Source organism: Cavia porcellus, unplaced genomic scaffold, assembly GCF_034190915.1.
Source record: "Cavia porcellus strain 051 isolate PalLab524CR breed Dunkin Hartley unplaced genomic scaffold, mCavPor4.1 scaffold_9, whole genome shotgun sequence".
In the NCBI taxonomy this organism is placed as follows: domain Eukaryota; kingdom Metazoa; phylum Chordata; class Mammalia; order Rodentia; family Caviidae; genus Cavia; species Cavia porcellus.
The window spans coordinates 11,953,203-12,025,291 of NW_026947492.1; positions in this window are offsets into that span (position 1 = coordinate 11,953,203).

The following is a 72,089-nucleotide window of genomic DNA, read 5'->3' on the forward strand; positions in this document are numbered from 1 at the left end:
GTGAAGTGAGGATGATTAAAAGCTCTTCCACTTCTCTGACGTGTGAAATGTCATCATTCTGACCTGAGCCACAAAGATGTCACTCAGAAATCACTGAACAGGTACACTCCTTCTTGGCTTGTTCTTGGAGTGGGCACAAAGACACTAGGGAAAGGAGCCCATCCAGTCTACTCCTGGGTTTGTGGAATCCCCAGGTGAGCCCCAGGGGAGCCAGATGTGTGCACGGTTCCCCCTACCTTCCTCAGCCTCTCTTGAAGTCTCCAGTAATAAAGATGCAACTCCTGCTCCCAGACCTCGGGCCTCAAATCCCAGCCTTACCTGAGAAGGGAAAGATTCCACCTGCGAGGAAGAGAAGCAAATTTCTGAGACGGTTGTGTAGAGTCGGGTGACAATATTTGCATCTAAAAATACTGCAACTGAGAACCAGCTAATTACAGCTTCGGGAGTCTTTCATAACTTGGCATTTTGCATCTTCCTTGCCTCCCTCTCTGAGTTCCCCAGCAGCAGCCATGATGTAGACTGGCTGGAGGGGGAGACCCAGCCTGGTCTCTAGCCTGTGCCTGAGTATCTAGGGTCTGTGGATTCCCCCCTCACACATATACACACATGAACACACATGGCCTGCCCACAGGCCCATCAGGATCTTTTCAGGCCAACCGGAAATCTGGAAATTCAAGGGCCCAGGTGTAACCCTGAGATGCATTTTTATTCAGAAGAGACATCCAGGGCATGGCCCCTGGGCTGGGAGGTCCGCCTGTGGCAGTCAGCACAGTAACCTCTGGCCAGGCCCTCTGCTGGGCTGGCACCCCTGCTCTGGACTCCCCTTCTTCACTGGTCTCTCGGAGAACCCGAGTCCCTTCTACAAGAAGGAAGATCACAACTCTGGGCGGCAGGGAGACAGGGATGATCTGAGGACCCCGGACCTGCTACCTGCTTCTCCTTGTTGGAAAAGTAGCAGAAGAAAATTGTGTGGTAGAATGTCCTCTCCCTGAGGCTTTTGTTTCAAGGGAAGTGTTTTGTTGTTGTTGTTTGGTTTTTGTTTTTAACCATAAGGCATTTTGAAAATATAAAGCCTCACTAATATTTATATAGTATTTTTCATTTGGCAAAATGCCATCAAACATCATATTATATGGTTCCAATGTTAATTTTACAAGGTAGTTATCACGTCCACTTTGTAGATAATTAAACTCAACCCAAGATGTCAAGCCATTCTCCAAAGTTACTCAAATCATGAGTAGCCTTGAACATGAAGCCTCAACTCAAGTCCAAGGACCCTGCTGAGCCAGCAGGCCCAGCCCCCATCCAATGGGTCCAACTCTGAGGCTTGGATAGTCAACCTTATGGGGGCTCCCAGTGGGGGACACTCTCATAACTCTCTCAACTCAGCCCCAAATCCAACCTAAACTTCCTCTGTCTCCTTCCACTTCTGAGATGCATTTGAATTCCACTCAATCTGCATACCTTGACTTTTTCCTACAAGAAACGAGGCAGTGCCTAAGATAAAGCGAGGGTCCAGAGAGTAAGCAGGAAGCAAAAGTTAGTAGTCTGGGGGGACAGGGGCCAGATTCACAGTGGTCAGTGTCTCCTAGGCAGCTGGACCAGACCGATGGAGCCTCCAACGGGACAAGGGAGGGCTGCCCTGGCTCTCCGTGGCTGTGAAAGGCCAGGACCATGGACAAGGCCTGACCAGGCTTTTTCTTCAGCCCTGCCCCGAGGACGGTGGGCTCACTGAGAGATCCATGATCTCACATCTTCCCATCACTGCTGAGACTGAGTGCCTGGACATCCTTAACCTGAACTCAGTTCAGGCACATTTCAGGGCACTGTGTGGGGAATACGGTTTATTTCGAATCACAGAAATAAAAGGAAGGATGAAGAGTCAGAGGCAGCTGCCCCCAGGGGCCACTCACAGCTTTTATTTTGGTAATAGACTTCGGATCCTCCAGTCCATTCAGTCCAGGCAGCCGGCTCCTTCAAGGCCTCTCTCTGCTTTTTCTCAGAGAGGGCGTAGTTGATAAGAATGAGATGCTGATATCAATATCTACACAGTTCCTTTGAAATTATTAGTCATCCAAAAGCTGATGAAAAGGGACGAATGGAGAATGCGAAACCATCTCATAGCTAGAGCGCCTGAGCAGGGAGAGGAGGACAGGGATCCTCTGGACTTCCAGCTTGCTGTCCCTGGGGAAGCACGGAAGAGTGTAGACTGATTGCTTGTTTGCTGTGTACCTTTGGCAAAATTTTAGCTTCCCTGAGCATCAGTTTCCACTTCTGCAAGATGGGAGCTTGTGATGCTTATGCCCGAGGCTGAAGATGAAGGGAATTTAGTTAAGTACAGCCCCTCACCAAGCATGTGGCCCTTGGGAATTACTTAATGGTAACTGTCATTATGAACGGTGTGAAAACAAATGGCAACTCGCACTGGCATTATTAATGAGTAATGATCCATCGCCCTCCTCTCTCCAGATCCATCTCCCTGTCTGCAAAACAATACTATACAGGCTTTATGGCACTGGACTTTGATTCAGTGGACATACCACTGGCACTGACAGAGCCACTACCACAAGTCAGACTCATGAGGGTGACAATGATCGCTTTTAGTCACTTTCTGCCACTGGGACAAAATGCCTGACACTTGAACTTGAAGGAGGAATGGTTTATTTTGGCCCGCAGGTTCACTAGGTTCAGCCCATGATCAGCAGGTGCCAAGGCAGAAGCCACATGGGGGAAAGGCCTGACAGAGGAAAGCTTCTCAGGCCACGTTGGAGAGTGAGAGAGGCAGGAGGACCCAGAGACAAGGTTGCAACCTTCCAGGTCATATCTCCAGTGACCTGCCCCCCTGAGCACCACCGTCTCCTAACTGAACATTTAGCTATGAACTCAGCATCAAATTAACCCACTAATAGGAGAATACCCTCATGATGCAATCACTTTCCAAACACATGAAAATTTGGGGGAGAATTTTAGATACAAACCTCAGAAATGACCAGGACAGATTCTCTGACCTCACAGAGCTCACCATCTATACAAGGTTTCTGGAAGATGTGTACACTAAGATATATAAGAATGCCTAGCAATCCGAAGTAATATTTCCCCCACACTGGTTGTCCACCATTTGATTCACTAGGAATATGAAAGAGGTCATAGAAACAGGGACGACCTTCCCCAAATAATTGTCCAGATTCTCTGCATGACCCCCTGTGCATCACCCCATCACCATCTCCTCCCATCCTGAGTGCCCCTGACTCCTCCTTTTTCATATCAGCCACAAAGGTGCTTTCATCACACACACACACACACACACACACACACATTTTTGAGTAGCATGCAGATCAGTCCTTCTTAATTATCACTGTGCCTAAGTGGTTCTCATCCAACGTGGCTGGTGTCCAGGTCACAATCAAATGAGAGTGGTCAGGGACAAGGACATCAGAATTCTTTATATCTTTCCAAATTGTAAGCAGTGTGATTGGCAGGAGAAAAGGCAGTGGACCTCCTGTTTGACACTGTTGAACCCCCTCAGTTTCCCCATCTGGGCAAGGCAGGTACTACCTATGGCTCTCAAGTCAGCCTGTGCTGAGGTTGAAGCTGGATTCTGTGACAGGACTTTGGGAAACCTGCACAAATGAAAGCCATGGTTCTGTACCTGGTGGGCAGGGATTTTCTGGGGAGAAAGTAGTGCGTCCAAGTGTGTCCTTGGCGGTCAGCACTGAGAGCACTGGTGAGTGCTTTGCCCAAGGAGAACTCCTGGCAGCAACCTCATAGTAAATGCTGCATTCAGAGCTGGCTAAACCATCAGCCTCAGCATCCTCCCCCACCCCACCCCCACCTCGTCCTTTCTCTCCTTTTCCACCCAGGCTCACTATCTCTAGATACTGTACTTCTGATTCCTTCTGACCAATAAGCAAAGGTGTCAGGTTCCAGGGTTTGGAAGGCGCCTTTATTAATCACAGCAAGATACGCACCTGTCAGGAGTGGAACAAGGTCTTTTGAAGAGTCCTGGAGAAGGGGAGAAGCAATTGCTGGCCTGAAGCTAAAGCCTGTGAGGAGGGGGCTGTGAGAGTTTGCTGGGGCTCACTGGACAATGTCCAGAGCCCAGTCTGAGCAGGCATCTATGTGGAGCAACGAGAAGCCTTCAGGGGTGCTGTGAAAACGCCCTGACCTTGCCTGGTTCTTAACCTATATTGGTAGTGACACACATTGCAGTAAATATGCTTGCAAAGCAACATCCAGGCGAGTGCAAAGTAATGAATCAGGGTGAGGAATTGGGTGAGGAGAAAAAGACTCAGGTGAGAAGCAGACCCTAGGGGCGGGAGGTTACAGTAGGAGGAGCCCCAGATATGGAGTCAAAGAGAGAGTTCTGACCTACAAGTGGGGAGAAAATAGGGAGAGAGCAGAAGGGAAGGGAAGGGAGAGGGCTCCTTGAATGTGGTAAGGGAATTACTGTTTCTTGGAACTTTCATTTGTGTGCATGTGTTTGTGTGCATGCATCTGTGTGTACCTGCATGTGTGTGCTGGACCCTGATACAAAATTCCTCCTACTGTGAACCATGGTCTAAATGTGTGTGTGGATCGCAGGAGTCCACGCTATCTTCTGAGGTCAGTCCTGTCGCTGACTGTGGCCTGAGAAATGAGGCCAAGAATGCAGACTTTGTAGAAGCTCTCTGCACTGTCAGGAATGGGTCTAATTCTCTTGGCCCCTGTGGTCACCTCCCCGATCTGCCATGAGGCTGCAGTAAGGTAAGTGGTGTGGAAGGGCTTTGTAATCTACAAAATTTAAGCAGGGATAATCCAGTAGAGTATAATGAGGTGAAGTTCATCAGAAATCTATTCTGAAGAGGTAATTGAAGGGGGTGGGGACAAGAGAAAGCAGGGAGGAGGAGAGAGATGGAAGGAAGGGAAAAGAAGGAGGCAGATGATATTTAGATGGTGTCTGCTGTGTGCTTTCAGAGGCCTGGCCCCGCCATGGGGCAGCATATGGATTATTCAGAAGGAAGAGGCCACTCTCCGTGACCAGAGGTTTGGGGCTGAACTAGGCCAGGGAGCTACGATAAGAAAGTCTAGTCACGGCGTCAGCAGTGAGGGCCAAGTCACACCAAACACACGTGGTAAGGTTGGGTGCTGGGTGCATTCTGCACAGGGACAGATAATTGACAGTATGAATTGGCTGCATGGGGGCATTCCCAAAATCCTCAGCAGAAGACTGCTGAAGTGTATGAATCCCGTTTTTCCCGTAGGACAGAGTAGACAGAAGCAGCCTTGCTTTGAAACATGACCCTGTCTCTCTGCCAGCAGGGAGGAACTGTTGGGTGGCAAGCATTAATTTCTGTCCCTAGAATCCGTGACAAGATGGACCAGCCTCCACTGTCCTCAGAAACACCAGTCATCTCTTCAGGTCAAAAGGACCCACCTGCATCCCAGAGAGCACATTTCCTCCTGCCCAGGGGCTCATGCCCACTTGGCTGGGCCTGGGATGGAAAATTCCTAGGCTACCCCAGGAGGCTGATAATCAGGGAGCCATCAAAGATCTACTGCAGGACATTGGAGCTGCCAATCTCTTAACAATTGGAATTTTTTATAATACCTACATTTCAGGGATGGATGGTAAGTGCTTGGGAATCATGAAGGTCCTATAAGTGCCACTATCAGTATTGCAAGTCAAATCCTGTTAATGCAAGTACCATTGCAATGGAACTTTCTGTGTGACAAAAGCAATTGCCATGTTCTAGGCAATGGCCCACTTATTTCAAACAATATTCACTGTGCCTGCAGTGATAGCTCCCCTGTCTGAGTGCTCGGCCAACTGATTGTCCACCCTGCTCCCTCTGTAACCATAGACCGTCTTGTGCCTGTCACCATTGCTCAGTCCTTGTTATTCTTGCCTTCCCCACCGCATGAAGTCCTCAAGGATGGGGCTGATCCTAGCTGGGGAACACGGAGAAGGAGCCAGCAGACTCTCATGAGTTTCTGCACCCAGTGTTTTCTGCTTAGCTGTAAGTGCCTTGTGTTACACCATGAATGCTGGGAAATGCAGCCCCTGCTCTCCCGTAGCAAGAACAGATAAGGAAACTCATGATCTGCAGGACTCAGAACAGGGACCCTCCGAAATGCCACCTGACACAGACAGGTGCAGGATGGGGAAGAAGAAAGGCGATGGGACTGGATCAGCACAGTGGCAGAGGAGCTCACTTTGATTGAACACTACTGTCTCCAGGCAGGTAAGGAAGGTTTTACATACATGGTATCATTTAAGCCTTACCTCCATCGCTCTACCCCCATTTTTCAGAATACTAGACTGAGACTTCAAGAAGTTAAATAAGTTGCTTAATTAATTTGCACATTCTAAGTAGGAGCCTTCACATATTAGTATAATCATCATTATTATCACTGCCTTTGAACTATAAGTCTAAATTGACCTCTCCTGGTAAGCTGTGTTTCTGTTCAGCTTTACCTAATGACATGGTTACACTGATGGTAATGGGCTGCATCAGGATTTGAAAACATGACTTGCACCCCAAGGAAACTTCCAACCTGTGGGAATGGGGCATGAGACTTGGCCCAGTGTACCAAGGAGAGGTGAGAAGGCAGTGAAGAAGATGGGGTGGTCACGGGTGGGGTGAAAGCCCTAGAAAGATTCCCATCAAAGTGCCCCTGGTAGGAAAGGCCATGGGAGCCTGTGGTTTTGGAAAGGTCTCCTCTGGCTTCATATGGAGAATGAATTCAAGGGGCACAGCTAAAAGCAGGGAGATGTACCATGGGTGGAGGAAGGCGGTATTCTGCGGGGTGGACTTGCTGGTTCCCAACCACTCAAATGTGTGGGGAGAAGGGAGCTATGACAAGCAGCTTGGGGCATGAAAGACCTTGTTACAGAGGCTGACTCCATGCTGGAAACTCACATCTGGAGGCCTAGTGTCTATTCCCAAAGGGGCTGGAGAGGCAGAAGTGCTCTGTAGGTAGTGAGGGTGCTGTGTGGTAGATAACTGGGTAGCAGATGATACTTGAAGCTCAGCAGGCCATGGCCTGGTGTCCACAGGAACAGCCTCTCTGCCCCAGGAGAAGTTGTCAGCTCCTGGGGCAGGGGAGACAAGGGCTCTGGTACAGCCCGGCAGGCTGGTTTCCAAATAGGAGAGAGTCACAGGGTTAGATCCAGAAAAGCAAAGAGTGATCTATATACCTAGATCTACATGGATGGGTTGGAATATGTAATGTTGGGGTTGCAGCTCCAGGGCTCTCTTGGTCCATGTTGCTATAACTGAATGCCGCAGACTGGATAATTTATAAACAACAGAAGTTTATACAGTCCACTGGAGGCTGAGAAGTCCAGTAGCAAAGTGCCACCATCTGGCCAAAGTCTTCTTTCTATGTCATCTCATAATAGAAGGAAGAAAGCAAGAAGGCTCAAGAGCAAGAAAAAGGAACCAGGGGGACCCATCCCTTTTTCTGAATCTACTTTCATAATAGTCAACCCAGTCTCATGATAGCAGTGTTAATCCATTAATCCACAAAGCTCTGTCCTCATGACCTTTTGAAGGCTCTGCCTCTAGACACTGTTTCCAACACATGAATGGGGTGGTATGTTCAAACCACAGCAGGGCTGTTAAGTTTACCTGACACGCTCCAAAACTAAATCTAGAATTCATCCATCTTTTGGAGGACCAGGGGATCAGGGACTCTAGGTAGAGTGACATAAGACAGGAGCATATCTTCATCCTATATGATTTTGTTCCTTCCCTAGGGTCCAGATCAGAGCTGAGTCTATGGTGCGCACCTGGCAAACACTGTTAAAGTCCAAGACAAGTGTCGTGTCACCATGCACGAGCCCCGTCTCCAACGTTTGGAGTTCGGGATATGGTGGTGTGTGTTTGGGAAATCCTGGGAGGAGAAAAAGTTTTCAAGGCAGTGGTTCTAAAATAGATAACAATGGTCCCCAGCCAATATGTTGTGTTTTCTGGGAAGAGAAATATTTCCAGAGATCCCGACATCAGAGTGCTAGGGAAAGCTCTAGAGAATTTCAGTGCCTCTGTGCCTCTTCTCCCTCTCATTAGGAGAGAGCAGTGGTGTTTTAAATGCTTTAAAGTGGCTCTTCAGTCAAGGAGGAGTTTATAAAAATAATTTCTGCTCAGAGAGGACAGAGGGTGACAGGCAGCAGCTGGGTGAGGTGCCAGGAAGAAAAAGCAAGGAGGCTGGAGGCAGGCGCTGCTGGGTAAACAGGGGAGACCCTGTAGCCCCCAGAGTCAAACAAGAGAGGCTTCACCATGTATGGTCTTGGCTGACTAAGAAGTGTTGAGCAGGGAGGCTCAGTGGGCTCACAGCTATTGGATGATTACCGGTTGCCTTTAATGAATCTGTGACTTCTAGTGCATATAGGGCCTCTGTAGGTCTGCAGACAAGGATGTCCCTTAGGCAGATGTTGTTGTGCCCCAGGATGCATGACTGTGAGGGCAGAACACAGCCAAACTGCAGCCCTCCAGTGCCCGCTTGGCCAGGCACCCTTACACAGCACTACCCTGCACTGCTCTTCAGAGCCGCCCAAGGCCAGAGACTTGGTCCACGTTAGTGAAGAGCAGGAAGCAAAACTGGGAATCATGGCAACCCAAGAGGAATGAAGACATTTTAGATGGGGAAAGAAAGATTTATTATTAGAGCCAGTAACAAAGATGACTCCTGATTTTCAAAGGCAACAAGGGCGGCTGGGAGTGGGGAGGGTTGAACCCATAACAATCCTCTCTCTCTGGAGAAGCAATCATTGGCAAAGGGCTTGGACATGCCAGTCTTACTGACTCAGCTCTCATAGAAATCCAGCAGAAGGAATTTTTTATCTGACACAGCTACAGCTCAGCATCTCGTTTGCCCAAGTCTCTCAGCAAGGAAGAGGGGAGTGGAACTCAAACTCAGGTCACCTGGCTTCAAACCAAATGCTTTTTCTTAGGCAGCCTCAGCATGGCAGGTTATGTGCAAAGGTGATCACCAACATTTCTCCCATCTCTGTATGAATTTCCCCTTCCATCAGGAAGAGGGAGTTATTTACCCTCTCCTCAAATCTGGGGTGCCCTTAGGTCTTGCTCTGACCCACAGAATGTGGAAGTGGCACCATACCAGGTTCCCGGCCATGGCCTAAGAGACCCAGCAAGCTTCCACCCTGGATCTAGCTACCATGGTGCCGGGGTTTGAATAGTTTGTCTTTGGGAAAACTCCTGTTGGTGTTTAATCCACTGTGATGGATTAAGAGGGTAGAGACTTAATCCTGCAGTGCATGAACACAGAGCATTGGAAGGTAGTTCAGATTAATGAAAATTATCAGAGTGCAGCTCCCATGCTTGAATCCGGGAGGCATCATGAGAACAGGGTGAGCCACTAGAAAGCACATACATACTTCTGTCCCTCACCCTGAAATACCTTGAACCACCTTGAAACTGTGAGTTAGGAGGCCACCAGCAGATGAAGGTCCTCAACCTTGGATTTCCAGAACCGTGAGCTAACACAGGCCTCTTTGAAACCTACTTGGTCTGTGTTGTGCTCATAATAGCAGAAAACACAGTGGGTGGTACAGATTAGGATGTTTGCTGAAGATCCTGTGAACCGTGGGTCATATGGATCCACAGGTGCTGTGGAGAGGGAGATACCTGGGTGGCCCAGCAACTCCAGGTGCCAGACACGCCAGTAAGGACATGTAGATGTTCCAGCCCCAGCTAAATGCAGCCTTGTGAATGACACAAGCTGACACCATGTGGAGGAGAAGCTGCCCTGCAGGGCCCGGCCACCCTACAGAAACACAGAAGGTAAATCATGGCTGTTTTTTATGTGGCACTGGGCAACCAAGATACCCAATTAGTGCAGACTCTCCTCCTGGGTCTTGAAATTGGAAAGAGTTAGTCAGGCTGTCTGCCTGGCTCTGATAGCAGAACAAAGACAACCAGTATTGATCTATGGAGCCTCAGCTGCCATTCACGACATCCCTGTTTCTCTAACCTGCTACATGTCTGGGACTGTAAGTACTTTGCCCATTCTCCAGCTGCATCCATGGCTTACTGGATTAGGAGTCCTTGAAGATGGGACCATTTTTTGCTTTGCTTTCTCTCTAGACTTAGGGATGCTTCTCTACAACACAAAGCATGCTTGGCCACGATGTTGGCTGGTCAGTCGATCTGGCTAGCTATTAAGTTAAATGCCCAAATCAGACTCCACTGATAATTCACAGAAAGTAGCTCTCCAGTGAGTAACTTTTTCAGTGGGGTAATTCAATTTCCTTTTATATGTTGCTGCTGGCCAGGAGAGCTTGGTGCAAGGGAAAGCAGGCTTTTCAGCATGTGCAGATTGGTCTTTGCACCATGGAGGCCCTCGTGGGCAACTCAGAGGTTTCAGAATATTTCCTCACCTCTAATCCACCATTCCTAACTGGCTGTACCTTGTACATGCTGTGCCCTGGAGAGTAGCGTGTTGTCACATAAATTAATTATGAAGTGAGTAATGTCAATTTCCTTTTCATCATAGATGCCAGAATGCCAGAAGGACTGGGGACCTGGAGAGGAGAGAGGAGGAGAGTGGAAGATGGCAGATGAAGTCACATCTTTCCCCCAGAGAGAAAACTCCCCCGGATCTGGGCACACCCTGCATTTCTCCACCTTCAGCCACCCCCATGAGCCTCTGCAGGGACATTTTTCTGAATAATGAAATGTTTTCCTGTTTTAATCAGATGCAATTTTGCAAACAGTTTTTATGATTTAGCAAGTCCATTAAAACTGGCATTTGTTCTGCTCTGACATTCGAAAGGGGCTCCACAGAGCATAAACATTGGAAATTACTTGTAGGGAAAGACAATATTAAAATTCCCCAGCCTGGGCCCATTGTCTGAGAAATTCTGTTATCAAGCATCATGCCAGCCCTGATCAGAGACGCTTGAGATATACACTGCTTCCTCTTTACACACTGGCTAGGGGCGCTGAAACTCAGGCAGCAATAAAGAACCAGCGCGGTTATCTTTCAGCACTCTGGGCATCAGAGGAGGAATGGGTCTTAAAGAGAACTCACTGGAAGAGCAGGTCACAAAGTACAAAATCTCAAGGAAGAGAGTGAGTGAGCACATCTTTAAGGGCAAGCCTGGAAATTACTTTCTTGCTCACAATGAATGATAGAGTGTTTTGGCACATAATTAAGAAGGTCAGTGTTGTCAATTTCACTCGTAGTCAATTCTCAATTATCCATGTACTAACGAATGACCAGGTCAAATGAAGACTCTGCTATTGTCTACTTTCTGCTTCCTACGAGGGCCGTCTCTTTCCACAGAAGCAAAGAATAGCAGCAGCCAGAGAGGCTTTGGGAAGGATCTCTGCCGTCTTGTCAATCAATGTAGAAGCAGTATAAGAAATCACAGAAGGCAAAATCTGGCAGATCATACTACACAAAATTAAGAACGTATGTGTATAACAAACTAATAAACCATTTTTATTTTAAAAACCAACAAAGAAAAAATATTTGTTTCCAGAAATCCAAGCATTAATGTCTTAAGAATAAATAATTGTTATATAAATTGATAGGAACATCCTAGGAGTCAAGATTAGGTGGGGAAGGGGTGGAGAGAACAAACACAAAACAGGAAGGATGTGAATAATGATTTATGCAACAAAAACTTCTGAAGAATGAACATACGCTTTTAAAAAGGGCAGTATCATTTATGATTAAAGAAACACCAAGATGAAATAAAAACTGTTTAGATTTTCAGTTAAGTGTGGAGGATTGAACACGTGTGTTTATTTCCTTTTCCTTCCAAATCTCCAATGAATTAAAAATAAAATATAAAAGAACACCATAAGCTCACAAGACCCAAAAGGATGGGAAAGGAGACAGTAACAACGACAGACATCACCTAAAGACAGAGGCTGCTACAGGAATGGTAACTGAGAAGCACACCGGAGATGAGGGATCTGTGGAAGGAGGACTGCCAGGAGGCTGTGGATTTACTTGCAAAACTCCAAAGGCACTAGAGCTAGACAGGACGTAGTCCTAGGAATGAGAATGCAGATCAGTAGGTTTCACATATTAGAGAAGGATACAGCTAGTGGGGTATAGTGGAATTCAAAGCTGATGGAGAAAGTGTAAGACTTGGTTCCCCCACTGAAGCGGCCCAGATGACCACAATGCATGCCAAAGACAGTGACCTAGAAAGGCCAGCGTCCTTTAAATGTCTAACTGGCCTTTAAAAAGTAAAGTAGCTCACTTGTGAGACAGATGCAAAGTGTCTGCAAGAGCAGACAAGTGAACGGGCACTGCAGCATCTGTGGGATTTTGTAGCTTCAGGATCCCAAGCCTTAGGGACTAACACTCATGAGGGACAGAGGGACTGCCATCGGGCCTTCTGGAGAGGAGCGCTGGACCTGAGGTCATTACATAGGTACTTGTTACACAAGGCAGTGTCCACCATTGGATAGAAAGGTGGCTTCAGCTTGGTGACATCCTCACCTGGTAATTTCTTACCATGGGCCAGCTCTTCTTACAGATGTGATCTTTGACTTCACACTTCCTGACACAGAAACAAACAGGTTGATAACATTATATTAAAAAGGAATCCTGAGATCGTGATATATTTGAGGCTCTTAACCAAGCACAAACTGTCCTTAATATCATGTTATTTATAAATTTCTTTAGGATTCCAGGGAGAAAGCTTGTCAGAGATGAGAGTTTATGATCCAAAGATCAAAAATGCATGAATAAGTAGGTATTAAAAGGAAAAGGAAAGAAGAGATTACCTCCCAAGTCAGGACAGTGACTTTCTTTAGAGAAGAGATCTTGATTTCGAAGAGAAGAAAGGGGACTGAGTGTTGGAAATGGTCTATTTCTTGAAATAATTCAAGACATAAAAGAAGAAATTGAAAACATAAAAAAAAACTAAGAAAGGTATGAGGTAAATGTGAATCCTCAAAAAGTTTTAGAAATGAACTATATAGTTATTAAAGTTGAAAAGTCAATGGAGAGCTTAGATAGTATATTAGATGTGGTTGAAGAATTAATGAATTTTAAAATAAATCTTAAGAAATTACCTAGAATGTAACTGGAAATGAAAAGTACTAAAAATTGATAGACATAGAGACTCTCAGCTTACTGAATAGTAAAAAAAGAAAAGGACAGGGCAGAGATACTAGGAAAGAGGTAGAATTCCAAGAGATAATTATTGGGATCTTTCCAGATCTGGCATCTTTTCTTCTCTGCGAATCAGGAGGATACGTAATGCTAAATTCACACTGTGTTAGGCTTGCACCACTGGGACAAAATACCTGAGAAAAACAGCACCAAAGTAAACTTCATTTTACTCACCGTTTCAAGGTTTCTGTCCGTGGTCACTGGGTCCCATTGCTTTCGAGTCAGTGGCATCATGGCGAATGCGGGTGGTAGAGCATAGCTGCTCACTTCATGGCAGTCAAAGAGCAAAAGCAACGAGAGGAAGCTGCTGGGGTCCCACTGTCCCCTTCAAGAGCAACCCCACACATGCAGTGACCTATTTCTTCTAATCAGGCCTCCTTTCTCCTAAAGGTGCCACCCCCTCCAAGAATGCCAGCAACAGGGAACCAGGCCTTCAACTTCAACGCGTGGTCCTTTGGGGGACGCTGAGATCCAAACCGTAACACACACCTAGCGCTATTGCTGTGAAGTTTGAAAGCAACGCAAGCAAAGATCTTTGAAACAAGACCTAAGCATGAGGTGAGAGGAACATACCACCTACAAAGAAGCTTGTACGGATTCTGGGGTTCCCAAGAGCAGTCATAGACTCTAGAAAATAAGGAAGGGATATGCGCATGGCTCTGAGAGACAGTAACTGTCAGTGGATTACTTTTTATGGCTAAATCTTTTCTTTTTCAAGAGTGAAGGTGAAATAAAGACATTTCCAGATGCAAAAATATTGAAAATGTCTGCAGTAGAGTTTTGCTGAAAGTACTACAATGGGTTTAATGTAAGAAACCATACAAACATATAAAAAGTGATTCAGGGCAGTAAGCTGAAACAGGCCTCTGCTGTGACAAAAGAAATGCATAATACCAACAATGGCAAATTGGAATTATAAGGAAATTAAAACAAGAGCACAACCTCTTCTACAAGTTTGGGAAAGGATGCTAGAAGTTAGATGAGTGCTGAAGTCTTCGTTTTATTTGAGAGGAAAGCGAAGACTGATCCATTTTGGATTTTCTGTCAAATACAGATGCACTTAAAAAGTAAAACTAAAATGTATAGCTTTCAAGATGATAGGCAGACTGTAAGAGTACTTTTCACAGCCCTCAACTGTTCTAAGAGAAGGCAGAGACAGAGAAAATGAACCAAATAAAAAGCAGGGTGTGGCAGACTATATTTTCTGAAAATGGCTGTGACAATATTGCTAGTCCCACAAGCTCTTCCAGAACTTTGACACTGCCCAGGTGATGGAGTTCATTGCTCCATTCTGGGAATCTGAGCCTGAGAAGCACTTTGCCACTACCTTGAGTAACACAATGTCAGGAAGCAATTCCTGATGCTTAGATCATAAAATGCAGTGTGGCTTCCACTTGGCAGTCTCTCTCTCTCTCTCTCTCTCTCTCTCTCTCTCTTTCTCTCCTCCCCCCATTAAGATCTTTCCCTTGAAACTAAACTTGGCTGCCATGATTTGAGGAACCTCCAGCCATAAAGAAAGGCTGTGGATCATTTGGGACCAATATCTCCAGCGAAAGTCTCACTGGACAGCCAGCATTAACCACTAGGTATATGCCAAAGACAACATTACAATATTTAAGTGATGTTATTTGGCTTCATTTCATGATTCTAGAATTCGGCAACATTTCATTCCATGAAATAGAGTAGATACTCCCTGGGCAAAAGATGTTGGTTTTATAGACAGAGAATTACTGACATAAACAGAAACAAAGAGCCTCAAAATAGAGTTGGTTGTTTTAAAATTACTTTCCTAATTGAGCAGACAGGGAGACAGAATAACTGAAAAGTAACTCAGGCCAGGTATGGTGGTGCACTCCTGTAATCCCAGCTATTCAGGAGCCTGAGAGAGGAGGCTCATGAGTTTGAGGCCAGTCTGTGCAACTTAGTGAGACCTTGTGTCAAAATTTAAAAATAAAATGTAAAGGGCTGAGAGTGTAGCTCAGAGAGACTGCTTGCCCATCATGTGTAAGGCCCTGGGTTCCATCTCAGTGCTGCATGAACAAGATCTGATAATACCTGATTAGTTAGTGTCAGTAAGAATTAAAAGACCCAAAGATGAAAGCAGAGAGAATTACATTATCTTTCCAGTTGGCCTCTTTGCAAAATGTGACTATCTTTCATGCTTCTGATTTCTCTGAAGGTTAGAAGATAACTTAGTTTGGTAAATTGAAACATTAGCATGGGTGACTGTTTTGATTTTTCAAAATATGGTCTTATTTTAACTGATACATAATAATTATACATATTTATGGGGTATAGTGTGATACTGTAACACCTGTATATAATGCGTAATGATCCAGGATCAGGTCAGAGTAACTAGCATATCTAACAAATTGTCATTTCTTTGATATTTAGTCTGGTTCTTTGGGGTCTACACGGTAGCTTAACTCAAAACAATTGCCTGAAAGGATGTTTTTAAAATCTGCAGGTGAGGAAGTCCTGTGATGGCTCTAGTTTCTGAAGTTTCCAAAGGAGGCTCCAAATATGACTGGGCTGGCCCCTGTCCACTTGCTGACCCAGAGAGCGCATTAGCATAGCAAATGCTGCCTTATATGGCTAGGTGTGGAGGACTATGTCGGGCACAAAACCTGGAAGACCAGAGTGAATAAAAGGCATAAAAGGAAATGATGGCATTAAATCCAATATGTAAAATTTTTGTGATTTTGTATCACAAAAACATAAATGAACTGAGGTAATTGTCAGATTTTTAAAAAGCTGTGTGTGGCTTATATGGGACATCTCTTATAAGTAAAGACACAGAAAAGGTGAATGTAACAAACTAGAAAAACATGACGCCAGTCATTTCCAATCCAAGGAACACTCATGTAGCAGTGTTTTCTTGTACACTGATACACTTTTTATTATAAAGAGAGATGACTTTGAGTTTGGGTGTGTGTGCATTTGTGCATGCACACATAATATTTGAACTACATCCCCGCATCCATTTTATTTTATTTTTTTTTTGCGGTGGGCCTCACTATGTTGCTAACTTGCCCATTCTGGGCTCAAACTTGAGGTCTTCCCTGCCTTAGCCTCCCAGAATGTGAGATTACAGATAGGCGCCACCATGTCCAGAAATTCCACGTAATATTAAAGAAATCATTTGCCTCGAACACCAGGTATGTGAATGTGGTGAATGTTTAACAATTTTTAAAAATTATTTTAGGAAAAGACACACTGTTGTTAATCCCACTCAAAATATTCTCCCTTGCTTTGAATCCCCTCTTCCCGCTGTTCTTGTCACGTTCAAGAGTGGTTCTGGAAATGTTCTTTTGTGAGTGTCTTTAGTTGTGCTATTGAGGCTGTCTACGTGCCCTGAACTGATTGAAAATATTTACCTTTCACCTGCATTTTGACTTTGGGGAAGAGCCGTAAGTTGTGTAGTGTCAGATCTGGCCAATAAGGGAGATTAGGGTACACCGTAATGTTTCTATAAGCTTGCCTTTCCAGTAGACGGTACTCAGCAGAAGTCCTCAGAAGATTTTTTTAATCACACTTCGTAAATGCATGAAAGAGGACTTTGAGAAGAGTTTCAGAAAGTGGCAAGAATGATGAGATAAATGTTTGAAGCAATGCGGGGATATTTTCAGGGTCATCTTTTAGTGTAATAATTTTTTATTTAAACATTAGTCATGTATTTTAACCATACCTTATGTATCAACAATTCTAAACTTGTATGAATCTAATAATGTAGCCTGAAATATATAAATTCAAAATTGACACAATTTCAATTTACATATCTAAAATTTACAGAATTTTGCATATCTAAAATCATAATTTACATAAATTTACATACCTAAAACCATAATGACAATTGTAACACTGCTGTCAGTAATTGATAGATTAAGCAGATTGAAACAATTAAGAGCAAAGTTTTAAAAAAAGGTACTGACAACAAGCTTGATCTGTACTTAACGAGTGGAAAATCTGCATCTTTTCAAATATGTACAGCACATCTACAAAAATAGCCCATGAACAGGACCTTAGCACAAGTTCTAACAGATACCAAAGAACTAATATACAGATCATGTACTTGATCCACAGTATAATTAAGAATGGAAATTAATTTTGAAAATAATTTTAGAATATCTTATATGGTCATAAATTTAAAGACATCCTTTTATATAACTCTTGGGTCAAAGAGGAAATAAAAATGGAAATGAGAAAACATTCAGATTCAAAAGATAATAAAAATGTGACATATCAAAACACATACGATGAACTACAGCGATAATTAGTGGAAAATACACAGTCTCAACTGCTTAAATCATACAAAAAAGAAAGATTAAAAAGTTGGAGAGCTAAGGGGTCAGCTCATATTGTTGGAAAAGGAAGTCAGGGTGAACCCAAAGAAAGCAGAAAGAAGAAGATGAAAGCAGAAATTAATGAAATAGAAAATGTTGCAAGCAAGCAATTCAACAGAACTAGAACAGACTCCTTTGAAATGATTAATATAACAGACCAACTCTGGCAGGATGGAGGGGAGAAGTAATGAACACAGAAAGTGGAGATAAAACTTCAGATACAGCAGAGAATTTTAAAATCACGAGGTTAATATGAATATCTTCTTTATAAACACACCAAGCACTATAATAAGATATAGTTTTCTGGAAAAACCTTACTAAATCTTATTAAATAAGAAATCTAACATTAGGTTGTGGAGATTTATCTCAGTGGCTTAAGTGCCTGCCTGGTAAGTGTGAGGTTGTGAGTTCAATCCCTGGTACCAAAAAAAAAGAAAAGAAAATGATACTTAAAATCAGCTGGGGATATAACTCAGTGGCACAGCGCCTGCCTGGCAAACACAAAGTTGTGAGTTCAATGCCTGGCACAAAAATAAATAAATACATAAAATTTAAATAAATATATGTATTTAAAATCAGAATAGGCCTATCAGTATTAAAGAAATTAAATAAATGTGTAAAAATTTTATCAAAACATCTATAACTAACAAGCATCCATCTGGTGGTTCTATAGGAAAATCTCACTGAATATTCTAGATACACAGAATCTCAGTCTTGTAATCAAAGCTCTAAATCAGAATTCTTCAAACTTAAATGTGTATTACAGTCACTTGACTTTGTTCAAATGAAGATTGTGGCCCAGTGCATCTAAGTGGGACTTGAGATACCACGTTTCTAACAAGCCTTAGGTTACAGTAGCTGCAAGGACTTCTATATATCAATGAAATAAAGATAACCAACCCAAAAGAAAAAAGATCTATAAGTTCAGCCCACTGATGAAGAAATTCGAATGCCAATAAAAGGTGCCCAACTTGAATGTTGTTAACAAATCCAAACTAAAAGTGATCAAATTAGCAAACATGGTTTGCTGACAATATGGGCTATGCACACAGGTATAAAGCAGTTTGATCACCAGCACTGAAAAGAAGGAAGGAGAGAGAGGAAAGGAAGAAGCAGGGGAGGAAGGAGGGAAGAAAGGAAGGAAGGAAGGAAGGAAGGAAGGAGGGAGGGAGGGAGGGAGGGAGGGAGGGAGGGAGGGAAGGAAGGAAGGAAAGAAGGAAGGAAGGAAGGAAGGAAGGAAGGAAGGAGCATCCCTATAGGCAGCAAGAGGATACATTGATACAGCTATTTTGGAGAGTAATTTGCCACCATCTAGAGAAGCTGAAGAAGCGTATATGCTGTGACACAGACACAGTATAGATGTCTAGAGAGACTTTTCATATGTGCTCAGAGTGAAAAGTACAATCATGTTCAGACTAGTGCTGCAGGTAATGGTGAGAAACTGGAAATAAACTAAATCCCCACTGACGGGAGAATGGTTGAATAAAATACTCCATAGTAGTAAGGCTATATTATCAGTTAAAAACTGGGGATCAGCTTAACACCAGCTGAATTGAATCAGCATGATGCTGAGTGTAGACAGCCCACCTGAGCAAAGTTGCCAGCATAAAAAGAGACGTGGAGGGGAAGAATGTAGTGTTGTGAGTCCACCAGTGTTGTTGTTGTTTGGAGCTGTTCGTTCTCCTGGAGGAGCTTGTCATGGCTAGCTTCCCTGATACGAATTGGCCATTATCACAGGAGGAGCTCGGGACCTTGTCACTGAGGATGGCTGTGGTTCACTTTGGGGCAGCTCTGGTCCTCACACTGAGCATCGCTTCCTGGCTCTGCAGGGGAGGATGTGTGCTATTTAATCTCCAGGGGAAAGTTGTCACTCTGGCTTCCTCATATGTACTCAACTGTTCTGATCGTCAGAGGAGTTCAGGACCTCATTGTTGCTGAGGACAGCTGTGGTACTATTCGGGAGAGCCCTGGTCCCTATTTTGAGCATTACTTCTTGGCTCCAGTGTAGAACCCTCAACCTACTGGCACAGCTCCTTTATCCCTCTGGCATAGACTTTCTAGCCTCCACTGCTGACCTTTAGGCCTTCCCAGCATACATCCGTGACACAGACTTGCATGAGTCATTGTCACGGGCTCTAGATCTTCAGCTAGACTCATACAGGACATTGCTGTGGGGTCCAGGCCCTTGACTGGATTTTCCAAGTCTTTAATGCTGCAGACAGGTTTCCTACACTTTCTTCTATTTAACTCTGGGTGATCATCATAAAATAATATCATAAATTATGTGTCCTGTATGTAATTATTCTCCATGCGGCCCCTGACTACAACAGGCTACATGTACAACATGAGTAACTCCAAAAAATTTTTGAAAGAAGCAATTTGAAGATTTTTAAGTATACTTCAATTTATTGGTAAAAAAGCAATAAATGATTATTTTTTTGCCTATGAAATATTAGTTCCAAAAATAAAAAGAAAATATTAGTTACTGTCTCATCACATCAGTTACACAGCCTTTTTGTGTAGTTTCTAAATTATTTATTTGAAGATTTAGTATACTTCAATACTTTTAAGTGAAAGTGAAAAACATGTAATGCAATAGCACATGTCATAAATCATGTGTATGTAATGAAAATATAAAAATTCACATGGAAGTTAAAAACACCAAAGCCAGAACAGTGGTTACAACTAGGAAAAGATAGGATGAGGTAAGGCTATGTGGCTGCTGAATCCATCACATTTTATTTCTTTTTATTTATTTATTTATTTATTTTGAAAGTAGTAAAATACAACAGAACAAGACAGAATAAAGCCAACTGAGACCGTGTAGTGAAATTGGTACAGAACTTCACAGCAGGTTACCGGGATAACAGTAGTAGGTGTCACAGTATATTTCATTATCTTTACAATAGTTGTTCTTTCCATCATCTATATCAAAATAAAATGAAATATAGAACTTATCAAAGATAAGTTCTTATAGAAATTATCAAAACAGAATATTCAATAGAGTAGTACCATTAATCACAATAAAGCAAAAACAGTAATAAAAATATTCACCTTCAAAGAGATGGTAGAAGGAAATCCCCCTTATTTGCTATAGTCAACCTCCCAAGAGATGCTCAGATTTCTGGTTCCCATTTACTAACAAGGGACAGGGGGAAGGAGTAGAACTAGAATAGATTGACACACACTATTCATCTGTACCAATAGATGGAAGAAGACTTTGGAACAAGCCTTTCAAGATCTGAATGAGAATAAGTGTTTGATCCAGAAAGCTAGACTTCTATCCCCAACTCAATACGATAGTAGAACAAATATACTTTCAGGCACATGAGGACTCAGGAAATTTGACTTTCATGTGCTCTCTCTTAAGAATTTACTTGAAGAGTGCTCTTTAAAAAATGAAACAAATCAAGAGAAACAGAGAGAGAGGAGGCAGTCCAGGAAAACATTAGCTCTAAGCAAACCAGCAGGAAGGGACATTCCCAGGAGAAGTCACTGTCCAGATCATCAAGAGCAAGGCCGGGCTGAGCAGGTGGACTGCAGTCTCTTGGTAGAGGACATAAAGTACCTGATCTAGCTGAATACTGAAAGAGAGAATAACCACGAGGAATTAGATAAAGGCCGATAATGCAAGACCCAGAAAAAGAAATTAGGAACTCTAAGGATAATTTAGAAACTACACAAAAAGGCTGTGTAACTGATGTGATGAGACAGTAACTAATATTTTCTTTTTGTTTTTGGAACTAATATTTCATAGGCAAAAAAATATAATCATTTATTGCTTTTTACCAAAAATAGTAATATTGAAAGAGCAGGAAAGAGGGAGTTGAGGGGCATATAAGAACATTAAACACTCAAATTTTATAATAGAGAAATCAATTGATAATATGTAAAATACATAAATCAAAATACATCAATAAAAGCTTATTACTTACAGACATGAAAGCAACTGCCAAAAAGATTACCAAAAAGATTAAAATATTTAAAGAGACAGACCAAAACTGTTCCGAGGGCTACAGACAGAGACTCTCATATTTCACTTAAGCTTTTTGGTACTTTTGACTTTTAAATCATTTGTCTTATTTGAATTTTTAAAAGAAGCTTCTCCCAGGTTCTAGCAAGCTTCAAACAGATCCAGACTAGTTATTGCACACTATTCTGTGTGTGCAGGGGGCTCACGGGAGGCTTTGGAAGCCGGGAGGGACATAATTGGATATAGATCCTGGGACGGCAAAGCTGGTCTCCAAATGGGACTTTCAGGGTGAATACGTCACCCACAGTGCTGATTTAGCCAATGTATAAATGAATCAAATGCCTAGGGCTGCAGCAAAAGAAAGGCATTAACTTTTAAAATTATGATTTCTTATACTTCAAAACCATTTTCATGAGAAAAGGCAGAATTTTCTGGACTTTACTGGCCTTTATTTTATGGTTTCCTACAGATTTATTTTGTATTGCATAAATATAATGGATATACCATTGTGGTTTTGGTTCTGAAATCCTTAAAGTTTGCAGATTAATCTTGACTGAAGAGGCATCTGAGTCATCTTAACCCCTTGTATTCTTGGTCTGTGCTTCTATTAAGGAAGCCTAAGGTTGTACTGATCTTATCAATGGCCATTATCTAGTTTGCCTCTCCTCCTTAGAAAGAACTGACTTGTTCTTATGTAATCACTCATAAACTCAAGTGTGGGATTGGAAGGGTTATTGTAAATTTATTTCTCAGTGTCAATCTCATAATCTGGTCAGATGTTTATAAATGTTGACCTTGTCATCTCTCCTTCCCAACTTTAACTCAGCTAGCAATTGTATTTGCTCACTTATTTTCTAGGTTTTCTTTACAAATCATTGACAAGCAGCTGATTAGGATTCAGCAAAAACAGACTTGTAGCATGTAGCCCAAGACTCTCCTAAAAATTGAAGACATCTAGTAGATTTCAGCTGGAGAGACCTAATGGCTGACAGTTGGCAGCTGTCTCTGTGAGTGTTGCACAGAGGACTCTGGAGCTCCATGGAGATTCAGAGGACAAGAAGGATTCTTAGGCTACAAGAGGTCTACGATCCACCCCAGGGATGAATTAGCAATGTCTGTCCAGGGAAGGATGGGGAAAGGCAGTATAGATATACATATTGTCATCCCTGCTCTAGAATAGCCTGTAAGCCACTGAGCTGTGTTCTTTGCATTTGTTCTTCAATCTCTTTTCAGTCCACTAAACAACGCTGTCCTCCAGCCCACATTTCTCCACCTTGTTCATGGGATGGGAGAGCCTTTGTCAAATATACTGCAGGATCAATACACATTAAGACCTTGGCATTCGCCTATCTACCTGTCTAGTAACCCTATCAAAGGGAAAATGAGGGCAGGGTGGAATGTGTCGGTCTTGTTGGTCCCAAGGCAGAGTTTCTAATGGCCACTACTTTATTTTGTAAAATTGGGTGCAGTGTCTTTACATTTCCTGTCGTCTGGATGTTTTATGGTTTTCTCCGGATTGTCAGGCTATACTTTCAAGATCCTCTCAGCAAGTTTGCAGCTCCAGAGAAGTCAGTCCCTTGGTCCTGCAGATATGAGACTCCTTACGTATTTAATGCCATTTTATGGCTATTGTATTTATTACAAAAGTAATGCATGTTTATTGTAGAGCACTCGGAAATGAGGGAAAGGTGAAGGAAGAAGAATCATCAATGCTCTGAACTTTTTCTTTATATGATTTTTGAGAATTTGTACCTGTATTATTTTATACAGCTATGACAATAATATATGTACAATTTTGTATTCTTGGTTTTTACTGAACAAAATCCTATAAATTTTTAAGGAAATATTAATTTTTCATTAGTGTAATTTTAATATCTGAACAACAGTCCATCTAGGGGATGTATCATGGTTTCCTTAACCATTCTGCTACTGCTGTCCAGTTAGAATGTTTCCAGCATTTTTCCACGTATAATGCCTGCTTTTTAATGTGTTCATTGTCTACTAAATATGAATTATACACCAGGCAGCATGCTGGGAATTAGAGATGAAATAGATAAATAATGGTAATACAAGTAAAGTAGATGAGAAGGACAGCCCCAGGAAGTGAGGGACATCTCAGAGCACAGGGAGGCAGGTTCGGATTATCAAGTGTTGTGCAGGCCACCTAAAGAGTTGAGACTGGGGAACGCAGAAGGACTCTGGCAACCAGGAACCTTGGCTCGAAGTTCTAGGCCTATGTTTCGAAGCTGGGTAACTATAGGCAAGTTACTTAACCCTCGTGTCATCTTATTTGTTTTTCTGGAAATGAAAGATGTTCATTGATCTGCTACTGCTTTTCAGGGTTACCATGAGCTTCAAAGGGAGGTAATCAATGTAACTTTTATCAACTCATAAGATGCCAAGCACTATAGATAAATCCTTGTAGAATTGAAGTCAATTCCTTTATCTTTTTCAGAAACCTAGCTGGGTGTGGGAGTGGGGCAGAAGAGAGGACAGAACACAGACGAGGAGTATCATTGGTCCCGAGCAGCTTCAGAAGGGAAAGTTAGAAGCTTTAGGGGAGCAAGAAAATGAGATGGAGGAGCTCCCTGCGCACACCTTGGGAGCCAGTTCTCTCTCTGCTCCCGGGCTCATATGTAATCCACATGTGCATATCAGTGTGATCTCATCTGATCCTGACCGCTATCCCTGAGAAGAGAGTGTATGTGACATTATTGCTATGCCCATTTCATAGATGAAGAAGTGGAGGCTTGGAGAGTTAAAATATCCTGCCTAAGAGCAGACTCTCAGTAAGCAGAACCCAGGCTCTGACAAGATGGCCTGACTTTCCTTTGCACCCCTCCGGGCTATACCTGAGCAGGCAGGAGTTCAAGCATTTAGCCTCCAGTTGGGATCAAAAGACAATGGGAGATGAACCTCAGCCAAGGTCAAAGGTTAACCCTCTCCTGGCACCCTTCATTAAGTTCCCAGCAGTCTCCCCGGAATTAAGACTCAGGAAAAGCTTCCTGAGTATGGAAATCTGCCTGGGGTTGAGGGAGTGGGTGGGAGTCTGGAGAGACTTGCAGAAACCCAGAAAGGGCCAGCGCCTTTTTCCTCCTAAATTAGACCTAGAAGCTCTGGAAGCCAGCAGATGAAAACGATGTGTTGCAAGAGTGTAACAGACTTCAAATTGTCTTGGCAAAATCAAACCCCAAGGCTCTAAAGGTAATTCCATCCTGAAGAATGTCTCTTGTTTCTTGGTACTGGTTTTCACTTCTAATTTGAAGCAACAGAATAAATAAGCAAACAAAAGTGTACATGCAAATTGTGGAGTCTTTGGGAAAGGGGAAGCCTTAGGCTTTAACATTCTCTACATTTTTGTCCCTAAGCTTTTGGAAGTTACAATTACCCATTGAGGAGACTAGGGCGATAGATGCCAAAAGAGCCAGATTGTCTTTATCCAGAATAAAGCCACCACTGTGGGGACTAAATTCTGGGCAGAGGTACTGTGGGGCTCGTGGGGGCAGTTAGACTCGCCCTGCCTGCTCTCCCTTCTCCATCATGAGAGATCTGGGGCCAATGGGTTTACTTCTCCCCACAGGCGTCTGTGAAAAGCACTTGGATAGATCAAAACCTCTAGTGTCACATGCAGGGCCCCACAATCAAATCCTCTCTTGGCTCCTGACAAACTTGGCATAATAGAAAAATCGTGGCACTTTTCTTTGGCATCTGTAACTGGAGTCAGTTTTTTGTTTGTTACAGCCACTTGTGCCGTTGTCATAGTTAACGTATAGGGGGCTCCTGTAAGACACAGAATCACACCAGGAGGGGTGGGCAGTTGTTATGGCTTAAATCTGACATGTTCCCCCAAAGCCTCCTGTGTTTGGAAGGTGCCTGAATCATGGGAGAGCTATGCTCATCAGCAGATTTCTCTATTGAGTTCCATAGCTGCACGTGCTCTTAGGAGGTGGGGCCCAGATGGATGTAGGTCCCTGGGAGCGTGACCTCAAAAGGTATATTCTCATCCCTTGTCCCAGACTCCTCCTTTCTCGTTCTGCTTCCTTGCTGCCATGGATCGAGTAACTTTTCCTCCATCATGTCCTTCTGCCATTCTATTTCTGCCTTAGAGGCAGCTCATCATGGACTGACCCATGAGCCAAAATAAATCTCTCCGCTTTTCAACTGTGAATGTCAGCTGTTTACGTGCAGTATTGAGAATGTGACTAAGACCCTAGCGTTGCTACCATCAAAGAAGAGGTCTTCCTACAGGAAGCCTACAGATGTCACCAAGGCACATGAGACGGCTGTGGATATGGAGGTGGTAAACATCTTACCTGGGCACTCCAAGCTAGGGGATGACAAAGTGTTGGTTTCCCCATGGAGGGAAATCCAGAGATCCAGAACTCTTGGGACCAAAGCAGATTGTCTAGGACTTTCAAGGCCTGGCAGACCGGTCACAGCTGGAGAACCAGATGGCCCAGCTGCATTATATTCTCCATTTTTTCCCTTTTGTTATTCCCAAGTACCTCAAAAAGAATTACTTGGAGCAAGTTCCAACTTTGTCTTCCTTGTGCCACAGGAAGAAAGGATCTCCCCTGAGGCTGAGCCTTAGAGGCAGTGGGTTAGTTTTAGCAACAGCCATATGGAAAGGTCCCAAAGGGAAGATGACTCTTAGATACAGACAAGATATGTGGGCCACCCACACCAGCATATCAGGAAGATCCTTTCCAATGGTCACTTTGGGGGTTCTTGTCTTATTTTTATTAAAGAAAGTGGCATTTTTATAGTAAGATATGTTCATTCAGTCTCATTTCCTTCTCCTTCTGCAAGGACAGTGGGAGGTGGAGGATGTGGGGATGGGAGTCATCTGAATGCTTATGTGAGCTGCAGAAGTCTCTCTTCCTCCCCAAATCTTCTATAGGATATCAAGATAGAAAACTGACGTAAGCGAGGTGCTTTGGTTGAAGACAGAAAAGAGAAACAGTGTCTGCCAGGGGAATCCTTCCTATTCCTGCTCTATTCCAAATTATTCCTTGTAACACTTCTCCACAATCCTAGGGATCTGTGACAAGTCCTTGACAAGTATTAATTTTATTCAAATTCCCCGTTAATACATGAGGAAACTCAAGTTCAGAGAAGTCAGCCTAGTCAAGGATACCCAGCTAGTTAGCAATAGACTCCAGCCCAAGCAATGCAAAGGTTTGTACCATGCATGCTAGCAGGCATGACCCCAGGTAACTCCGTCACACAGTGCTGGACCACGACATACTAAACGCGGCCTCAGAGATGCTCCACCACCTGGATGTTTACTTGAATTGCCAGCTCAAAACAGATTACCACCCTGTAGAGCAAGGGGCCCATGGAGTTGCTGGCAGATTCTAAGTTCCAAGTGCCTAAGAAGCATGGCAGAGCCCCCAAGGTGCTGCCAGCCAGGAATAAGGGAGGGAGCTGGCAGGGTTTTGTCAGATCAGCTCCAGACAGTGCCCAACTCTCTGTCTTCAAGATCAAATGCTTCTAAACACTGATCACTCCTGGGCCTTGCAGTGGCATTCATGCCAGCTTTAAGATGACCGCTCTAACAATGCACCCAGCAGCTATGGGTTAGAGCATCAACACTATTTTGAAGTACTTTGCATGAAAAAGTTTGACATTATTCAAATCCATTAGCACGATCACAAGATATTTTAGCATTATGTCTATCAAGGAAAGAAAAGAGTTCTAAGAATTTAATTTCAACCACTGTAAATTTTTGACTGTGGTGCTGGCTTGTGCATGTGGAGCTCCTTGTCAATAGAGATTATCAGGAATTTGAAGAGAACAGAATTGAAAACTTGAAACAAGAATTACATTGAGCCATTTCTAACATAAAGCATTATATTCAAGAGAACACTTTAAGTTCTTGTTTAAAAATTAGAAATAATTTTCTAATGATGAAAATCTAAATTAAGTGTAAACTTAAATTTTAACATCATCCTTAATAATTTTTTCTTTTATTCACTTCTATAACACATAAGAATTGAGGGCCAGGAGATGGTCCCCCTCCAGAAAATACATCACTGAACAAACAGACGAACTCTGTCCTTATGGCATTGACTTCCAGGAGGGAGGCAAAAGAAAATTAATATAATAAATGTAGTGTATTACATGATGAATACTATGGAAAAACTGAGCACTGAGCAGTGTAGGACAAGAAAATAAATTGGTCGGGGCAGGACTTATTAGATGAAAACAATGCGTAAATATTTAAAGGAGGAAAAGAAGAAAGCCACGCAGACTTCTGCAGACAGGTGTGCAGACGGATGGAAGAGCAAGTGTAAAGGCCCAGAGCAGAGCAAACTTGGTGTATTCTCACAACAGAAAGGAAGCATTTTGGTCAAAAAGCAGTCAACCTGGAAGAGGCAGCGGTGAGGTCAGGGAGGTGATGGAGACCAGATTGGAGGGTGATGTGTAAGACACTTTATGAATATTGCGCTTGCCAGGCATGGTGGTGCATACCTGTGATTCGAGCACTTGAGACCCTGAGATAGGATGGTTGCTGTAAGTTTGAGACCAGCCTCAGCTTCATAGCAAGACCCTCAAAAAAGTGGGGAGAGGAATATTGCTCTGGGCTGAGTGAACTGGGAATCATAGGAGATTTGAAGCAGAAGAACGGTATTATCTGATATGTGCCTTTTGAAAATTAGGATGTTCATAGTACATAATGTTTACATTCCTTGTGTGGAGCTGTACATGGATACACCTCATCTCAATTCCTTTCTTTTTTTTTTTTTTTTGTCTTTTTCGGTACCAGGGATCGAACTCACGACTGCCTGCTTGCAAGGCAGGCGCTTATGCCACTGAGCTAAACCCCCAGCCCCCCCTCAATTCCTTTCTACATACCCTTTCACTATCCTCCTCTCTCCTCCTTCCCTGTACCTTCCATCTCTTGGTCCCCTTCCCATTTGGGAAGGATCTCTCTGAGGGATACTTTCTAAGGATGATGCTGGCCATGATACTGAGGAGAGTTTCAATGGATGACCGGAAGTAGGTGGGCAAGAAAGGTGCCTGTCGTAAGTCCCCAAAGAAAAGGTGATGCTGATTGGAACAAATGGTAGCTGTGAAAATGGCAAGTGTATTAATATAAGCCCAAGGAAAAGGTCAGGGGATGTTCTGTTGTACAATACAGAAGATATGCACATATACGGAATATAATACATATCAGGACGAGAAGAGGATGCAGATATGAAAGAGCTGAAGATGGCTCTGAAGGTTTGGGCAGATAGAAGGATAAGCAAGACGTCAGCTGAGCTGGAGAGACTGCAGATAGAGGGAGATGGTGGGGATGATCAGGAGGCAGGTGTGCAGAGACTGGTGCGGTGTTTCTGGGATATCTATTCTGCATTTACACGGAGGCAGTAGGATATAAAAGTCTGCCATTCAAGGAAATTTTATTACTATAATAATATAATATAAAAATGTAATTGCCTTCTCCCCAGCCATGTATTCTATCTATCTATCTATCTATCTATCTATCTATCTATCTATCATGTATCTGTCTGCCTGCCTAATTGTCTTAGTAACAAGTTTACCCCAGGGTGTCATCAAACACTTGGATTTGAAAGAGTTTGGGAAGGACAGACTCTGCCCTGGGTACTCAGGAGTCATTTTTGTTGTTATTTTGTTCTTTTTTTTGGTGGTGGAGGTGGAACCCAGGGCTTCATACCTGCTAGGCAAGAACTCTGCAATGATCTACATCCCCGGGCCCCAGAGGCCCTGAGTTCTGATTTTCCTTCACGTGTCTGTAGACTGCAGTCAGTTGGTGGGCACTGCCATGGCTGAAGCTGCTCTTGCTGCTGCCCCCTGTTCTGATTTCCCAGAGCCAGGGCCCTCACAGTTGTTCACGTTCTGGACTGTACCATGCCTGTGGTGGATCCAGCACATGCCTTGAAGCCAGGGAGGGATCCCTTGTACTTGCTCAATCTCTTTTGACCTGTGCGGTGGCTGGGAATGTTGGTCTGGTTTGCTGGTCCATTGGATGCTGGCTGCTCAGCTAGAGAACCCCTTTCTGTACTGGGATTAATCAAGAGATCTTGGTCACCACCAGGCTCCACCAGAGGTACCCGGGCCCCGGGCATTAAGGTGTAGCACCTCCCTCAGATGATTCATCTGAGAATTTGTTTGTAAAGACAGGAACATAAAGGTGCAGAAAGAGTTTAAAATGCATCTGGACAGTGGCCAAAGCAGCATCTGATGTCCAGTGCAGCGATTTTTACAGGCCCTACTGTGTGTGGTATGGGGTATCTTGGCTCATGCATGTTTTCAAAGCTTCCTATATGTTCTATAAACTGTTCATATCTTCCTCCTAAATTCTATAGGTTTAATCTAGAATATCAACTGAGACATTGGCTTCTGACCGACCACATCCCTCCTCTGAGCCATGGCTTTCTCTTCTATAAAATGGAGATAATATCTATTGTGCAAAATTAAATGAGGCAGTACACTGGTTTCAAGCACTTAGCACAATGCTCAGCAAATGGTTGACATTTAAACAATGCTATTTTCCAACAATACAGTTTTCTTTGTCTTGGCTGGCCTGAGTCACTTCATCTTGAAAGTGGAGATGACAGAGAATGCTAATGTATCTCATTCTCTCTAAGTCTCGTCAGCAGGTTGCAGACTGGCTCATGGGGTCACAAGATATGGGCTGCTTAAAAGTCTAGAGTATTGGGAAGGGGAAAGATTTAAAATAGCCTCAGACTTGCTGGTGTTGAGAGTCATGTTAGCTAGCCCGGAACTCCACACATCATCACGTCCGTGCCCCTGATTCCTGAGACTTCTGCAACCCCAGGATGTGGCCTCATCCATCAGCTCCTCACAAAGGATGCAGACTGAAGCCACCACAGGGTGTGTGAATCTGCTGCAGAGCAGTCAGCTGGGGGGGGGGGGGGATGGAGGCAGAGAGGTGTGGGTTCCACCAGCACCTGGAGTCTCCACGCTGTATTAGCAGGGAGCTGACTATCTCCAGGCAGAAAAACAAGAGATGGTAAGGAGAAGAAGCAATCAAGAAGAATCAGACAGGGGGGAGAGAGAGAGAGAGAGAGAGAGAGAGAGAGAGAGAGAGAGAGAGAGAGAGATTTTCAGGGCCAGAGGTTGCAGAGGGAGTATATTTTAAGTACTGTTTGATAAATTACCTGCCTGTCCTGGCCTCCGCACAAAAGAGATGCTGTGGAGCTGATATTTACATTTGACAACTCACCACAATAGCAGGCTGTGGGGATAAGGCGGACCAAGGCTAAGGATTACTCAGTTGTGTACTTTTGAGTAGAGAACCAAGTGAATTCCTACATGGCACACTTGCAGGCTGTGTGCACATGAGAGAGCACTGTGCACACGGGAATGAGATGGTCAGGCTCATACTCCTAGCACACAGGCATACTCAGACCAGGTCGCCCGGCCAAGGCAATGCCAAGGCCCATTCTTTGTTTAGAGTGCTGTCTGCAGTTAGACAAGGGGAGACACCCGAGCTGGAGGTGGGCATGCTGATTGTGGGGGAGAGGAGAACGAGGCACTTTGTTTCCCAGAATTCAGCTCCTGTCTCTTGCATCTTGCCTGGATCTCTGCACAGCCCTGGGGAGCCCCTCACCAAGGCCTATTTAGCAAGGACAATTACTTTAAATATTCACCTTCTGTGAAAGTGGTAGGGTTGCTGTAGAAGGCTGTTTCTAAACAAGGTATTGAGGTCTGGCTGGATGCACAGCTCCTGTCCTCTCCTGCATTTTGCAACGTATGGCCAGCATCCCCTGATCTTTGCACAGAACCATCTGGGCACAAGTGGAACACTGAAAAAATGTGTCTGTACTGAACATGGTCAGATTGTTTCTTCTTGTCATTATTCCTTAAACTACAGAGTGTAAATAAAAACTGTTTTCCAGTTGTGTTGTATCAGGTATTACAAGTAATCTAGAGGTAACTTATAGTACATGGAAGGATGCATGTATCTCAGAGGCAAGTACTACATTTTAGATAAGTGACTTGAGCACCTGGACATTCAAGTATTTGCAGTGGTGGGCTTGTGGGGGGCGTGGGGGATGGAGGATCCGAGCGGTGAATGCAGTACACGTCTCATCTATCTCACAGGATTGATATGTGACCAAAATGAGATCGTATCCATGAAACTGTTCTTCATTGCTTCAAGTATGGGCAAGAGATGAGCTGGCTATTAGGAGAAGCCTCCAGCTGCTGTGCAAATCTGAGCCTTGGCTGGAGATCCTCATGTGACCTCTGGCAGAATTCTCAACCTCTGCTTCTTAGTGTCCTCATCATAGATTGGAGGTAACAATGCTGCTATGTATGGTCTTAACGTCTATGCCCCTCAAAAGTTCATCTGCTGAAGTCTTATCTCCCAAGACAATGGTGTTAGGAAGTATGAGAAAGACCCCTGGTCTCTTCGATTATGGGGGGACACAGTGAGAAAGCACCATCTCTGAGCCTCTCCAGATGAGCCAGTAACCAGACCCTCACTAGATTCAGACTCTGACTCTGCCTGCACCTTGATCTTGGACTTCCTAGCCTCTGCAGTAGTCAGAAATGGCTTTCTGCTGTTTATAAGCCTCCCAGTATTTTGTTACAGACTAAGGCAAACATCTACTTCCATCTTGCTGCGCACGCCTGGTGAGACAGTGCGTGTGGGAAGTGCTTCACTGTTGTTGGCTTATTGCAAGGGCATGTCACACTGTTAGGCTGGTAGTGGCATCTGGTGGTACTGGCCTTCCCTGAGGTGGTGTTGGAGCTAAGCAGGAAATGAGGTGTCAGTAATCTAAGATTTCAGCCCCACTGAAGCTGTGCCCTTCTGATGGATTATCAAGCCTAGTGGCAGCTAAGCCATGACCTGCTGGACAGGACTCACTGGGCCTATGATATCTCTTTCCTGGACCTCACGATAAGAGGACAGGCTGGATGTTTCTTCTGGAAATCCAACTACTGTTGAGGCTTTATGGTAAACCCACTCTCCATCTTTCCTTCCTTTTCCATAGTCCTGAGGGTGTCCCATCAATTGGGTACAGGAGACCCTGGATATCCTTGAGGAATGCTGGCCCTGAGGCCTTCTTGCGTCTCCACAGTGTCAACTGCACAGTGCTCCATGGCACCCCAGACTCCTCTGTAAAACAAGGGGCATCTGGCTCTCAGGAAGTGGTGGAAACTCATTGAGAAACTTACAGCCAGACCAAGAGGCCAAGCCAGGCCACAGCTTGGCTCCTCGCTAACCAAGAAGCTCACTGCTGCTTGCCAGCCTCACGGCACATGGGACTCACTCTCCTGCCTCAGCAAAATGACAAAGGCCACATGCAGAAGGACTTTGGGGACGCTCATGAATGGCTAACATGGAAATACTGTGTGCAGGAATGCCATCTGGAAATCCCTATGACAAGTATCCCAAATTCTGCACAAGAATTGGAAGCCGTGGCTCACACAAGGCTCAGTCCCAAATACGTCATACAATCACATCCCTGGCCAGAACTTCCTTGTGTGTTCGGCTGTCTCCTTGGCCTCCATCTGCTTTTCTGACCACTGGGACTCACATAAGTCCCGTGGGAACCACCCAGGAGTATGGATGGAATGGCGTATGAGAACTTCCAGAGCCCCAGCCAGCTTTTCCTGGGCTCTGTCCAGCACAGGGGAGTCGGCTGGTCATTTGGAGAGGCCATGACCAACATGTGGCCCTCTGGGCTGGGGAGAAAGGGAAGAACGTGCTGAACAGTTCCGACCTCCTCCGAGTCGCGGCTGCCAGATGTAGGCCTGGCCAGGGCTTGGTTCTGCTGTCTTCTCTGAGCCCTGCCTATCCAGATGCCTCTGATGGCTGGAGTCAGGGAGGAGAGCCAGGTCCCTGAGCCTGGGAGGGGACAAGAGCAGCCCTACCTTTTATATCAATGCCAGTCACTTTCCTCCCTATATGAGAAGATGGTCCAAACATTTGTTCTTCCCCGAAATGCTTGCTGAGATCAACATGCAAGCAGACCCGGGGGAAACCGTGTAATGGAACATTGTCTTCCAAGTTTTGAGCTGTCTCCCAGGACTCCAGAAGGCCAGCTGTGGCTGCCTGCCCAGCAAGAGCCCTGTGCAGATTTCCACAGCACGGTTAGGATTTTCACCATCCTTATAACTTGCTCCTCAGCTGGTGGACACATGAATCTCTCATCTGATTGGGAGGCAAACTGCTGTAGGAAACCCAGGTTCTAGCCCACCACAGTCCATAACTCATGCATTGGTGAATCTTTGTGTTTGAAACACAGATGAACAGTATCTTCTCTGATTGCTCTGGGGGCTCAAATGCAACAAAGGATGCAAAATCATCTGGAATAAGGAACGAAAATGCAAATGCATGGAACACCTACAATGTGCCAGCTGTTTTCTGCAGCCTATCAATGACTCTGTCCTCATCTTACATGAGATTGGTTAATATGCTCCAGGACGCATAGTCAGTCAGTGGTGAAGCTACATTAACCAGAACCCGCTTCACCTGGGAGCGGAGCTTGAAGAAATGCAAACTCACAGGCCACACCACTGAGCTAGGAGCCGGACCCTATCTGCTGGACGTGCTGTTGGTATTTTTCTATGGGTGCAAATGCAAATCTGGACAGCTCCCTTCACAGCCCCACCCTGACCCACAGCCAGATATTCTTTCCCAGAAAGGAGACAGAAGGAACCCTTCCTCCTTTGATGGTTAGCTGTTAGTTTAGAGCTTGCTCCCAGGATGAGTCCTCTAGTTGGAAATTCAGTCAAAGTCCTGGACCCCAGGAAGCCTTTGAAGCCTTTGCCCTCTGCATTTAATGCTGCCAGCCTCCCACAGGGTGTGACAGGCTTGCTTGGGCACAGAAGCCACTCCTGCCAGGATAGCCTATAAATGCCTTCATCTTGGGGCTGGCATATGGTACATATGTCAGCCGCGGCTGCATGCACTGCACCTTCTTCCCCCAGGGGCTTTCCCGTCATTTAGCTCTGCCCTAGGCTTGCGGCCAAAATGAAGTCTCCTGTGGTCCCTTAGAGCTCTCCACCCACCAACTCAGGCTCACTGTCACTGAACAGGGAGCCAGTGGGAGTCCCCAGCTCATCTCTCCTGCTTGCTATCCTCCTGCATAATGGAACAGCATCTTCTTCCAGAAAGAAGCCAGCTGGGATTAGGGGCAACAGGGCTTTCTGTTGGTGTTTGTGCAGGGTGTGTCCAGTGCAACAGGACAGCAGCCGCAGAGCTGGGCTCCCAAGTCACCTCCCATGTCCAGCAAAAACCTGGTCCTCCAGGGAGTGAGGCCAGGTGAGCTTATGCAGTATGGCAGCTGGCACCAGGATAACCTGGTGGTTAAGTGCCCAGACCTTGGGTTCAAGCGCAGGCTCTAATAGTTACTAACTGTAGGACTTTGAGTAAAGTAATGACTTTCTTTGAGCCTCAGTTTTCTCATCTGTAAAATGGAGAAAATAATGCTCAACAGTATCAACCTTGGGTAATGATGATTTCTTAAGAATGTTAAGGAATGCTAAGAGTTTAGCAGATGCGTAACAAATAGTAAACACTTAATAAATTACAACTGTCATTATTATTCAGCAGGCCCATGTTAGACAGCTTTCCATCCTGTAACAAACACCTGTGACACTCAACTTATAAAAGGACAGGGTTCATTTAGGCTTCCACTTTTGGAGGTTTCAGGCATGGTCAGTGAGCCCTGATGCCTCGGTGCAGATACCTTGTGGTAAAGCAAAGCCTTGCACCGCATACCAGGAAGTAAAAACAGAATATAAAAAAGGAGAATGAAAAAGGGCCCAATACCTTCCCATACCCCAGTAACCGAAGACTTCCGCTCACCCCTTAAAGTTTCCACCACGTCCCCTTAGCACCCTGCGGGGAACTGAGCCTTTAACACCTGGGCCTCTAGGGGAGCATCTGAGTTAAAAGGAAACTTAAGACTAAAGTAAAAGGTTATAAACAGGAGCCAATGAAGATGACTGATCATTCCAAATCCCTGTGTGTGGCTTCCTAGTTCATTTAGGCTGTTATAACAAAAATACCAAACACTGTGTCTCTCATAAAAAACAGAAATTTATTTCTCATGGCCTGGAGACTGGATGTTCAAGATCAAGGTGCCAGCAGAGTTGGTATCTGCTAAGATCTCACTTTCTAACTCATAGACAGTGCCTTCTCATACAGTAGAGGATGCAGACAAACTCCTGTAAACTTTTTTTTTTAATAAGGACACTGATCCCAAAGCCCTCATAACTTACTCAACTTCCAAAGACCCCACTTCTGATCCCATTGCTGTTAGGCTGGGATATCAGCATGTGAATTTCAGAAGACAAAGACATTTGGTCCCCAGCACAAGGTGTTAGAGGCTTGAGAACTCAGGGATGACCTCACCTTGCAGAACTCACAGAGGGGATGGTGCACAGCTACACTGCTGAGGGACAAGGAGCACTGGGGGATTACGGAGGTCACAACCCAATGGCCACATTCAGACAAGCCTGGGGTCGGGCATTCAGGGAAGGTCTCTGCGGTGGGGGGAAACACTAGAACCGAGTCTAAGATGTGTTAAAGAAGGTAAGAGAGGCTGATGGAGCGAGAGGGTAGGAACAGTAGGAACAGTCACAGGAGGAGGTGAGTGTACTTGGGGGGAGGCAGCAAAGGAGGACTCTGGGAAAGGCAGCTCATGAAGGACCTCATGTGTGTGTCCAGGAGTTAGGACCTTACCTAGAGCCCCGAAGACAGGAGGTACTCAATGGATACCATTGCTGAACAGAAGACTAGCACTGAACTCTGAAGGATGCAAAGCTAGAGAGTGACAGAGTCAAATTTTCTGCTCCGAAATTTTATACTGGATGGTGAGGAGAGGATGTGCAGAGGTGAGCAGGTCTGGGGATCAGGGAGCATGGTGCTGCCATTCCCAGGAGAGGAGGCCCACAGCACTCTAAGGGACCACAGGAGGAGCGGTGCAGAGGGATGCAGAGGTACGATGCAGGAGGGTGGGCCACGTAGTGACTAAATGTGGGAGATCATTGTGCAGAGCAAAGGCAGGTGTGGGTCTATAGGGCAGGTGTGGGAGAGGGCAGAGGAGGGGGTGGGGTGGGGAGCGGACACCAGGACAGGCCAGCTAGGCTGGTTTAGGAATATCCTAGAAAGAAGGACCACTGGGAGAAGCACAAACTAGGGCAGGAAGACTTCCCTGGTGTCTGTGGAACACTGAGACAGCTTCTTCGCCCCTTTGGCACCAACTCCATCCCGGACTCTGTTTAGAAATGTGGGGGAAATGAGGAGGGGATGTGGCCCCTGTTTACAAGGCGCTCCCAGCTGGGCATGTGCATAAGAAGATCGCAGGTGCTGCCAGAGCGGCAGACTGAGGGACCAGGTCTCAGAGCTTGTGACCAGATCAGTGTCACGCACCCAGCAGGAGCAAGCTGCTGCTAGAAGCTCAGTGTTTGCTAATAACAATGGCAAGACTCTGACCACATCATTATAGCTCCCTGGAGGAGAGCTCCTGTGAATACGTTGGTGCTGGCAAAACCTTCTCTGAGGTCACAACTTGGTTAGACATTCAGGAGGCACCAAGGTGAGGGCAGAGAAGGTGGGCTGGAGGTGGACTGCCTGTCTGTTGGCAGTTTCCCTTGGGAACAAGTGATCTGTAAGAAATCAAAATCAAAACTCATCCAGTGGCACAAGGCTGCATTTTATCTTCCAGCCCTCCCAGCAGAGGACTTTTGCCTCCTAACAGCTCCCTGGAGTCCCTCTGCCCTTCCAGAGGTCTTAGATTTCTTTGGTAATGATCCCTGGGAGAGTTTGAAATTTATTCACAGGAAACAAGAGACACTGGGCATCTCCCCTCCCCTCTCCGTGTTTGTAACAATGGGGCACACCGCAAGGTGGAACTGTTCGGCCTCTCCCCATGGCTAGAGGCCAGTTCATGCCCGCTCCACCCTCCCCGGGCCCAGGTAGATCCCTGCCAACAGAAAGAACACCCAGGTACCCCAGCAGTTGGCCAGAGAATGAAAAGCACAAACAAGAAGATGAGCCCTCACACAGTCCTGTCTGTCTCTGATCTAAGAGCCCAGGGCTCAATCTCAAGATGGAGTCCCAAGAAGACAGGAAATGAGGATTCTTTAGAGACTTACTAGGGTCATTGGTCCTCTGTAAGATAGGATAGGAAGGACTCACACTCCTGTGGGAGACATGGCTGGCCCTGGTGAGGCAAGGAGTCCATGCCCATGACACACTGAAGCCTCTAGATCCTAACAGGGAAGAAGTTCCCTCAGCCTTTGTCAATTCTCTCCTCTCCCAATTCCATTTGTGTGGACCAAGATAGCCTACCTGGTATCAGACCTGAACCTCTCTAGCTACGACTTAAAACAATCCGCTGCTCTCTTCCCTCACAATGACAGTCCCGTTTCATCTAGAAACTTCTGCTTTTAAGTGTAAGACTGAGGAAAGGGACTGGAGGCTGGGAAGGGGCCTGGGACTGTAACTCTGCCTACCTCCTGGATTATGATGATGGGGCAGCGTGTTACTTATTCAGTCTCCATTTCTCCCTGAGGACAATGACATATATCATCTGTGCCACTTAAGGTGTGGACCAATAGATGCAAAGTCATAGTAGCAGCAACAATCTTATCTTTCACTGAGTGCTTGCTGCATGCTAAGCTCTGGACCAAGGACTTCATGTCTTTTATCTGAGAGAATTCTCCAGAGGGCTTAAAAAAGACAGAGAAATTGCTAAAGTTTAAGCTAATAAGAATTAGCAAGCTACAATATGCACCCAGGGTAACTACAAAGTTACAAGTCCAAACCACCCAGCACCGGCTGCCACTAAAGCATCCCGCAGAATGGCGAAGGAGCTCATAGGTGCACCCAGCACTGATTCTCCCCAGAAGGCAAAGCTCTGCCTGGAAAATGCTTCAGGCCCTGCATTCCTCTTCCCTGGCACTGTTCTGGGTGGGGTCCCCTCTCCTCAACCCATTTCCTCTTCTGCAGGGAGCGAGATAACTAGGCATCAGAGCTGTTGTTGCAAGATTCATTTATTTTAATAAAAGTTGAATCTCTTCGGCTCTATTTCCACCCGGAAACCATCAATATTTCAGGACTATTGCTCAGCCCAGGGTGGCAGAGATGGCTCCCTCTGTGTCTGAGTGGCGGCTTCCAGTTAAAAGTTCACCACAGAAAATTTGATGCCTAATAAATTGGAGCCTTCCCGGCTTTAAATCATTTTTAAACCACGATTGCTGCACAAAATATAATTATTACAAACTGGTCATTTGTAACAAAGAAATCTCATTAAAACGATTCCATGCTGGAAAGGCAGGTGGGAGGCGTGGGGGTGGCAGGGGGAGGCGGGGGGGAGGGGGCGGGGAGGGGGGCCTGCAGGAGGGGAGGCCTGAGGAAGGCTGGGAGAGGGCTGGGGGATGCTGTTAATTACAGATTGATTGTTTCTGGTGATTGAGCATGGAATATAATCAACATTTCCAAGCCACAGAAGAGGCAGAGACAGCCAGGATGGTGAAGAAGGAATCTTCTAGTCTGAGTAGAGCACTGGCTGAGGGGTGAGCTGGAGGGCGGAGGGCGGAAGGCTCCCCTGGCAGACTTCTGGTATGTCCTTGGCCTGGAGAGGTCGCTGCAGAATTTGCCAGTGGCTGTAAAGCTACTCGTGTTAGCCACAAAGGAAAGAGACCACACCACCACTGGCAGAGTTGCGGCAAGTTATCATGGGGCAGGTGCTGGACCTGGTTCAAATCCCAGATGTTCTCCTCTTGAGCTGGTACCTGTGGGGAACCGATTTTCCTAAAGTACCTGAGCCTGGATTCTGTCCCCTACCGTCCTCCAGCCTATGGGAAGCCTTACTGAAGCCAAGGTACAAGGAAACTACTTCACCTCGTACGGAGCAGCCCTTGGAAAATCTGTTCAATTTAAATTTCCCAGTGAAGTTCATGGGACGCAGAAAGCAGCTATGGAACCAAGAAATGACCCCCTCCCGGGAGGCTGTTAGAAACAAGGTGCGTTTCCTCCCAGGGTCCTGGGGATTCTTTTCCCAGTGGGAGAAAGGAAGACCCAGCTCACAAAGAAACACCCTTGCTGGGTACCTGGTGGCTACTATGGAGCCAGCACTGAGCTATGACCAAGATTCCGTGTTTGAACAGCAACATTCTCTGCCCTCCTGAAGCTCCCCGTAGGCAGGGACAGAGGCAAAGATCCCTTCACCTCTCTGGGGCTCTGCTTCCTTTTCTATGATTTGGAAATCATAATAATAAGTGTGAGGCTCCCCTTGGGAGGATTGTAGCAGACTGTGTCTATAGCTGGTCCTGGGTCCTAGTTGGGAGACTGTAGGGTGGTAGAGATGGTATCCTCCTTGTTCGAGCCCTCGCCTGGGGTTTCTTCAGTCTCCTGTTGCAGACTAGAGGAGGCGTCCAGGCTGTGCTCACCCCAGGTATCCACATCCAACACTCCTTCTGCGATTGGCCAGTCAGCATGGCCCTGCAGGCTGGACAGATTCTGGGCCAGCCATGGGTGGGTGGAGCCCAGGAGCTCCTGGGGGTGACACCTATGTGCAAGTCACATGACTGTAGGTGGCTGGACAGACACAGCTCTACAGCCGTTGGGGGTGGGGGAGAAGACTGGTCTGTGCAGCGGGGGTGGGAGCTGCTTGAGGGTTGCCAGGGAAACCATGGCTGTGCCCCCAGCCACTGGCCTCTTTGCCATGGAGACAGTGAGCTGTGGGCAGCAAGGGTAACGGAACAGGTGGCCCCTGCCGTGGGCTTGGCAAACCACAGCACAGCCCTGGCCCTCCCCGGGGGAAGGGAGCTGCCTTGGGATCAATTTTCCGATTATAAAACCATGTTCAAATGTCAATCCTGTCTCTCCTGCTTGTGAGTTTTCCCTCTTACATTTTGTCAATGCAGCCCCCTCCTCTCTCCTCCTCGTGGTTCGTGTTCCATGTGAGCACAGCCCTGGTCTTTGAAGAGTGAAATTTGGCAACAGCTGAGTGCCGTGACCTCATCCCAGTCTGGTGATTTCAAGAAAGGGCGCCTCCTGGATGGGGGAAGGGTGCTTAGGATGAGAGGGCTAGAAGCCGATTGTGGGTTCTCTGGATGTCAGATGGCTGTCAGCCCCAGGGTCCAGGTCTGGGGGACACGGTGGTCTTCTCTTTGGCTCTGCCACCCACCCAGCTTATTGCCCTCTCTGAGGAAGACCATCCAATCTGCACGGGCCACGCAGCAGTTTCCTGAACACTCTGCCAACTTCTCTTTTGACACCGACCTTCTCTTCTAATTCTCCTGGCTGGTTAAAAGCTGGACAGTGGCCTCACAGATGTGGACAGTTCTTGTCCCCAGTGTCCTGGACAAAAGGCCACCTCAAGAAGGAGTTGTCCTGTCATGCTATGAGTCCGATGCCTTCTCCAGGGCTTTCTCACTGCCACGTAAACCCTCGCTATGGACATTTGAGTTCCTGAGAGCAGAGAGGTGTCCAGGCCTGCAGAAGAAGACTGACCCCTCTCTACCTTCTCATCCTAGTCCTTTGCATTGTCTCCCCTTGTTGCCTGGGCCCCAAGTCTGTAAATCCGGAAGTGTTGGATTTGCTTATATTGATCCAGAGTCACTGGCTATTTTTCCAGACAAGCAGAGCTGCAGACCCGTAGAACTCACCAGCTGTCACCACCATGACCCCCACTTCCTCCATCACAGCTCACCCCTCTGCTGGGCTCCTTCTCAGCGCACCAACCCATAAGGCTTCTTTCCTCTTCTACTCAGACATAACATTGTTGGCTAGCACAACCTCCACCCCGTCCCACCCACCTGAACATCTGTCCATCTGCCCAGCTCTCTGGATCATCTTTTGCCAGCTTGATGTTCAAGCCCTGGGCTGTGACAATCATATCTGATCATTAATAATGCAATAATGGAATAGTGACTGGAGAGACACTTGGATAATCAGCTAGCACAGGCTCATTAGTGGCACAGAACAATCACAGCGATGTAATAACAGATCCCAGGAAATTTCAATTAAACCTGGAACTTTGTTAGGGTTTCATTTTATGTTCAGCACGGCAAAGGACAGCATAATTGCAATCAACTAAAGCCAATGCAAATCTCTTCCAAAAGAGACCCCTTCCCCTGGGCCTGCGAGGGAATTAAACTTCATTCTTCCTTAGCTCCTGCCTATCTTAATTCTGAACTGTTTAATGAACTCCTTCGATGCCCTGAAGAATATTCAAAACTGACTCTTTGGCTTCACTTAACAACAAGATCATTCTAGAGTCTGGCCATGTGATACAGATGAGGAGGTTCAGAATTCAGTTTACAGGGAGCTCAGTGTGTGCCCAGCACCATGCTAACTCCATTCCAGGGCTTACTTCATTTAAACCTCACTGAAGTTCAGCTCAGTATTATCATTGTACCAGAGAGTGTGGAGGTTCAGGGGTCAGAAGCACGCTTTGGGTAACACATCTCTGTATGTTAGTGTTGCAGCCAGAACTCAAAGCCAGAGCCTAAATCCAAAACCCATGACTGCTTACGCTCATATTCCTTTCTTTCCAGTGCTTTTTTCTTCCTCCCTTCCTCCTCTGGTTTTTCTTTTTTTTGTACTGGGAATCGAACTCAGGGCCTCATGCTTGCCAGACAGGCACTGTGCCGCTAAAATACACCCTTGGTGCCCCCCCTGCTATTTCTCTTCTCTTTTCCTTATTTCCATTCCCTCTTCTATTCCCCCACCTCACCCCACCCCGGTACTGGGTGAGCCTTTTGAACAAATGCTGCAGGGGGATGGGAAACCCAGGAACCAGGCAGCACATCACTGCATATTGGGTCCTTGATCTCCAGCTTCTGTGGACAGTGGGGAACAGTTCTAAAGAACAGATTTCCTGAATTCCATCAGCTAATCAGAATCTCTGGGGATGGGTTCCAGGCATTAGTATGTTTTCAAAGCTCTGTAGGTCATTTTGAAGCCCATTGTCTTGTCTATCTGGTATCTATTTGGAGCAGCAAATTTTCTACCAGTAAAAGCATCACTGTGGAGGAAAGCCCTCACTTAAGATTTATTTGTGTTACTCATGGCAAGTAACAACCTCTTAATTTCAGATTCCCAGTCTGAAAACAGGGACCCTGAAGCCTTATGTGAGATGGTGTCTCCAAAATACTCAACAGAATGCATGAAATAATTAGCCTGAAGAAACATTACATGTATTTGTTTTGGTAGAAATTCTAGGTTTGGATTGGTACAGATCTGATTCAAATGCTCACTCTATCCTTGGCTTTTGGGGCTTGACTTTTGGGAGCCTTGTGTTCTTCTGGTAAGGGGAATGATAATAGTGGCCTCTCAGACAAGGATACAAAAGTGAGGTGCCCCCAGCTGCTGCCTGGTCTGAATGACAGGCTATTTGTCAGGCCAGCAGGGAGTGAGCCTAGATCAAAAGGTCAGGGTTCACCTGTAGCACCAGGTCCAGAATGTCCCTGTTGTCATTGACTCTGCCTGGTACCCAGCCTAGAGTGGCTTTTTCAAGGTGCTTTTGTTTTTTGAATACCATGTCACTAAAAGAACAGAATCCATCTTCTGCTGCTAGATCAAGGCTGGCCATCCAAGGTGAACAAAATTGCCTCTGAGCATGACAAAGGAAATGTCCAGTCCAAAGAGGAGGGAGCAGCCTCCCCAGGTAAGATCAGGCTCTTTCCTCCACCCTCATTCCCTCCTGATTCATCTAAAATCCTTGTCAGTTCCTGGAAACTTTTCAAACGGCAGCCATGGCACTGAGACCAGAGCTTCGCATAGAAGAGCTGTGTTTGAATTCTGTTTCTGTCATTGCCAGGTGGACCTGGACACACCACCTTAGAGATACCTTCGGCCTGCAGGGGGACAGGAATATCACCACAAGAAGTGAATGGAAAGTCTGCAGAGGCACAGCTCTCCCCTCTGCCTCCCTCCTGCCTCCTCTGCACCCACAGTCAGCTTCCAGCAGCTGCAAGACTCTGTAGGTCCTCTCCTCCACCCCACCTCTGGGCCTTCCCTAACTCCCAAGAAAGGACTCCTGCGTCACCACCCACACAGCAGTCCATGTTTTCAGGTGTCCTTATCTCCTGAATTGCCAAGGCATTGACAGTGTGATCAACGTCTTTTCCCTGGACTCGGCCAGAACAGACATAAAGGCCTCCTCCTCGGCAATTAGTGCAGGGAAGAATGATTCCTGCCCTAAAGAAAACTCACATCAGAGCTCATAAATAAAGACTTGGTGCCCACCTTAGAAAGACTCACCACCTGGCTCGGCTCCAGGGCCCAGAAGATGTCCCTCTCCTGACCCCACTAAGCTGTGTCGCCAAGACCTGGCATTTGGGCCAGAAGTCAGCCAGTCTCCAGTCCACCCTGCAGCACCCCACACTTGATGTAAACAGTCTGTTTGAAGTGAAAATCCTTCAGCAATTACCTGTCGAAACAGGATGCAGAGTGCTGGGAACAGAAAGAGGAATTTATTTATTTGTTCTCTGTGCTTTGAGTTAGTTTTTAAATTGTCCTTCTGAAGATAAAGGCATTTCTCCAGCAGCTCAGCCCCAGATCACGGCAGCTAATCTGCATCCGGTGAATGAAAATAGCCTCCAAACCAGATGGAGACCTGAAGCACACCAGGAAGCCAGAACTGGTTCCGAGCGCCCAGCAGGAGGAGGGGGGGGATTTAAACAGAGTCACATGAATGAAGTCTTCTCGGAATTTTCTGAGGTGAGGGCAGGAGGGTGGACAACAGGGATTTCCAGGACCAGGAGGACACTGGAGGGGGGAGACAGCAGTCACAGAAGGGAAACAAGAGCCCGCTCTGGTACTCCCCTATAATTTTCTCCAAATCTTGAGTGAGAACAATTTTCCAGAGGTCAAGGTGTCAGTGCATCAGTGGTGCTCAGAAGAGAGCAGGAGAGTGAAGGGGGGGAATGAAGCTGCTTTAAAAGGCACAGGCTCCCCCGACAGCCGGGCTGATGTGCTGTAGAGAGAGCTTTGGATGAGCTCATCTGCCCCTGTGAGCCTCAGCTTCCTGGTCTGTAAACTGGGATTCTGTTATTCATCTCCTGGGATTTGGATGAAGATTGAGATGCAGAATTCAAAGCAACCAGGCCCCATGCCTGGCCCTTTCGAGATGAAAAAAAGATGAGCTCCCTATCTCCACATCCTTCTCCCGGAATCGTCTTTGGGGAATGGTAGAACTTTGCCTGGTACAGGTCTAGGGGTTTGGTGCAGCTCCGTGCAGTCTTAACACAGACATGACCCCTTTAGACCTGCCTGTTCCATCTCTGAACGTCCAGTGGTTTGGAACTGACAGATGGTCCTCCAGGGAACTCTACACGGGCTCCCTCCTGGCAGCAAGTCCCTGGAGGGAAGGGGTGTGTCTGTTCTTGCTTAGCCTATGTCCCCAGGCCAAGGGCAGTGCCTGGCATACAGCTGGTATTCAGCAGCACTTGCCTGTGAAAGGACTGAGTGGCCACATGTTTCCAAGAACTCTCCTTGTGACCAGAAGAGAAGGGTGTAGTGTAGACATAAGCACCCATTCTGCTGCAAACTAAGAACAAGTAAGTGAATATTCTGTTGCTTTATGAGAACTTTGAAAAACTCTTCCATCCAGCAGCTCCCCCAGCCTGAGACCTGTCTGAGCCTCTGACTTACGCATCACTTGGGAAGAAGCCCTGGGCAGTCTGTCCTGTCTGAGGCTGCTTCCTCAACAGTGAGATCACAGGTCCTGCATAATCAGGGCCAGAGCTGCCACCCTTGGGGAATCACTGGGAATGGGCTCCCCTAGCACCTGCAGTCCTCGCTTATCACCTGGCCACTTGCCTCTGGTCTCTAAGCGGAGTTTGGAGAGTTGATCCTTCAACCCTTTCCCCCTAATCCTCAGGATAAGGGAAGGAGAAAGGGAGGGAATGAGAGAGGGAGAGACAGAAATGTCCTTGGGGTGTCCTCCATAGAGTGCTCAAGTTCCATGTGCATTGGGAGCAAAGGGAGAGAGCAAATGGGAAGGGAAGGGTGGTGGGGCAGGGTCTGGGAAGACACGTACCTTCTCCCTCTGGTCACCACTCCCATGTCCTCTCACTGCCGATGATACTGCTGGGGACCCAGGACCGACCCCAGCCAGGTGCTCTATGCCTCACTCATCAAGCAAAGGAAGGGAAGTTGGGTAAACCAACAATCCGATGACTGCAAACCTCATTTTCTACTTTGTGCCTCAGAGTCTACATTGTCTAAAATGTCCCCAGTGAGTCACTTTGAAAAGCAAGAACCAAAAGTTAGGGGAAATGCTTTAGCCAAAACATCCTGCCTGCAACCGACTTCATCTCGAGATTGGGAATAACGGGAAGCATCCTGATGGTCCAGCTAGTTGCCCTGCATGGTAATCACCTGGTGCAGGGTCTACCTGTCTTGCAGTGTCCAGAAGCTCTGATCTCATGTGCCCAGAACGGGGCTGCAGGTGCCTGGTGGGAGGGCAGGACAGTGGCAGTGAGGAGGGCTGGAGCAGGTGCTGTGTCCCCAGACAGGGTGTCCGCTCGCCCTGCTCCCTGCTCCGCGGCTGCCACTGTGGCAGGGAAGGTCCTGCAGCGCAGCCTCTCTGAGCCTTGCCCTTCCGCCCCACTCTGTCTACATCCAGGACCACCACCTCCTTCTGCCAATCACTCGGTGCAGCAAGCTGCCCTTCGGCCCTGGCCTGGACTCCTGTTTATCCTCTGCCTGGTCCCCTGGGAAGCCGGGACTTAATGAACTGCCGAGTTGCCGAGGCAGCCTTTGATCCCAGCAGCTGAGTGGAGGAAATCGATACCATTAATGGAGAAAATCTGGACTGTGATGTGGAGCTTGGGATGGGTCTTGGGGCCATGTGACTGCCTGCCCACCTGCTGGTACTGGTGCTGAGAGGGTATGGTAGGGACCTGGGCCTGGGTCCTGGGGATGATCCCTGCCCTGGATCTGAGAGGTGCATCAGGACCTCAGGACACTGCTGGACCAGACCCAAAGATCAGAGAGAGAAACCTGAGCAGGCAAGAATTGCTAAAAAGGGGGACCAGCACAACCAGCACAGATTAAGGTGAGTGAGGGAGGAAGGGCCGGAAGACAGATGGAGGAAGTTCAGGGGCAGCTGGTGGGCAGGCCATGAGCCAGGAGAGCTGAAGGGAGGCCCTAAAGTGAAGTCCTCTAGCCCAGAGACAGGAGCAGCAGGCTTGGGGGGGGAGGCAGTGAGCCTCACCTGGGGTCAGCTGCAGATTTTGAGTGACAAGCAACAGGCCTGGGAACCCAGCTTACAGCCACAAGAAATTAGAGGTGGATGACATCACACTAGGGAGTACAGTGGGGTCACCTGGGGTGAGAAGAACCTGAGTGCCCACCCCAGCACCAGCTTTACCACATTTGGCTGGTGCATTCTGTCAACATCAAATGGCCCCCCACCCACTGCCAGGACCAGGGTAAGTACTCAGTCAATATTTGTATCTGCACCAGCTGGCTCCATGTTGCCAGACACTGTTTCTGTCTCCCAGGCTTAGTGTCTCCTAGCTCCCTCCTCCCTGGCTCTCAGCTCCAGCAGAGAAGGCCTGCAAATAGCTCCATGTTTGCGCCTTGCACCTAAAGGCAGACTGTCATCTGGTTTGCCGCCTCTCCACCTGGCCTTCTCCACTGGGCACCATCAGGGTCCCTGCCCCTGCGCAGCCAGCACAGCACAGGCATCTTCACAGCAGAGTCCACCCTGTGGGCTTGGCCAGGAGAGAGCAGTTCCAAATCACTCACAGGTCCCCTGCACCCCAGGGTAGCCACACAGGGTCCACACAAGGAAGGGTAGACCTCTGATCAGAGGACAGACTGTGCCCAGTCCCTTTGTGCTTCACTGTCCCCCAACCTCCAGCAAATTGCTTGTCCTCCCCACCCCTGGGTCCTCATCTACAAAGCAAGGCTACGCACACTTGCCCTGGTGCCTCGTAGGACCCAGGGGACACTGGAATAAGAATGCAGAAGGGAAAATACTGCAGAGGGGGACAGGTACATGTTGATGCTCGATTCATACACACACTTGCTTTTTTAAATGGCTTCATACCAGAGCTCCTTCCCAGGGGCAGCCGCATCCTGAGTGCTTTGGGAGTAGCCCTTTGACCTTGGAAGTCAGGTGGGGCAGTTTTGGACATGGTTGAAGCCACATGAGGAAGCATCACGAGCATAAAGAAATGCATGCGATTGTTCTGAACGTGGAGTCTGATGGCTCCAAGTTGAAAAACACAGGAATTCCAGGCTGTGTGCAAGGAGTCCCCAGTATCATAGACGCGTGACCCTCTGTTGGGTGTCAGTGTGTCATCCAGAGGGGCAGCATACAAACACCTTGGCCTGCTGCGTGTAAGGTCAGAGAACAAGGTCCCTCTGCTTCTCCTCAGGTCAGCAGGGGACAGGGGCTGGACCCTCCAACTCTGCTGGGTCCCTTGAGCCTTGGCCACTGCCCAGCTGGGAACACCTAGGTGGAACACCACCTGGTGCTGTGCAGGCCCAGCCAGCTCTCACACCTGGGAGAGGAGAGGTAAGGGGGAGCCCAGTAAGCCTCAGCCACCGGCACACCCGGCCTCCACCACCTGAGCAAGGCCAGGTATTCAAATGATCTTCCTCAACTGTGTTCATCCATCCCGCCCTCCACTGGGCCCCTTGCTAACAAGTAGGAACCGCTCCCCCGATAATGGGGGTACAGGAGCAGGTGTTTTGAGGCCTGGGGCCAGAGAGCTGTTCTCAGAGGGGTAGGCTGGGGACTGACGTCAGGAAGGGATGCCAGCCAGGGGGTACATGCCAATGGGACTTAGTGGAGGCAAGTCCCAGCAAGGCTATTTGCTCAACAGACTGAGATAATCACCTCAGCCTCCTTCGAGCTCTGACCCAGGAAAGAGCGCCCTTGGGGTTTCCAGACAAGCTCCCACCCTACCCATCTAGCCTCAAGTGATGTCCAGGGAGCAGGAGTTCCATGTATCACCTCACGCAGGATATATCCCCAGTGGCAAATCCTGCTTCCAAGCCTCCTCTCAATCTCTGATGGTCCGAGGCCTCATGTCCGGGCCACTGGGACTCTCAGTCATAGCTCCAGCCCGAGAATTTGCTCTTCACTCTTGTGGTAGAACACAGAGAGCTTTGGCCATGCTGGTGTCCCATGTTTAGCCACCCAAATGAGGAGTAGTGACATCAGCCCTGAATTAATGCCACTCCAAAGCTGAAAATATCCTTAGTCCTTCGCTGTACACCCTCCTGTCATAGACCAGAAGGCCAGTGTGCCTGAGAGCACACAGCTGGCGACAACAGAGCATCCTGCATGCCTCCAGCCTCCTCTCTGCCACAGACTTCTCTCCCCGCCTGTCTCCTGGGATGAGACATGCCAAGACCGGAGGCTCAGGGGCCAGGATGAACTCTATGTGGTCCTTCCCATGAAATCTGACTCTCAGAGGGCAGGACAGTCCCCTGGGGACTAAGAACGTTGGCAAGAGTAGAAGAGGAGGCAGTTGGGGCTACCGTGGCTTTGGCTAGGACTGCCCAAGTCACACTCCCATGAGCCATGGCATTGTCCAGGACAGAGAGAGCACTAACCTTGAATCAGGACTAATCTGCTGCTTAGAGCCAATGACAATGGTAAAGTTACAGAATCTCTCCAACCCTTGGTTTCCTCACCGGGAAAATGGGTGTGCTGTATATACTACCTCGCTGCATTGTGACAATGAATGAGAATCCCAGTCTGCTGTGCACAGTGAGGCTTTTACTAGGCACTCTTCTCCTGTCCTCTGTCCCCTTCCTGTCTTCATTTCTGGTTTTTAGTTTCCTGAATTGAAAAAAAACAAAAGCTGGATGAACTGAAGTAATTTTTGTTGTACCTAAGACTACCATTTCCAACTCTCCAGTCACTTCTACTGGAGCAAATACATATATCCCACATGTCACCCCCTTACCATAGACTTGTGCATGTGTGCACACACACATACACATGCACACACATGCACACGTGCAAAGATGCAGCAGGCATGCTGACTGCATCAAAACACAGACTCTCAGCCTTGGTGACACACACCCAATTGCTGGTTTTCAGAAACAATTCTGATTTACACGTGTTTGTCATCCAAACTGACATTTTTAGATGAAAGTGTTGCCAGGACAACAGGCATAAACAAGGAATGTCCTGGGAATCCTAGGAATGCTCACCAGGACCTTGGTCTCTTAGGTAAAGAAGCTTCCAGCCTGTGCCTCTGCCTAGGCTGATCACAATGCTTGCGGCTCTGTCCTAGGAGACTCAAGTGGACCAGAGAGGCCCCAGGTGAGGCTCCCTGCTCCTGCTCAGTCTCAGCATAAATGTTGGCTTCTCTCTTTACCACAGATTGCTCTCAACATCTCCTCTTCACTTCTCTCTCTCATTCTCACTGTGAGCAATCCAGGATTGGATACCCATCCGTACCATTGAGCAGCACATAGCAAATGCTCAATAAACATTTATGGGAAGACAATTCGGATGCCCCACCCAGAAGAGCAAATGAACCAGGGAGGCAGGGGTTAACATAGCTCCTGGAGGGAGCTGGAAGAAGTCAGCTCAGCAATAAAGAAGAGAGCTTTTGTTTCCTACCAGGCAAGCCATAGCAGGCATCTTTCCTGTCCTCCCCTCCGCCCCCATGCACACGTCTCCATGAATGGCACCTGGTGGCTGGCCAGGGAGCTGACATCTTCATGCCCGCAGGTGACGAGCCAGGAGGACAGTGAGTGCTTTGTTGAAAGATTTGGGGGGCTGGAGACGCTGTACCCAAAAGAGGGGAGGCAATTCAGAACCCCGCGGGGAGCATTCCCACCCTCCCGCTGCCCCCCCCCTCCAGACAAGCCCCGCCCTAGCCATGGCTCACGGAGTGGGCCCTGTGCACGGGGGCTGGCTACCTGGGTGTCATCACTTGTCACTTGACGATGGAGAAGGATGTTTCTCTTGTTTCTCTATTTTCTAGCTCAGATGAGCTTTCAAAGATGCTATCTGTCTGTGATATAAATCCATTGAGAAAGCCCTGGAGGGAGCCCCAGCAAAGCCCTAAATTGGACACTAAAAACAGATAAGAGCTGATGGTTTAAAGGCTTTACGTGAGCTCCATTTGGGGGAAGGCATGAAAACAAGGATTTAGTTTGTCCTCCTTCACACTGGGCACATGGGGCAGCTGTGCCCTGAGATTTTAAATCTTTTGTGTCCCACTTGCATGGATTGGAGTGGCCAATGAGCCAGTGCGAGGAGGGAGGGCCTCAAACTCCCAGACAGCCTCAAAGGGGCCCTGATCCCCTGCCACTCCACCGTCACCAAGTGCAGAATTCAGTTCTGGAGTTCCTAAAAGGATAGATCCCAGCGCACCACTGCCTCAGATACCCCTAGGCCCAGATTACCGGTGTGCCCTTTGACTGAGCAGTCAAACTGTCATCCCGCCACTTGTTTCTGCAACTTCAAGTAGTATTTCCCCTCAGCCAGTTGGTGGGTGGCACATAACCAGCTAAGACGTTGCCCGGCTATTACCTTATTTCATAACTCTGTCTTTCCTGGTCACTGTCCTGCAGTCACAGCAAACTTGGAAATGAGTAGACAGAAAAAGTCAAACTAAAGTGTCCAAACACACAGCGTTCAGGATTACCAGGAGTGGCCAGGGCACAGGCCAAGCGTGTAGTCCTTCCAAAGATAATGAAAGTACAGCTATTCTAATCAAGAGGAGAGCCTTGCACTTTTTGAAAAAGAGCCATGGTGGTTGGAGGGCAAATACGACTCTTCTACTCAGCGATTCTCAACCTATTTTAGAGGCTAGGTGACTTCTAAAAATTCCAATGGTCAGGTTATCATCCAGACCAGCTAATCAGAATCTTAGAGGTAAGATACAGGCATCCTCATGGTTCATATGGATTCCACCATTTTCCAGTGGATGCCACTGAGCAGCCAAGGTTGAAACACTGTTTTAAGCAGCTGGACCTGCTGATGGGCACATGGAAGCTGGGGTCCAGGCTTTCATTTTCAAGCCCCTTACCATGTCGGCCTTTACTTCCACTCTTTGATTGAGGCCAGAACTGGGGTCCTGGAGAGATGACCATTGATGGAAGTCATGTTAAGAATCCGTCCTTCCCTTCCTACGAGGCAGAGTGAGTCTGACCCCGGACCCCAGTCTGTCCATGTCCAGAACTGCAGAGTCTGGAAGCACCCCGCTTCCAGGGTGGTGTCTGGGATCGTCAGGTCTGAGAGGAGGGATGCTGGAAGTTAGATGTCAGCACACCACACTCCACCCCCGCTATTTTACAGATGAGGGCACAAAGGAGGATGAAGTATGACCTAAGTAGGGTCGTTCAGTACTTGGCTGAGTCCTGGGTGCTACCCCTTATGCATTAGTGCTCTTCTTGAGGCCTCAAGCTCTGTGGATCTTTCAGTCCTTCCGCCGAATGCGGGGCGCTGGGAGCCCTGGAATAGCAAAACCTTTGGCTTCTGGTATTTCCTTTATGATGCATTTCCCAGACAAGGGAGGAAGAGTCACCATAGTACCACACTGAACGGTACTGTCTGCAACCTTGGCTGTGACATTTAGAAGTACTGTGACCTTGAAAGCTGTCTTCGCCTTTCTGAGCTTCTGTTCTACTTAGTTATAAGATAGGGAAAGTGTTCAATGTCACATGAGTTTGCTGGGGATATAGTTCAGCGGCACAGTGACTGCCAGCAAGCACAGGGTCCTGAGTTCAGTTCCCAGCACCCAAAAAATTAAAATTAAAATTAAAAATCACACCATTTATCAAGTAATATTTAAATGAGATCAAGTATATACTGTTCCAGATACCTACTAACAGGTGAGCAAAAGTTACTTTCCACCCTTTCCTGTTTTCCTCGTTAGTCCTCTTCTGGAATCAAGATGGTGCTTCCTACCAGTGGGACATGGTATGGCCCTGGCCCTGATGACTATGGCGACCAGGGCCCAGTGTAAGGTATGTGTCCTCAGAGCAGATAAGAGAGGCCCTTAGGGCTATTGCTATTCCCCAAGACAATCCCGTAGGATACATTAGAAAGGGTTGATGAAAATCCCTTTAAGTTTCCTAGAAATGTTCCCAGGAAATCACCCTACTGAGCAGATGTTCCCCGTTCCCGGCTGGCCCCGGATGGGGTTACCCTAGATGTCCCATCCTTCATTTGTATTGTCCTAACTGGCCTGGAATAAATGAAATAATTAACATAGTTTTCAACAAGCACCTACTGAACGTCTCTTCCATGCCAGGGATAAAGGAGTGACCAGACAGACGTGGTCCCTGCCCTCACAGAGTTTCCAGTGAGGACAGGCTGCAAACAAGGAATTTCAGTGCAGGGCTGCTCTCATCTGAGTGTGTGTCTCCCGTGGCATTCCTACGCTAAATTCCTTGGAACCCTCTGGAGCACCTTCTTCAGTGGCATCTGGGTCCTTATAAAAGAGGCCTTTTCCACTATGTAAAGACACAGTAGAATGTCATCTACAAACCAGGAAACAGGCTCTCACCAGACACTGAATTTGTCAGCAATTCAATCTTGCATTTCTTGCTTCACAACTATGAGCAAGAGATGTCTTTTGTTTATGAACTACCCAGTCTGTGGTATTTTGGTATAGCAGCCTCAGTGGACTAAGGCACACTTAGAAGTGGAGGTGCTATTGTCATAAATACCTAAAAATGGGAAAGCAACTTTGGAACTGGGTAACGGGTAAAGGCTGGAAGAGTTTGGAGGTGCATTCTAGTTAAAGGTAGCACTGCTATCGACAGACATATCACACAATCATGATGAGAGCTCAGAAGAGAAGAGGTGTAGAGAAAATTTCAATCTTCTTAGAGAATAGCTAAGTGGTCATGAAAAGAATGTTGGAAGAAATTTAGACAGTAAAGGCCATTCTTATGAAGTCATACATTGAAGTAAGGAACATATTATTGAAAACTGGAGGAAACCTGATTCTTAATAGAATGTGGCATAGAATTTGGCTGAATTGCATTCATGTCCCAGAGTTTTGTAGAGGGTAGAACTTGTGAGCTATGAAATAGCATCTTAGGCAGAAGAAATTTCTAAGCAAAGAATTGAAGGCAGGGCTTGGCTTCTCTCAAATGCTTACAGTAAAATGTAAAAAGAGAGAAATGGTTTAAAATGGAATTTTTAATCAAAAGAAGAGCCGTGCTCAAAGATTTGGAAAATCCTCAGCATATTCATTTTATAAAAATGAGAAAACAACTCAGCTATTAAACACCAAGGGTGTGGCCAAACAACCATTTGATAAAGAGATTAGCATGGATTATCCAGGTGCTATTCTTTGGGATGATGGGCAAGTGACCCTGAAGGCATTTGGGAGATTACTAGAGCTATCCTGCCCATCACAGGCCAGAGTGCCAGGGCTGGGAACAGAATGACTTCACAGTAGAGCTCAGATAACTGTGGGCTCCAGTGCTTGCTGCCCCAAACTACCTCAAGGCTCTGCTCCCCACATTCTGGTGTAGCGCTCCTTGGTTATCCCATATTTGGCTCCAGTAGGCCCAGGAGTGGTATGGGCTGTGGAAAGGAGGGCCCAAACAGTAACTTTGGCAGTGCCCATGTAGTGCCTTTGGTGGAGGTGCAGAGGGAACTAACCATGTGGCTACCTCCACCTAGATTTCAAAAGACAGAGCTGCTTAGAGCCTTGGCACATGATAGGGCTGGGGCTACTGCAGAGGGTCCCCACCAGGGCAAGGCCTAGGGAAACTAAGTTGCTGTTACAACCTCAGACTGCAGAGCTCTCAGGTGGTCCAGCCTGGAAGAGCTACAGCTACCAGACTCCTACCCAGGAAAGCTGCAGGGCACAGCTTTGCTCCAACAACGCCAAGGATGTTGGGCTACCTAGAGCCTTGGGGTCACAGCCCGTGGCTCAGTGTGTGATAAAGAAAGGACAAGTCAAAGAAAGCCATTTGTAAGCCTCAGGATTTAATGTTGTTTGCCCTTCTAGGGTTCAGACTTACTTTGGACCTCTACCCCCTTTCTTCTTTCCTACTTACCTTTTTTTGGAATGGGACTGTCCATTTTATGCCTGTCCCACTGTTGAATTTTGGAAGCATAGAATGTTTGATTTCACAAGTTCACAGCTGGAGAGCAGTTTGCCTCTGAATGAATCATACCTTGAGTCTCTTCCATGTCTGATTTAGATGATGAGATGAGACTCTGAATTTCAGACTTTTGAGTTGAAGCAGGAAATGAGTTGAGACTCTGAGAGCTAATGGGATGGAATGAATGTATTTGCATGTGAGAAGTACATGAATTGGGAATCAGCGGCATAAGCGCCTGCCTTGCAAGCAGGCAGTCGTGAGTTCGATCCCTGGTACCGATAAAAAAGAAAAAGACAAAAAAAGACTGCTCAGAAGAACCAGTTCGTGAAAGACCTTCTGGTCTCATGGTTCTCAAATCAGAGCAGAGCACGCATCAGACCCACCGAGAAGGCAGGTTATATGTGCAAGGCTGGGGCCACCTTCAGAGTCTCCGATTTGCGGCTCTCATGTGAAACCTGAGGATTTATATTTCTAACTAGCTTCCAGGAGATCCTAATCAAGAGTCTAACACTGCATTCTTGCAGGACATGTTGAGTAGTAAAGACTTTAAGAAAAAGGAGGACATGAAGCACTTTGAGCTGAGCCAGATTTGCCTTTCTGAGATCTTGCCCAGGTTCAAGGACGGATGAGTGGGGGACACCTGGGAGCTTCTAGAACCGCGGAGCTCCTGCTGCCCCCCACTGAAGTCTCTCAGTTCAAAAGACTTTCTGCTCTGCTTCAAGAGACAGCCCTCTCTTGGGAGAAACTTTTCCACAGGCCTCTTGTGTTTCTGCATGTTGTGCTCTTACCTGACAGTTCAGAACTGTGTTTTCACCGATGTTTGTGTAGCAAACAGCCTTGGGAGATAGAGATGATGCCTCTTCAAAGGAAAGGGAAAATTAGCTTGTGTCCAGTATAAAATCCTTCTGGGGCAAAAGTGAAGTCGGCTTTCTTTTCTTTATAAAAGATAAAGGTTCCCTGAGTGCAGAATTACTCTCTAGGAGCACAACCCACTGCACAAATGCAGATGTCACCTGGCCATCTTCCAGTCACCCAGTAAAACTGCACTTTGGAGAACCAAGCAGGGCTGACCCACAGGCCATTGCTATTGTTGTAACACAGCCTTTTACTTTGTCTCTGACCCAGGAGTCCAGGATCTGTGAAGATATGAAAGGCTAGCTTGTCAATTTGGAAATTAGTTAAAATATCGAACTCTTCATGGTCCCTCACATGATCCCACCTTGTTCCACGGCTCTGTCTCCTTCAGTGGCTCTCCCGGCAGCCCCACCCCTCCCCTACGCCCAGTCCTGTCTCCAGTTCATACGCTGGAGCATCTGTCACAGACTCCTCTTCAGGTCTTTGCAGCCCTATCACCCGCACCCGAGCTCCGTGCTCACCTGAAGATGGGCCCGCTCTCTCAGCCTCCCCTAAAGGGCTCCATGGTCAGAGGGTATCACACCAACATCATGATGGCATCTGACCCTGGGCTTTCACAAATCATCAGATACCTTTAATTGTATTTGATGCTTCAGGGCAGTGATAACAAATCTTGGTTCTACGGATAGGGAAACTGAGGTACATGGATGTTGAGATTCATTAGCAGGGCAGGACCAACTTCAAATTCTGCCTATGAAGCTGAGAGAAATGGCTGGGGATTTACATTAGCATTCATGGTCAAGAGGAGCCTGTAATTTAAGCATTTCCAAGCTCAGCTCTCATCCAAGGCAGGGAGCAAGAGCTAGGGCTTTAAAGCCCAGGCTTATGTAGGCCTGGGGTTATAGGTAGCGGGTTTCCCCTTCAAACAGTGGGGAGAAGGGGCTATGCTTCCTGGGTAGGGGAGCAGAGAGGCTGCAGGGCACTGCAGGCAGCCCCGTTTGTTTTTGAATTATAGATTGCTGCGTCTGATTAAAGTCAGAAGTCTAGCAAGGCCCCCTGTGGACCTATTTATGTAGCACTGGGCTCCTCTCAGCGAGGAAATAAACTTCAGAGGATAAGGCCTGCCTGACACAGCCTTCCGTGTGGTCACTGGTGCCAGCGTCAAGTTGAGGCCGCGTGTTTGGGGGTGCTAGGATCCCGAACACTAGAGTCTCTCAGAATTTCCTTTCCTGCCTCCAGCCCGCATCTAGCCACATGAAACTTTTAGCATCTGCCTGCTCTCCAGCTGCTCCTGTTAAGGCCTATCGTCCCCTTCCTTCTCCTCTATCACTTCCGTTTCATCTCTAAATGATCTAATATTAATGTTCTTGTCATTACTGTGTTCAGAGGAAAAGAACAAGCTTTGTCCACAGAGAGAGGGAGTTGAGAAATTAATATAATATTTGTTCAGGATTGATTTCAAGCAGTAATCCCCGCTGCCAGAGAGACCCATCTGTTTAAAACTATCAGACACTAATTACCCGGCATGCGATCACAATAGCAGGATTGAGGAGAGAAGCCCTCTACTCCCCCACACACTTGCAATTTAGCATCGTTATTTATTAGAGGGAAAAAAAATCCTTCGGTGGAGATGGATGTCCCAGCCTCTTCTTGACTGGCAGCTCTGCTCCAGGGGATTGACCGACTGAGTATGGCAGGGAAGAAGCCCTGGAATTTCTACATCAAAGTATCCCGGGAATTGCATTCACGCTGGCTAGAAAGGCCAAGTGCTTTCCTTCTCTCCTCTGCCTCAGTCCAGACTCCCCACCAAACCTGGGATAGTTAAAGATATCACCACCTCCGAGAAAGCGCTGATTCATCCTCTTGAGTTCTCTCTCCCTCATCCTCCTAAGTAATCAGAGGCGGAGCTCTGTGAAGTGTGTTTCTACAGCTCTCACAGCACAGCAGACTCCCCTCCCCGCTTCCAGGCTGACACAGCAGGTCTTGGGCAGTCTTCCAGAGGTAGGTGTCCACCTCTGACCTTTGCCCCCTTTGAACCTGCATTTACCTCACTTCTCTCGAGATTCTTGCCACTGAAACAAGCAACAACTGATGAGAAGGAGAAGGAGGCAGAGGAGAAGGGGCAGGGTCAGAAAAAAAAGAGCAGCAGCAGTGACATAGCTGGTTAAGTCATTCATTTGTTCGAAAATCTTCAATGGCTCCCTTGGCCACCGAGTAATAGGATAGTTAGCACCCTGCAAGTTCTAGCCTCCAGGCATTTCCAGCTGTCCTTCTGCTATTCATTCTGCAAAAGAATAATCTTGATGAAGCAGACTGCGCAATGCTCCACATTTCCTGTGGATTGTTTTAGGTTTTTTTTTGGGGGGGGGGCTATACTAAGGTTTGAACCCAAGCCCTTCACACTAAGCTGTGTGTAGCCCCTTTTCATTTTTTATTTTGAGATAGGGTCTTTTTGCTAAATCACTAAATTGCTAGGCTCAAACTTGGGATTCTCCTGCCTTCTCTGTCAACTTTTTGCTCTCCTGTTGAAGTTTAAGTCCCTTTTCATTTATTTATTTATTTACTGGGCGGGGTGCACAGTACCGGGACTCAGGACTCGAACTTAGGACCTCGCACTCAAGTGCTGTGCCACTGAGCTATTGCCCCAGCCCTTTAAGCCCCTGTTAACCACATAAAAGTTCTGCCCCAGCAAGTCCTTCCTTCTTGAAACGCTTCTTTATCTCACCACTGGGTCACGTTCCCCCTCTTCCAACACACAGTAGTGCTTTATTTGGACATGGTTTATGGCACCTATTATTTGCATAATATTGCCACATTGATCCTAATAGACCCCAAAACTCCTCACATTGGTGACCAATGTTCCTGAAACTCCTGAGTGAGGCAGTGGGATGGCAGTCAACAACACAGAACATAGACATGCTCCCTTTTGTGTGAAGAGTGTGACCTGGCAAGACAAATAGTGACTTTAGTATTAATTTAGTGTTTATAGCAGACTACTGCCAAGGAGGAGCTCAGAGTGCTCGCTGGAGGCCTAATTAAACTGGCGCCGGGGAAGCCTCTATGGAGAAGCAACTCTTAGGGAAGGAATCATCTAGACAGAAGAGGAGAAGGACATTTTCACTTTTTTATTTTTATCTGGAAGAAATAGCACATACTAAGGGAACTCAGAGAGCATACAGATGTTCTAGAAAGCTCTCTTTGGTAGACTTAGAAGTTTAAGAACAGAAGGAACAGAAACAGAAGTAGGAGCAGAGTGGAGACTGGAACGTGGCAATCCTTTAGCAGGCCATGGTGGCTTGAATGTGTCTTTCCTCCAGGGGGACAAATGTGGGAGAGAGACATGATCTTCAGCACTAAGTTGGAAGATGGTATCTTTAAGACTGGGGGCCTAATGAGAGGTTCTCAGGTGGGTTGGAACATGCCCTTGAAAAGGACTCTAGGACTGCAGTCTCTCTGGCTTCCTGTGTTGAAATGTAATCTCTCGTCCCCACACCATTGCAACCTGTTATGCAACTGCTGAGAAGTCCCTCACCAGAACTGAACCACTGACAATATCTGCCAAAACTACAAACTAAATAACCCGCTTATCTTCATAAGCAACCCACCTCAGGTATTTCATTATAGCAACAAAAAGCTGACTAATGTAGAGGCTGGTGTAAGAGTGCAGATACAAGGCAATAATGTCTTAATTAGGCTGGCGAACTCAATAGATGTTAAGAGAACTTTCTTGGAATTGAATTTATGATTCATTACTGGTGTAAGAACGGGAAATACAAGATAATTCTTAGCTTTCTGGGTTCTGGGTAAATAGTGAAGACGGGATGATTGAGAAAGTAGAAAAATAGGATTTTTGTTAGCAGGGGGGCTCCATCTTGGTCACACTGAATCTGAACCATTGGTTAGGTATTAAATGAAAGCTTCCAGCCCTTTCATAGCCATGGTGTCATTAGTCACAGGTTGATTGGGGTACAGTTGACATACAATAAGCTGCACGTATTTAAGATGTCTAGGCAGGTAAGTTTTGACACGTATGTACACTAATACCACCCCCAGCACCACCAACATGGTCAGCACAGCCATCTTCACATCTTCTCTGGGTTCCTCTCTAATCCCTGGCTTCCACTTTCTCCTGGGCAACCGCTGATCTGTTCTCTGTCACTATTGACTGTGCTGTGTTTTCTAAAGTTTTACAGACAAGAAAGTAGAGTCTGCAGGTATATTCTGCAGTCTTCTGTGTGTAGCTTACTTCATTCAGCATAATTGTTTTGAGATTCATCCACGCTGTAGCAAATTTCATTAATTCATCCTTCTTAATAAAGAGGAATATTTTATTGACTAGACCACAGTTCATCCACTGATGGACATTTGGGTTGTTTCCAGCTTTGGACTGCTAAAAATAAAGCTGCCATGAACCTCCTCACATAAGTGTTTCTTTTTTCTTTTCTTTTCTCATATTTTTCCTTCTTAGGTAAATACCTAACATGCGATGACTGGGTCGTGTATACCATGGCAACAACACCATAGCGAAATTCTGACACTGACAACTTGATTCCACAGAGCAGAGACATTTCCCGACAAGACTGCCTACACTTCAGATGCAGCTACAAGTTGGAGAATTCCCCAGGCTACCTGCACTTCTAACCAACTGGCTACAAATTCAAGGCTTCCTACAACCTTCTCAGGCTAGATAATTACCTAGGTTGATTTACAGAACCCTGGAAAGCACTGTATTTATAGTTTATTACAAAGGACACAAATCAGGACTGGCCAAATGAAGAGACACTGGGTGAGAGCAGGCTTCCTTGCCCTTCCTCCTGGAGGTGGGACCTGTCTGGCGTGTCTCTGTCCCAGGACCTCAGTGGTTCACTAACCAAGAGGGCTCACTGAGCTTCAAGGTCCAGAGTTCTTACTGGGGTCACATTAGGTAGGCTGGTTGATTGAATCATTGACCATCAGACTGATTTAGTTTTCCATTTCCTCTCCCCTTCCTGGAGGAGGTCAGGCTGATATCACCTGGCTCAAAGCCCTGATGCTCTAAACACAAGGTTGGTCTCTCTGGCATAGGCAGTTCTTTCCTGAGTCATCTCTTTAACTGACACTCAAATGTGGCCCAAGGGGTCCCCAGGAATAACAAAGGCACTTGTATCACTAGGAAAATTCCAAAGGTTTACAAGTTCCCTCCCAGGAACCAATATGAAATGGGCTACATTCTTTATTTTGTAACAGTACTATTTATGTTCAGCAAATCTCGGTTAAGTATAGTAGTGGGCCAAATGAATGAATACATGAAAAAATGAATGACTGGGAGTAGCTTTTCAGTTGCATATGACCAAAACCCAACTCAGACTGAACAAAATGTGGGCTTATAGTGTCAAAGAAGGAAGAGCTTTAGACAGGCTACAGTCAAGAGCTAGAATCAGCGCACCAGCAGAAAACTGGCTTTCACCAACTATCGCTCATTTCTGTTTGTCTCTAACTTATTTTGTATGTAGAAAGCCTTGCTTTCTCCCTTATGACGGAGAGCAGCTATGAATCAGCCACTCTGATTCATAACTTTTTTTTCTCTTAGCACAAAAATACAAATTTCAAGGCAAACTCTTAATTGTTTTGTATGCTCACTTCATAGACACGTCACTGTCCCAGACGAGGAGGTGGTTGTCCAGGCTGTCTTTGTGGCCTTCTGCTGTGATTGTCAAGCCAAGCGAGCCTTGGGGACTGATGAATTCCCGAAGGAAGAGATGAATAATAGATGCACGCTAGAATCTAGTATGCTTTGTATGTGTGTTAACATTTAGAAAGTTTAGAAAGGGCTTTTCCCCTACATTCTCTGGAACAGTAATTATTCACAGTAGAATATGTGTCACACATAGAGACACATTTTCTAGATAGGGAAATGAGGCTTGGTAAGGTAAGAGTTTCAACTAAAACATGTCAGAACTCACAGAATCTTGGTGTTTTAACTCTAAGTCCAGAAAACTGGTTTGCTCTTTACAGTCCAGGCAAAGATTTTCATTTTCGTTCATCAGCTATTCATTCACATAGTAAATGAGCACCTATAACAAGACAGTGGACAGGGACAATGCCGTTGTCCTTATGGAGAGCAGGACAATGCCATCGCCCTTACTGGGCTTATATTGCAGTGCAGGAAATGGACAATCACTTGTAGCTGGCAGCACTATGCAGGCAACAAAACAGGCCCTTCGGGTGGGGTCCTTTGGGTGGGTTGCCAAGAAAGGACTGTCAGAGAGCAGTCACTGGTTCTGAGAGTGCACGAAGGTCACCGGCCCTCCCTCCCTTCAGCTGCAGCGTGGTACATTGACCACTCCTTAGCATCAATGCCCACGGCTGACCAGCCCACCCTCTGTGGCCTTGATGGCACTTTCTAACTCAGTGCGTTTTTGCCAGATCTGAAATGCACAGGGAACCAGGAGAACAAATAAGGAACAACCCCAACAGCAGCTTGAAATACATAAATGCAACTAACGGTGATGTTTCAGGCTCTTCTGAGAAGAAAATCATGGATCCTTTCTGAGCGGTAGCACCATTCCCACCTGGCGAAGGATGGCCCACTGAGGACTCTGTGTGGTCTTTCCAGGGGCAAAAACATAAACCAATTGCAATGTGTTTCAGCCCAAACCTTTGAAGTTGTGATGAAAACCAAGCCCATTCCTGGCTCCTGATACAAAGAGAGCAGCATTCCCATCCTTTCGGGAATCCAGCCCAGTCTCCCTGGTAGCCAGGAAGCCATGTAATATGTCCATGTCAAAACCGATGACTCCTCTGGGAGATCATCAAATTAAGATCCTTCAGTGGAAAAGCCTAATGCTATTGATTAAAGAGCACAAACCAAAATCAGACCTTTCCTGGCCCTATTGTTGGATGGATTTATGTTCTCCCTGTTTCTAAATCTTGAGCTAGAACACACTTGGTGCCGCTGGGAACTCAGGACTCAGACAATAAGCAGAGCCCTCTATCCTTTCCCGGAAGACCTCTGCGTCAGTCTCAGTAAGGGTAGGGGGCTTGTCTGGCTGCAGGTCCACACTTCCTGAACTTGTTCATGGTCTAATGAGCCCAGTCTTTACGAATACCAGATAATGCCACATTAAAAGCACCTCCAAGCACAGAGGTGGGCATACTGAAGATACCCATCCCCTGATCAAAAGAAGTAATGATATATTTCATAATGTCAAACTCTCTGTACACCTGGCACTCTTTGTCTTGATACAAATGCCATGGAAAATGATTGAAATCAACTGACTAGCTGGTCTCAACACTTGTAGGGGAGGAAAAAGGAGGAGAAAAGAGCTTTTTCCTCCTGTCTTCCTAAATCCAAATTTCAGACTTTCTAACAAGATGGGTTAGCAAGAGAAAAGTATACCTACTCATCTATGTTTTATCTGACATGTGGATATCCTCAAGGAAATAAAAGGCCAAAGAAAGAGTTAAAGCAAGTGTTTATTGTAGTAGATTTGAGGGAAAGTGGACCCTCACGGAGAAGGGCAGACACTATGGAGTGAGTGTGTGATGGGGAGCTCAGAGTCGCCTCTGCCTCCTTTCATCTTTGGACAGAGGAGTTCACTTTCTGTCCAGCATTAGGAGGGCACTCCTCATGTGAGGTTCTCTGACCTGCTTCAGGGGAGGAGAGGAGGAGAAGGGTCACAGTGATCCTTTCGCTTCTGCCAATTTCTCAAACTGTTAAGTTTAAGATATTCAGTCTGCCAAGGGGTAGCACATTTTGGGGCAGCAGCCCGAACCCATTATTCATACCGGTCTTCCCTTCCCTTTCTTCACTGCTACAGAACTCCTGTGCCTCCTTCAAAAGCCTGTTCCAATGTCATTTTTACGCACTCCTTTTCCCAAGTCCCCAACAACCAGAACTGTCCCCACGGCACTTTGTTCATTTGTGGCAGTATCACATGACCCTGCCACATGTGTGTATGCATTTGTCTTCTCCAAGGCTTCAAATGTCTTGGGGAAAAGCATCACATTTTCTTCATCTCACTCTGCTGTGCTCTGCACAGTGACTGGCTGGAGCTACAAAGCCAGAAAGGATTTTTGAATGAATAATTTAGCAAGTGAATGAATGGGCAAACTGGGACCTTCCCTCACTTTGAAATCTCTGTGGCAGTGGGTTACAGGTTTGAGAGCATGGATCAGAATCCTGGCCTAGTTAAATTGGTATAATGATCACCACGTTCAATAAACAGTAGCTGCCCACAGCACACACACAGGCACACACACCCTCACACCACCTAGAGCATCAGTGCTCCGTTCTCTCTCTGATTCTGCCTGTACTCCGTCATCACTGGGAACTGTGCAGGAGGCTGAAATAAAAACAGCCATGTGTGGAACATGAACCAAAGACCTGATTGAGAGAGACAAAGTCAAGAAACAGATAGGAATTCTCCAGCCCACCTGCTAGACCAGACTTGGAGATCAGTGGAAGGAAGGATAATACAGCCAGATCTGTCACTTCTAAAGGCAAGCTCACCTAAAAGCATAGTGGGCCAGGTTTAGGCTAGAGCAATTCATCCCCACAGGAAGATTCCAGAGCTAGGGAGCACAGAAGACAGTTAACAGAATTTCCTTTTTGCATATCTTCAAAGAGGTAACAGTTTCTTTTACCTCACTACCCCTCCATAATCTACGTAGTCTGGCTATGGGACAGTCCTGCTTGGAGACTAGGGTCTCCACCAGACAGGGGATTATGGGATATCTTAGAATCCTGTTGCCAGGATACTGAGCAGACCACCAAGGATGCTGTAGAGCCTTCTCCAAGCCCGCATTCCAGGCAAAGAGGTGTCAGTAATTAAAGCTCATTTCTTGCTGACATCAGCATGGCTATCATAAAAGGAGAGGCTACATCTCCCATGAAGGGAGGTGGAGCCAGGGCTGTTAGTTAACTGCAAGTCTTTCCTCCCAGGTGGGAGGAGGCAAAGTCAGGTGCAGGAAGCAGCTGAATTGAACAATGTCATGGGGGCAGAGTAGAGGGAGCAATTTTGATTTGAAGGAAATGTTTATTCCAACAAAAGGAAATCAAACCTCCAAATAATCCCACAGGGAGAAAAGGCAAGAGGGAAATGAAATGGAAAACACCAATAAATTGGAAATCAGGCCCAGAGGTGGAGGAAAGAAATTGATTGGAATGCTCTCAAGCAAGGACATAGCTCCCCAAAAAGCTGGTCTTGCCCCAAAGGATCTGAGGTCCTGCAGGTCAATATGGCATGGAAGAGGTGTGGCTCGGTGCATCGCTACTTCATCAGCCAAGAGGTGGCCCAAGCTGAGGCACCCCTCACCTGAAAGTCCACCAGTCACCTCACAAAGACGGGTAGATTCCCTTGCAAATGGTAACTTCCTGGTAAGACAGAGCTATCTGGCCACTCTGGAAAGCAGTCAAGTGCTGATGTCCAGACACATACAAGAGAAGAGTGCCAGGATGCAGGAGTGGGCTCCTCTGAGTTCCACATCTGAATGGCTCTCTATTCTTGGAGAGTGCCTGGGAATTCAGCAGTTTCTCCCTTTGATAGACGAGAGGAGCATTTTTGCCAGAAGAATATGGAGCACTGAGTCCCATGCAAGCGCTCTCCCTCCTCCTTCCTCTCCCCCTCCCTCTGTCTAACTCACCTCTCTAATTTCCTGATGCCACCAGCACAGAATTTTGTCTCCCTCATGCTTTCCAGCCGTCACACGAAGATCTCTGGCCTCTGCCTCTCACTTGCGGAGTCTGATTTCTCTCGCTCTCAGCTTCCTCCTGCATGCCCCCCCAGCTTCCTCCCAAAGTCTCTGCCCCAGATCACCTCAGTATGCCTCCATTATTTACACTGCCTGCACCACATTCCCTTGGGCCCCTTTGCAAATGTCATTAAGTCACTCTCTTGTGCTGTGTTGGGCCTACCTTAGTCTGACGGCCTCCAGGAGCTACTTGGATCCCTCCTTCTCTGACACTTTCTGTAAAGCTGAGGTTCTGGGCAGCCACTACTCTACCAGCTGACTGACTTCTAGAAGTCTGAACCCCACTCCTGGACAAAGCTTCCAGGCTAAAATACTTTGGGGAAATCTACTATGATGTTATCCTCATAAACTAACGTGCTAAGTTCACAGCTGTTCCTATTACCAACTAAATCTCCCAGGACAGAGTCAGAGTTGAGGTAGATCTCAGATGTTCATGTCTAACCAGAAAGACACAAAATTGCTTGAGAAGCAGTGAAAGGAAATAGAGGTTGTTCTCCCGGAAGAGAGACAGCTCAGCTTTACTTGCTATTCATCTTCTATCTTGAGCCAAGGTGAGATGGAGAAGAGAGAAAAGGCTCCCCCTTGGGCTCTGTGGGTGCCAAACAAGAGCCAGTGAGAATCAACTCAATAAAAGAAACCTGTAGTCCAGGCCGCCCTCAGCCTTGAGAGACCTGAGCATCCTCTTGTAAGAAAGATACAGTTGTATCCATTTCCAGTCATGGAGACCGATGGCATGAAATAAGGACAGAAGACATCAGGGAGTGAGAGGGAGATGAAAGTGGACCGCATGACCCTGGAGAAACCAACTGCTGCCCACTCCTGTAGAACAACAATGACCTAAACAGCAAGAGACTCAAGCCTCCAGCTACAATTTTCCTAACCACAGCATCGGAAGTCTGGAAGAAGTCTGGAGGTCATTTTCTATAAGCTTCCCATCCGTAGGTAGCCCTGCTCAAAAGTGTGTTCACCAGCCACGTGTTTAACCCAGACATTTCCACAGCGGTTAACTGGTCTTTCCACAGGCTGTGTCTGGAGGGGGGATGGGTCTGCAGTGGCAGGAGGAGCAGAGGGAGCTTTGCATGCTGGGCATCCAGCTGAGGGCACCATCGTCAGCCTGGGAATCTCTTCAGATGTCCGCCTGCGCGCTGGAGGGAGCTTGGCGAGGGAGCCCAGCTCAGCTGGAAGCAGGGAGAGAAGGATTTGCACTGTTGAGCTGCCTTGCCAGCTGCTGACAAGGAGGGCCTCACAGACAGATTGAACCCGTGCAGGAATGAAAGTTGCTCGGAGACAAACACACACTCACAGAGTTCTCTGCACTGAAGCTGTTTTGGAAGCTCCTGTCACGGGCACCTCGAGCAAAGAAAGAGGAGGAGAGTGGGAAGGACGGCTGCGAGGGAAGCTGGGCGCGTCTCCCACCACTGCTGCTGTTCTGTAATTCTCCTCCTTCATCACAGAAGCTTCCTTTCAAAATAACCGGAAACAGCCTGACGCATGATCACAGTGCCTCTGCTCCCCATGGAGGGCGGAGCTAGTGGGCTCCCAGGGCAGCTGGTGGGATTCACCCTGGTTGGGGCTATTCCCAGAGCCCCCCGGGCCTGCTGCATCCTGGCTACCACGGGCCAGTGCCTGCCTGGTAATGCCAACCCTCTAAGCCTTGGAAGCATCTGGTGAGCTTTCTACTCTGCACAGGTGGTTGGCATCCTGTGGGCACAACCATAGGATCTCAGAGTAGGCATGGGCCAAATTGTGCCCCTGGTGATAGAACAGGATTAACTGGGCTGGCATCCCATTACAGGGAAGTGTGTGAAACTGATTAACTCTTGCTGTGAATCCTTCCTTCGCAGCCCGGGGCCCTGAAAGTCTTACTTAGATGCCACCCCTGGTTCTCACGGCAGCAGGCTCATCGATACCTCTGACTGTCACACAGCACAGGCTGCATCCAGCCTGTTCATCCACCAGGTTCTAAGACCCCTTAGGACGCTCTCCTAGGACCCCTAAGTTTGTGCCTGAGATTTCAAACTGCTCAAGGGAGGGGCAGGCCTGGACCAAGGTGGGCAAGGGAGGCCCCCCTAACACAAAATGCAAGGAGATGCACACTCGCCGCTCCCACAGGTCCCGATTAGGACCCCAAAACAAATGCCTCTGCAACAGGCTTTAAACCACCAAGCTAGTTCACTCCAGTGCTGGCCCTCGGAAACAGAAAAGGAAAGAATATTAACTGCTGAGAACCTACCAGGTACATTGCATTTTTTCCTTTAGCTTCATAGTAACCTGTATAATAGATACTGACTTTTCGTTTATTATACATGAAGAAATGTTACAACTTTGGGCCTCATGGAGAGTCCAGAACTAATATCATTGGCCCAGAACTCCAGCCCCAAGTCTTCCTCGTGCTGGGGTCCTGCTGACTGCACTACATCAGGCAAAGCACACAGCTGCAAGTCCATGTCAGGTCCAGGAAGCTCTCTGAGGGAATGGAAAGTCCACTATACTGGACAGGAAGAGGACAGATGGTGCTCTGTCCAGTGCCTCTGAATCCCTGCCCATTAGCTGAGGCAGGGGTCTGGAGCTCTGCTTACCAAGCTCCTCAGTTGGTTCCAACACACCATCTGGAGGTGAGGACATTACCTTTCATCAGCCTCCCTGGGCAAGCGCCTCGTGGCATGGATCAATAAGTCCTCCCTTGGGGTCTGCCCTAATCTTTAGGCTGTTTACTGTGAACCCCTCCACCCCTGCAGGGTCCTCCAGCTCAGGTTGCCATGTTGTATCTCTGTTTTACTCAGGAGGGATCCAGGATCAGTAGCCAGTTCCCCAGCAGCATATTTTATTGGTTGCCCCAGACTGCAAGAACAGCCTCAGAAGGAGACTGAGCCCGCCTTGGAGGCCCTGTTGGGCTAGGACGGGGTCTCTTCCCCAGCCCCTCTCTAAGCCCAAAACCATCTTCCACACTCCCTTCTGCCCATGTTTCCACCAGGAAGTACAGCCCAGCCGACCAGGGGATTGGGCAGGGAAAAACAGGGTACGCAGAAGATGCCAGATGGGGAGCAGGTGTCTAGGCTGGCCTGAGGGGGCCCCTCACATCCCCAGTCGCAGAGCCACGGCAGCCGGGACACCCTGCCTCATGCAGGGTTTCCAGAGTGGAGCAGGAAGGATCCAGTCTCTGGCTGAGTGCCAAGGGGGCTGAGATCAGCAGGTGGCCCAGCTGGCAGCCAACCTGTCTACCCTGATGAGAGACTGGAGGCCCAACCAGGAAACGAGGGGACAGTGGAGGATTTGCCTGCCCCTCCCAGCTGCTGCCAACCTCATTACCCCACAGGAGACTCAAGTCGTCAGGTCGCAGTCCTCAGCCTGCCCTCCCTGCCCCCCTGCCAGCCTCTCCTTCTTGTGTGCATTTCACCTGCTGAACTGGTGACCAACCCTGCCCAGTGTCCTGCCATCTCTGATCCTGGCAGCTTTCTTTTCCCTGGGTGCCTGTTCCCAGGAGGATTGGGGGATTCCCTGCCGTTTCTCCAGGGCACCCCTGTTCTCTCCTCTCATGCCCCCTCCCCTCTGCCCACCTCCCTCTGCTCCCCTCTTTCATCTGCCACTGATTCACCTGCAAGAGACCCTTCAAGTCCTGCCTCTCCTCCTCCTTTTGCATCTGCTCGAGCTTTGACCTCCTGTGTATACCCACAGCCCGTAGCATCAGGTCCCCCACACACTTCACCTGGGCTGTGAGTTTCTTAAAGACAGAGACCATCGCTCTACTCCACGCCACCCCACCCAGGCCTGCAGCCCCACCAGTATTAACAGAGGCCATTAATAGATGATTGCTGGCCCTGAGTTCAGCTGGGAAACTGTCCTTAGGTTAACGATATTGCAGAAGGCTCTTTCAGATGACCTTCCAAGAAAGGAAGTTCTGCCTCTCATCTAGCCTCACTCTACCCTGCCAGGGGCTTATTTTTATTTCTCACTGAAGATAGGAAGCATTTCAGGATTAGCTTCCCTGAAATAATAACCCTTCTCAGCTTTAACCCTATCATTAAATCACCTTTGAATCACCTTTCTTCTTTAGGCTAATACTCCCAGTTCTTTTCATGTGCCTGCAAAATGTTACTCACTGCTCTGTAATTAGTTTGGCAGCACTTCTGAATTCTCCCAGCTTCTCACAACCAGCGCAAAGAAGGGACCTGAGAATGGAACAGAAGGAAGAAAGTGGACTGAGGGCCTACTGTGTGCCAGGGGCTCCATACTTTAAGTCTTCCTAGCAACAGTGAGGTTTTTGCTGTTTACCTATTTACAGATGGAGAAACAGAGACCCAGTAGGGTTGACAGCTTTTCTCAATCTTAGCACTGTTGACAGCTGGGCCCACATAATCTTCTGTTGCGGGCTGTCCTGTGCGTTGTAGGGTGTTTAGCAACATCGCTGGGTGCTACCCATTTGATGCCGGAAGCGACCTTTCCCGCCTACAACTCTGACAACAACAAAATGTCTCCAGACATTAACACACATCCTCTGGGAGGAGGACAAAACCACCCCCATTTAAAACTATTTTATTAGGGGAATTTTCCAGAAATCAATCAACTCATAACGGAGGCTAAACTCGAATCTGTCAGCTTCAAAGAATCTTTTTTCTACCTCCCCCATACAACTTCCAAAGACAAAGTCTCACCTGGGAAAGCAGTGGGAGGGGGTCCGCGTTCCCCAGTCCCCCACCAACACTGAATCCCCTGTTCATGTCATTGGGATCTGCTAATGGATTCCTCTGCTCCAAATCTGACTCTACTGTCTCCCCACACTTGACTTGAAATTATTACTGTACTTTGGGTCCACTGTGACCACAGGAACTTCTTTAAAATCCCCAACCAATTGTTCAGTATCATGAACATTAGTCATAGTAGAGGAAATAGAAAACAGGTCTCTCTTGTCCAAGAGCAAAAGGCCCACCCTGGGAACTGGATATACACACAAGCAGTTCTCACACTTCGTGAGAAGTGCACAGACCATTCTCGCACATCCCTCTGCAGGATGCTGGCAGCTAGGTACACAGAGTCCACCAAACAGTTGCTTAAGATTGAAGATGCCAGGCAGGCAGTCTAAGGAGTCAGCTGAGAGCAGCTTGGCACAGGGAAGGCACTGCCACGAAAGGAAGCAGACGGATGTTGTGGACTGCAGGTTGTGGCGGTGACGTGCATGCCTGTGGGAAGCAGAGTGTTGGGACCAGGTGTCTGAGCCCCGCATTTGCCATTCCTGTGCACCAGACCCCCTCCGCACCACCAGCACCAACAGCGTGTGCTCGGAGGCAATTCCTGGCTCCGTCCCCTCTCCTCTACTCCAGGTGTCAAGTACAGGAAAGGACACCAGGCTGGCACATAGTGAACTTTTCCACTTGTTCCCCAGCCACCTATTCAAAGCCACTCCAGCCTGTCACAGCGCCTCCGTGTCCCTCTACCTATCAACACCTCTTTGCTCTTTACGTTCCACTAACGCGCTGCCTCTGCCCGCTCTCCTATCCCTACTCGGGGGTCTGACAATCTTCTCTGAAAAGTTCGAGTCTCCCACCTACATTCTCTTTTTTATTCACTCTTTGAACATAGGTCTTTTGAACCTCTCCTCTGAGTCAGGGACTGGAAATACAGCAGAGCACGGAGCAGACAAGTATCCCCCCTCATTCAGAGACAGACAGACGGTCATTATTTTTCCCAAAGGTTCTGGCCTTGTGCACTCCATCTTGGGCTCTAAAAATTCAGCTCTATTTTCATGCTTTGGTCCTGCGTCACCTCCTCTTCTGCCCGAGCAGGCTCATTCCTCCTGTCGTCTGTCTTTTCTGTATAATTCTTAGCATCGGCAGAGAGCAGCCAGTGCCTTTTCTTGTCATATTACATCTGTCCTCTCTGCCAACTCTGATGTGCGGTGCCAGGAGCACAAGGACTCTGTTCCTGCCCTCTCTGCAGTCCTGTAGCACCAGGAGAATGTCTGGCATTGAGAAAACTAAGAAGTTTCATATGATCACATGCTTACAAAGGATCAACTGTTATTCTAAGCACTTAACAAGAATCAGCTCCTTTGATCCTGATAACAAGCCCGTGGGTTGGCAGGAACTCATTCAGAGTACAAACACAGGTGGAGGTGCCTATGGTGGCAGTGGTGGCAGCAGCAGCACTGATGATTCAAATGCCAGGGGAGCAAAGCAGGTGGTTCCAGTATGTGGTTTTGGAATAGGACCTGGCCTGGAGTTCTGGCTCCGTCCCTTACCAGCTGGGCAACCTTGGGCAAGTGGCTTCTCTCTCTCTCTGGCTTCATTTCTTTTGCTGTAAAATAGAGATAATTACAGCTTCTGCATCCTGGAGGTACGTGACAATGACATGGGCTAATGCAGATAGTGAACCCCAGAAAGAGCCCAGCACTGGGAGCACCCAGCACATAGTGTCAGCTATTATTATGCTGTTCTGATGATGATGATATCCCCCTTCTAAAAGTTACCCACACCTGCTTCCCACCCCCACCTCTCTCCACATCCTGGTTTGAGTAGAGAAAAATCTGAGTGTGATACATGAGAAGAGAATCTTCAGCTGTTACCTTATTCCTCCTCTTCCAATAAAAGAGTCCCGAAACAAATAGATCCCAGACGTCATGACTCATTTATAATAATGCAGGGCCTTGGGACCAAGGAGAGGGTAGAAGCTCTGCTCAGGTGTTGACAGAGTATTGAAGAGGCACAGACAGAATCCAAGAACATAGCCTGGAAGCCAGGCTGCACGGGAGATAACCATCTCTCTTCTGCCACTGAAGAGATTGGCTGAGCTCTTTCATGAGAAACCTGATGCTGCTATAAGAAAAAAAGAAATAACCAGCAGACTCAGAACGTGGGCATGAAATGATCTCCCAGGGGAAGCAGCTCTATGTACGTCGGCTACTGATACTAAGGGCTTGTTCACCCACCACTGCTTTGTGTTGTTTGGCTCCCCAGCACCTGACTTTTATTCAATCTGCATTTTGCAGGGTTCCAAGAGGGCTAGACTCTGCTTTTTCTCATGCTTTTGCAGCAGT